Genomic DNA, 72089 nt, shown 5'->3' with positions numbered 1-72089 from the left:
CTATACATTATTCTTGTCAGCAACGTCGATTCTTGCGCTGTTAACCTGAATCTGCGATTATTCTCGCACTTGTCGGTCCCTGCAGTCTGCGAGATCGCATGGATAATGGCCGCGCGGGATTAGCCGAGCGGTCTAGGGCGTGCCGGCACCGTAGCTCAGCGTGTTCGGTCAGAGGGCGGTGTGCCCTCTGTAACAAAAAACTGAGTCAAGGAATCAACGACCAACTTGACCGGATGTCTTGCGACGTCCGCCAAGACCAAACGCAACGAACTATATCGAGCAAAACGAAAAAAAGGCGCCATTTCACGAGTTTACCGTGAATATCAGGAATCCGGTAAAGCATCGAATCCTCGACATTGCTGCAACCGGAAAAAAATCCTGCAAGAAAGAGACCAACGAAGACTGACGAGAATCGTTCAACGTGGCAGACGTGCAACCCTTCCGCAAATTGTTGCAGCTTTCAATGTTAGGCCATCAATGTGCGAACCACTGGACTAAACATCATCAAGATGGAGTTTAGGAGCCGAAGGCTTACTCATGTACTCTTGATGACTGCACAGCACAAAGCTTTATGCCTCGCCTGGGCCCGTCAGCACTGACATTGGACTATTGATGATTGGAAACATGTTACCTGTTCGGACGAATCTCGTTTCAAAAGTGTATCGGGCGGATGGACGTATAAGCGTACAGAGAATACCTCAAGAATCCATGGACAATGAATGTCAGCAGGGGACTGTTCAAGCTGGTGGCGGCTCTGTAATGATATGGGGCGTGTGCAGTTGGAGTCATATGGCACCCCTGATACGTACAGATGCGACTCTGACAGGTGACACGTACATAAACATCCTGTCTGATCGCCTGCGTTTATTCATGTCAATTTTGCATTCCGATGGATTCGGGCAATTCCAGTAGGACAGTGCGACACCCAACACGTCCAGAATTACTACAGAGTGGCTCCAGCAGTACTCTTCTAAATTTAAACAGTTCCGCTAACAATCAAACTCCCCAGGTATGAACATTGTTGAGCATATCTGGGATGACTTCCAACTTGTCGTTCAGAAGAGATCTACACCCTCTCGTACTCTTACGGATTTATGGTCATCCCTACATGATTCATGGTGACAATTCCCTCCAGCACTACTCCAGACATTAGTGGAGTCCATGCCATGTCGTGATGCGGAACTTCAGAGTGCTCGCGGGGGTTCTATACGATGTTAGGCAGGTGTACCAGTTTCTTTCTCTTCAGTGTATTATGCTGGAAAAAAATACTTCCAATTTTTGTCATCAGGTGTAAGCCCGGCGCCGTACACCTTACGACGGTACGGTATCCACGCTGCCATTCGCTAAGCCATAACGTGAGTAAGCAGTATGACCATCAAGAAGAGAGACCGTGCAACTTCAGTAAAACTGTTTTTACGCAAACGACAGGAAGAACAGTGCTGTATTGAGACAGTATCGCCAACCTGAAAGGTCTAAGGCGAGGCACGACGACATTAAATTCTTTAAAGAAAATGGTAATGAATTTCTAAACCACGAGTTACTTTGCGTGATACCTGAAAGAAGAAGGCATCCTAGCCCAGTAGAAGCTATTAATGAGGTTGCTATTGCTGTAACTGGCCATGCTCCGGGTGCTGTTAGTGTTCGTGCCGTCTCACGTGAGGTGTCCATCGCATGGTCAATATTACAGAAAGTTTTATGGTCTGTTTTATACCGGTACCCGTACAAGATCCAGATAGTCCAGCAGCTGATCCCTAGCAATGTTTTGAATTTGCTCTTCGGTTTCTGGCACTGATCGAAGTTGACGACTTGCAGCGGAGCAATATATTATGTAGTAACGAGCCACATTTTACACTACAGGATGAAGTGGATACACAGTACTGCCGAATTTTGTATACTATTGTGCTCGAAGAACCATTGGACTAGCAATATGTGACTGTGGTGTGTACTCACAAGCTCCTGTATCCTGATCCGTTCTAGTTTGAAGACAATCCTCCTAGAGGGCCTGTCAAGTGTGCCGTGACGTCTGTACCCCTTATAAACCTCCTTATACAGCATGTGATTCCTGCTTTGGAAGATCTCATGCGTGCGGAAACCGTTGTTTTCGTGTAGGATGGTGCAACATCTCACGTCACTCGCTTAGTGAAAGATGTGCTTATTGCAGCTTTCCACGAACATGTTATCTCCAGAGGCTTTCCAAATGCATGGTCTGCAAGATCATCTGATCTGAATCAGTGAGATTTTTGGTTCTGAGGATATCGAAAAGAGCACGTTTACCAGGTACACGTTCGAACTCTATCTGATACGAAGACCCGTATACAGGAACACACAGTTCCACAAGAACTCCTACGATTAACTGTTGATCACGTTGTTTTCGAGATGCAACATCTTGTCGACTCCTCGGTGCTCATACTGAAGAAATTTTATAAGCGGCGGTTAAAAATAAAATCAGCATAATGCCGTTCTCACTTGGCTGAGCCTTTCTCCTGACGTCAGGTTCCTAATCCATTACATATGGAAACATTTCTAAACGTCTTTCTTGCATTCACAGCGCCAGATTTGCACCTGGTGACCTAATTTGAACTATATTTTTTAGTGTAAATTGGTTCTGCATTGACGCATTAGAACGTCCACCAAGTTTCGATGCCGTACGAGAATTACAGCCCACAATGGAGCTCTGCGAGTAGCTTCATTTTAATTACAATCGCCCAATTTCTTCTATGTAGGCTTGTCGTGATAAATTTCAGCGTTGCTTTTCCTTGTGACGTGTTTGAGACAACGTCAATGGACGACATTTTGTTTGCTCGTCATGGCACAGAACGAAGGATACATTTCCTGCTTAGTGAGTAATTAGCCGTCAGGACAGCCCAATACCAGACTTTTCCTTATAAACGTCTGGGAGAGGTCATACGTGGCTTCCTATCTTCCATACTCGTGTTTCGCAACACAGTAAAAATGGCACTGTTCACTACGAGACTAGCAAACTGTTATCGCCCACTGCGTAGCTCTTTTCCTCCTTGTCTGACTGATAGTGGTAGCGGTTGTCATGACAACGGTGACCCGATGTCTAACCAATCGCACGCGGATAAATGGTGCGGGTGACGCTTCGCTGCTGTGTTGGTTATGTCAGCACCAATACAGCAAGTATAAGACTCTTGCCGAGGCTTAAACTAATTAGTAGAATGGCATTACGTCAACGTAGTGATATAATACAGTATGACCAAGGCTGTGAAATCCACGATTTCTTCAGATATCAAGGTCACTATTTTCTCCAAAGATCAAAGCGACTCATTTCATACAATTATCGATAGGGCTAGTAAGGGTAATGTGGCTAGTTCTACTTTTCACTATGACGGTATCTGCATTTTTCCAGAATGAAATTTTCACTCGGCAGCGGAATGTGCGCTCATATGAAACTTCGTGGCAGATTAAAAGTGTGTGCCGGACCGAGACTCGAACTCGGGACCTTTGTTTTTTGGCGGGAAAGTGCTTTTCCCTCCTTTTTTAGTCGATCTCATTTTGTACATTAGTGTTCGTTGTATTTGCTCGGGGCGGACGTCCTATGATACTTGGTCAAGTTCATCGTTCACCCATTAACTCAGTTATTTATTACAGATGGCAGCTAACCCTCTGACCGAACACGCTGAGGTACCGTGCCGGCATACTTGTGATGAAGGACACACAACATCCAGTCCCCTGCCGGGAACTGAACCCGAGCCCCCTTGCGTGGTAGACGATAAGACTACCGCTGCGATACGGAGGCGGACACCTGCACGACTGACGACCCCTCCTCACAACTCGGCAGATAAGAGATGAGGTACTTCGGGAAATGAAGTTGTGAGGGTGGGTTGTGGGTCGTGCTTGTGAACCTCAGATTGTAGTTCCGCTTCAGTTTCAGACAGTCAGCGAGAGAGCACCGCTAGTTCCTGCTACTACTAAGGCGAGTACATCGTTCGCTTTTTACATATTTTCACGAGCTTGAAACAGGAGGAGTGCAGTAATGGATAAGAACTGTGATTGTTGTGTACAGATGCGAGCTGAGCTGGCGACCCTTCGCTCACAGCTTCAGGCTGCGTTGGCTTCCGTCACACAGCTTGAGGCTGCTGCCAGAGGCGTCACTGTGGGGGATCGGACGCGGGGATGCGAGGGGCGTCGAGCACGTCCCACGTGTCCTCCGATCGGTCCACTGCTGTGACCGCCCCGGGTACTGCCTGCACTGAGGTTGACCCCTCACCCGAGTCGAGTGGGGATCATTCCAAAGTCTGGCAGGCAGCGAAAAACTTTCCGTGGGGCCGATCGTAGGGCCTCCCCAGTACGTTTGACGAACAGGTCTCGGGCGTTATCTGTGGCTGACGATGTCTCTGAGCCGGATGCAGTCGTCCACCCTGTTCCAGAGGAAGCTTCTCGGCCCATAAGGTCTGACCATTCACAGAGGGTGGGTTTGCTGGCAGTTGGGAGCTCCAACGTTCGGTGCGTTATGAGGCCCCTTAGGAACATGGCTGCCAAGGAGGGGAAGGAAGCCAGTGTGCACTCTGAGTGCATTCCGGCGGGGGGGGGGGGGGGAGTCATTCCGTATGTGGAAAGGGTGCTTCCGGATGCCATGGTGAAGTCAGCTGCAGGTGGTGGCTCATGTCAGTACCAATGACGTGTGTCGCTTTGGATCGGAGCAGATTCTGTCTGGTTTCGGGCGGCTAGCGGAAATGGAGGCGGAGCTCACCATCTGCAGCGTCGTCGATAGAACCGACTGTGGTCCTTTGGTCCAGAGCCGAGTGGAGGGTCGGAATCAGAGGCTCAGGCGGTTCTGTGAACGTGTAGGCTGCAGATTCCTTGATTTGCGCCAATCGGGTGGTGTGTTTCTAGGTACAACTTAATAGGTCAGGAGTCCACTACACAAGGGAAGTGGTTGCACGGGTAGTAGGGGCTAAGTGGAAGGGACGAGGCGGTTTCTTAGGTTAGAGGGTCTCAGAAAACCACAGAAAAGGCATCCGTCTCAGAGGGAGCAGGTAAGACACAGTAAGGTAGTTGTAGAAACGATTGGTATTGTAGTTGTAAATTGTCTTAGCTGTGTTGGGGAAGAACCAGAGCTCCAAGCCCTAATGGAAAGCACTGAAGCTCAAAGCCGGAAATAAGTTGAGCCGAAATTTTTTCAAACGATTTAACAGTGTTCAGAAAGGATAGATTACTTACAGTTGGTGCTGGAGTATTTATTGCTGTCAGGGTCACAGTTCGTAGTAACAGACGGAAAATCATCGAGTAAAACAGAAGTAATATCCGGCGTCCCCCAAGGAAGTGTTATAGGCCCTCTATTGTTCCTGATCTATATTACCGACATAGGAGACAATCTGAGTAGCCGTCTTAGATTGTTTGCAGATGATGCTGTCATTTACAGTCTTGTAAAGTATTCAGATGATCAAAACGACTTGTAAAATGATTTAGATAAGATATCTGTATGGTGCTAAAAGTGGCAATTGACCCTGAATAAAGAAAAGTGCGAAGTTATTCACATGAATACTAAAAGAAATCAGCTAAGTTTCGATTACACGGTAAGTCACACAAATCTGAGGGCTGTAAATTCAACTAAATACTTAGGGATTACTATTACGAATAACATAAATTGGAACGATCACATAGATAATATTGTGGGTAGAGCAAACCAAAGACTGCGATTCATTGGCAGAACACTTAGAAGGTGCAACTGGTCTACCAAAGAGACTGCTTACACTACGCTTGTCCGCCCTATTGTGGAGTACTGCACTGCGGTGTGGGATCCGCATCAGGTGGGACTGACGGATGACATCGACAAAGTAGAAAGAAGGGCGGCTCGTTTAGTATTATCGCGAAATAGGGGAGATAGTGTCACAGACATGATACGTGAATTGAAGCGGCAATCGTTAAAACAAAGGCGTATTTCGTTGCGAAGGGATCTTCTCACGAAATTTCAATCACCAGTTTTCTCCTGCGTTTGCGAAAACATTGTGTTGGCACCCACCTACATAGGAAGAAATGATCATCACGATAAAATAAGAGAAATCAGGGTTCGCACGGAAAAATGTAAGTGCTCGTTTTTCCCGCGTGCTGTTCGAGAGTGGAGCGGTAGAGAGACAGCATGAAGGTGGTTCATTGAACCCTGTGCCAGGTTCCTTATTGTGAATAGCAGAGCAATCACGTAGATGTAGATGTGGATGTAGCCGTGCTAGCAAGTGGACGTTGTTTACTGCTGCGCTGCATTTCCGTGTTTACATCGCTTCGTCGAGTGCTGTCCGTCCGTTAATCTCCGTGTTCGTTTCCTTGTGATGTGACCGCTTCTCCTGGTCGTGTTGCTGCTAATAGGAATTTCGGTTGTTTAACCGAAATTTCATCGCTGGATTAAAAATGGTTCAAATGGTTCTGAGCACTATGTGACTTAACTTCTGAGGTCATCAGTCCTCTAGAACTTAGAACTACTTAAACCTAACTAACCTAAGGACATCACACACATCCCTGCCCGAGGCAGGATTCGAACCTGCGACCGTCGCGGGCGAGCGGTTCCAGACTGTTGCGCCTAGAACCACTCGGCCACTACGGCCGGCGTCGCTGGATTAACCACGGCTACAAACCTCAGGAATAATACTCTGGTATTTGCTTTTGACAAGGAATCCCGTCATGTTCTGCCGACATCCCCGGAAACAGATGGTTGGATTACACAGATAATTGATCTCAATTCAGAAACCGTCCATACCTGCCAACTGGATCAGGGAAAATATTGTGTTTTTGTCAACTTATTAAGTGCTACGACTGTTGATAAAGTGTTACAGAAGTGGAGCTATGAAGTAGACTTTGTGCATAGAAATGGTTATAAAAGTTAGGTTTCCATCTGTACAGCTGACATTGATTACAAAAACGTTCGTGTTTTCAATCTTCCCATTGAAACTGAAAACGATAATATTAAGAAAGATCTTTCAAAACTACAGGGACGTTAAATCAACTGCAAATGAAAGATGGTCGCCTCGCTTTAAACTGCGAAGTATCAACGGGGTCCGCTGTGTAGATGTGGACGTCAAGACAAATATCCCGTCTCACATCACTGTTTGTGAGTATAAGGCACAAATTGTTTACATAGGTCAGGAAGCTACATGTCATATACGAGTATGTAACGAAACCGGCCACTTCAGACATGAATGTCCGTGGCGAACTGTTGTTTTTAAAAGTAATTTGATACAGCGTCGGAAACTTACTTTAAATGACCTGTTACCAAAGAATAGCCCGGATCAGCTGGTTGAGGATATTGACGCAACGGGCCAAGCTGATGTCCCCCTTCCTGATAACAGTCAATTCCCCCGTTAACAACAAATAGAAATCCTGTTGCCACTAGTCGTGAAACTGAAATGCAACTGGAAAAATGACCTCTGGAGGCAACTGATAGTTGCTTAGAAGATGAAATGTCCTGTACAGCTCCCTCAGTTCGCAAGCAAAAACAGTGTGATGAGGAGGCAGAAGAACAGGAAGGCAGAATGCGAATGGAGACTGATGAACAGAAAGGTAATAAACTTACGGTATCAGAAAATGAAGGGGGTGTAGTCAGTATTAATTTGCAAGAAACAGCAGGTGAAGTATCTGATTGCAAAGATCAGCAACTATATGTTAGTAAACAAATCCAGGGAGAGGTTGCAAAACAGGCGTCTCCATTTGTTTACATCGATCGGGAAGTGAGTGATATTGATAAAGAACACGGAAATGGTGACCAAAATGAAATCACGGTCAACACAGCAGAGCAGCCGCCGGCATCATAAAATGCGAAAGCGCCTACTGCTGCTCCAGATGAGCCGCGAAGTAAAATAAACACGCAACCATATGTGAAAAAAGCTCGTAACCAAGGGTAGGGGAAATCCGGAAAGGGCGACCCAAGCCCAAAGAATGTTCGGTACGAAACGGTCCTACACGAATCACTGGAGGAAAAATCAGAAAGTTTACAAGGTAATCTGTATGCTAGCGATACAAGAGAAAACCTCAGAAGTAGAAAAAAAAAAAAAAACGGGACAGTAACTAATAAACTGATTGAAATGTTATTCCATGGTCAGCCTTCCGAGAAAACTGTTAATAGTTTAACTGAACCCTTAACCACAGGAAACTAAATGGTTCAAATGGCTCTGAGCACTATGGGACTTAACTTCTGAGGTCGTCAGTCCCCTAGAACTTAGAACTACTTAAACCTAACTAACCTAAGGACATCACACACATCCATGCCTGAGGCAGGATTCGAACCTGCTGCCGAAGCGGTCACGCGGTACCAGACTAAAGCACCTGCAACCACTCGGCCACTCCGTCCGGCCCCGAAAACTAAATTAGTTCATCAAAACAACAACATAATGTCAGCGCAATGACGCAAGCTTATTCTGTCACCACTATAAATATAAATAAAATTACGTCCTGTTTGAAATTGTCGGCCGGCCGGAGTGGCCGAGCGGTTAAAGGCGCTACAGTCTGGAACCGCACGACCGCTAGGGTCGCAGGTTCGAATCCTGCCTCGGGCATGGATGTGTGTGATGTCCTTAGCTTAGTTAGGTTTAAGTACTTCTAAGTTCTAGGGGACTTATGACCACAGCAGTTGAGTCCCATAGTGCTCAGAGCCATTTGAACCATTTTTTTTTTTGAAATTGTCGACATTTAAGGAATTTTTGTACGAATTCGCTACTGATATCGCCCTGTTACAAGAAGCTCGAAAGTCGGATTTAGTAATTCTCGGTTATGTCAGTTACATAAATGTGTCTCACGAAACGAGTGTTGGAACATACAACGGGAATTGGACTAAATATCTATGATGTGACCATCATCAACTTGTATGCCCCTTCCGGAAGTTCTCGCCGAGCTGACAGGGCACGTTTCTACAAAGATGAACTGATATACTTGTTAAAGAAAAATCCAAGACAGTTATTACTTGGAGGTGATTTTAATTCTGTTTTAAATCGAAAAGCTCAGTTACCTAATTTTAATTTCTCAAGTGAACTAAAACAACTAGTTACTAGTTTAGAATTAAAGGATATATGGGAAATCAAACACCCCTCCATTGTTGAGTCCACTTATGCCACTGCAACATCTCGTACAAGGACTGACAGATTATATATTTTTAAAAATCTTGAAACTTCCCTGACAAAAGTAGAAACCATTCCTATACACTTTTCAGACCGTTCAAGTTTCTTAGCTTGCATAAATGTAACAAGACAGTCAGTTCGCCGATTCACGAATCAGTGGAATTTGAACATTTCCTTGTAAGTAAATCATGATTTAGAAGACCTGATTAAAGAAGCATGGACATTATGAATGCGTTGCCACTGTTATCGACTGATGGATGAAAACGGCGAAGCCAAAGTTGAAGAAGGTTGTCATTCCATACCGTGCCCAGAGCGCAAAAGGAATGAAATGCGCCATAGAATATTACTATTCCGTTTTGAGAGATCTATATGGTCAGATCTCAGCAGGTTCTTCACTTCGGATATCAGACATAGGAAAGTCAAAACCTAGTTACTTAATATCAAGAGAAATCAAATGGAAGGGTTGAAAATGAAATCGAATTCGGTGGCAGAAGACGAAACTACTTCCCTGTATCATTTAGTGAAGAACTTTTATTGATGAAATTCGCACAAAAAACGGTACGATTCTCAGAACCCAGTAAGATATCATGGACGAGATTTATCGCTATTATTGCGACCTATATCCTGTAAACCAAAGTAGTGATTCATCCTTGGAAGAATTCCTTGACATCCTAGCCCCACAGCTGACAGAGGACGACAACGAAAATTTTCTCGAGGTAGTCAGTGAAGAGGACGTGTATGAGACTCTGTGCACCTCACCACCAAAAAAATCCCCAGGACCGGATGATCTGCCAGTAGAGTTATACATCCGTTACTGGCCAATGGTGGGTGAGAAAATCGCGGACATTGTAAATGAGGCTATTCAGCATAAAATGATTGCGGCTGAGTTTAAGGAGAGTAAAATTGTTCTTGTGCCAAAAAATTATGGAAAGAAGTATTTAAATAATTTTCGTCTAATTTCACTGCTGAATCCAGATTACAAATTGATAGCTAGAATAGTAAACAATAGAACTTCATGGCATACAGATAAAATAATTAGTAAACATCAGAACTGCGCGCAAGGCAGAACCATTTTTCGAAATCTAGCCGAATTCATTGCAATAACTTCATAATGTGTGCTTTATTATTTTTAGATTTTTATAGAGCCTTCGAACTAGTAAATCATGAATATCTTCTACAGACTTTGAAGAAAATAGGTTTCAACGATTGGGTCATACAGTTGATAAAGAACATAGCAACTGGAATAAATGCAAAAATAGCGGTGAATTGTCAACAACTCAGGCCGATACAAATAAAGCGAGGTGTTCCTCAAGGAAGTTCTCTGTTCATGTCGCTCTTCGCCATTTCACTGGAACGTTTTCTCCGACATGGCCATGCTAGATTAAAAGGCTTAACATTATCAGGAAATAAAACAGTTACAAGAGCCTATGCTGACGATATAGGGGTCATTGTAAGGAATAATGAAGAGGTAACCACGCTAGTAACAGTGGTTGATACGATCTGTAGGGCATCTGGAGCCAATGCAAACGAAAAAAATAAAAATAAATAAAATGTTAAATCTCAGAGGTTTTGATAATATCAACATCGAATGGGCAAAATTAGTCCGACAACATAAAACACTTGGGATCTTGGGATCCCCCTGACAGCATGCCCCATGAAAATGACGGCTTTAAATTGGAAAGTTGCAGCAGATAAAGTGCAAGCAGCCATTATGGAGAATTTAACTCAATAGATGAATTAAGTTCAAAGAATAAAGTATATAAACTCATGCAACCTTGTTAATGCTTATTATACTGCCTAGCTGTTTCCAATACCGAAAATGATAGCGAGGAAAATAATGTCCAAAATCACAAACTTGTTTTGGAAAGTTGAAGTGTTCGGAGTACCTGTTAAAGTAGCCACTTTAGATCCTAAAAATTGTGGACTAGGATTAACTGATATAACGGATAAAGCCTCGGCACTTTTTATCAAAATGCAAGTTAATTTAATAAGAGACTCGCGAGAAAGCATAACCAGTCAACTTTCCGAGATCATTAAACCTCGAAGCCTGCTTCCCCAGATTGATGTGCAGAAGATTAACAGTCGTTTACAGCATGTGAGGGTTTGCTATGTTGAGTTCAGTTACGTTAGTGCCGAAATCAGACAGTCACGACACTTAACATCAAGAGCCATAATGTGGGATCGAAAGAAAAGCGAAGGAAGGAACAAAATAGAACGACAGTTTCGAAACATTGACTGTACTGAGATTTGGAAAAACATTAGTTCTAGTGTGCTCACGTCTAATATGAAAACGTCATGGTACAAGACAGTTAACAATATAGTTGGCACCAATGAAAGACTGTACGCAGTCGGTCTCCATGGAACAATTTTATGTGAACAATGCCATCTAGTTGACAGAATAATTCATACATACACTTGCAGCGGTCACATGACTGGTTGGAAGTGGATCTGAGGGCAAACAGCTCTGATTACAAGGACATCACCTCAGAGTATATCGCTGCCATTGATACACGGGCATGAAGCACGCTATTTCCCAGAGGCAAAAAATAACGCTGTGTACTGGTTGCTGGGAAATTTCGTTAATTATGTCATTAACAAACTAGGATCCGACAGCACCATGGAGCTCAAGGCACACATGCTATGTGAATACCACAAAATTAAAAGGTATTCGAATCAGAGGAAAAAGTTTGGTAATATGTTAAAAATTATATTTGAAAGAATGGACATTAGATAATATAAAAAAGAAGACTGCGTTGACAGTGATGTATTGCAGTTACCTTAAGGATATTATTCTAATTTTTACCGTAAATTTCTGGTGTGTGCTTTTTCGACTTCAGAAACAAGCATTTGAAATTTCATAAGCTAATGTACAGAACTTTTGTGACAGTCAGATAGTGTGTCTAATAGTGTCAAAACACAAAACTTCAAACCTGCATTATTGGTTTATAGTATAAATATGAGAATTGACAGTTTTTTATGGAAGTGTCTTTATCGATTGGTTAAAACCATAAGATTGTATCTGATACAGTGTATTCAATGGCTGGCAAATTGCCCTGTTCATTTTTGCACTGTGATGTGTAAGTCAGTGAAAGATCTTTTATATAGGTCTGATCACTTCAGATAATTAAGGGGAGTTGGAATGCCCTATCTCGCCAATGTTAAATTTGCTAACTTTGTGTACCTTTTTCTTTGGAACTATTATCTTCAGAACTTTGAAATTCTGGCAGAGGTTTTCAGCATATATTGTGAGCCCACTGAACTAGAACCAATGTTTTCTTTTTGTTGGTATAGTATTTATGAATTTTTTACCATTAAGCCATTTTTTATTGGAAAAAGTATAACATAAACTTCCCTAGTTCAGAGAATAAGCCAGTTCTTGTCATGATTCTAGTTCAGTGGCCTCTTTGAACTGTTTTGCAGCATTTCTGAAAATTTGAATGTTGTTGGTTGAGTGGTTTATGAGATAAAGGTACATGTAACACTAAAAATGTCAAATGCCAGAAAATGCGATTAAAGTAATTTATTATGAAAATTCACAAATACCTTTTATTCTATTATCAAAAGTGTCCAGCAGAGTAATCAGGGTCATCTTCTAGTTCTTCTTCTTCACCTAGAAGCTTTCTTCTCCTTGCTGCCCTTGCTTTTTTTGTATTAAATTCAGCTGCATACTGAGCCTTCCTTACTCGCACGCTGTCCAGAAGCTGAAGACCTCTGATGGTGTTGATACCAGGAGCAATGCCGAGCCTTGCCATGACCTTTAGCCTACCCATATGACCATCATTGAATGAAATAACAGCATCACTGACTCCCCATTTCAATGTTTTTATCCCAACAAATACATTCTTAGGTACACGAGTCCAAATGAGGTTGTTGAACGACTCGTTTTGATTCTGGGTACAACCATGAAGACATTTTCGCAGAAGATCAGGATGCCCCAAGTCTCTATATATTGGTTTAATTACTTCCATAACAGCCAATGGAATATAATTTTTATGGTGATAAGGATCCCCAGTAGCTTGAGATTTTCTATAATTGCACCATGACTGAGGACCATCTGGACAAGCAAAATGTTGAGGATTATCATCAGTTGATGATCGATGTAAATATGTGGCCCATACAGCTTGTCTCATTTCCTGCAAATTATTTGCATTATTTCTTATTGCCATACCATAGTATTGTTGTAATTCATTTATAATTTTATCTGACAGGCGACCTCTAATGGTTTTACCATCTGACAAAATTTTGTCCTTCAGATTCTGTTTCAGTTTCCTTAGACGAGTGCCCATTCGTTTCTGAACATGACCGACACATTCTAGTTTAGTTATTGTCTTATTGACATATGGCATGGATTCTGTAACACTTTTGTATGCCTTGGAGTCCCCATCTCCAAGGAATTTTGTGTAAAATACTCCCCGTTCTTTTTCTGATCTGCTAAACATTTTCACAGCAGCGGCAGCCTCCATGCCTCCACTCGTACCTTCATAATTCTTGCTACATATGTGAGCTGCTTCTATCTTACCAGATGCACAATGGTAACAATGTTTAGTGAGCACTTCATAGTCCAAAACTTTACCGCTGTCCACACTAGTAACAGTAGCAACAGCATTTTTGGATGTGTGACCCCTTTTCTGCCAGGTTCCATCAAAAGCAACAGGGATATCTGGGTTTCCTTCATTTATATATTTTGCTTCACTGGCAGCAGCTTTCATTGATAAATCTGCTACAGACTGAACAGCATCTCCTATCACTTCAGTGTAATTGTCAATTTTAGCAGGTGGAGGTGGAAGATTCATTATGGCACAAAATGTTTGAGCAGCAGTATGTCCTTTACCAATTGCTCTCATTGCATACATTAGCCTGATATTACTCTCAAACAAATTGCTACTGCATGTTTTAGAGCTCCAAAAACAGGTCTCATTTTCACAACTGGCACAAACTATAGCAATTTTGCAGGAAAGTCCTATAGATTTTGTTATGTTCATATCAAAAGAACCTCCACAAAGATTACAACACAAACATTTCTTCATAAACTCAGTAAAAACAGGAAAGTCGACTAAAACATATTGTTCATTAGAAGCTTCATCTGTAATTTCACTTGCACAGTTTGATAACTTCTTTTTTGATGCACTGGTGGGCGTGTCTCCTTCACACATCTCAGCTGTACAAACGTCAGAACTTTCACCAGCATCAACAGGTGCTGAAGCAGAATCACTTGAACAAACGTTATTTGTAAATCTATTACCGCGAAACTTTCGCTTTTTAAATAATGATGCACTCCTAGGCATCGTAGAAACTACGCACTCACCACTGAAAGTCAAAACAAGACAGATAACAAACTCCAAATGAGCGACAAACTAAACTCGAGGCTCAAAACAAACACTCACAGATCAAAAACTGAACAATAAACACAGCTAGTCGTAAAAACAATGGTACCTATGGAAGGATCAAAGATTCTACAACTGAAGAGTGAAATCCACAGCCTTCTATATGTAATGTTTTCGGAAATGCGAAGATTTAAATGTGTACAAATCACAAGATGGGTAACTTTGCTGGGCGCACATGTAATTTTGAAAAATTAAATAAAAATACTTCCAATTGGAATTTCTTAACAAATTTTGCACCATTTTAAGCAGAAAATTTCAAATTAAGTTATAAGGTTAAAAACTGAAAATGTGAATTTTTTCCATTTTCCGGCATTCCAACTCCCCTTAACATTCCATTAATGTCTAGAAAGTGTAGTTGGAAGTCTAGTCAGCTTTATAACATCTCTTTTCCACCATTCTCAAGTATTTAAGAGATTGTCTAATATGATTATTAAATCATTTTTATGTGTGATAGGCATAAATCTTCCATATTATGTATAATTTTTTGGTCACTTCCATAAAATTGTGTGAAATACTCCCAGATGCTCTGACTGAGCTGAGAAGGTTAAAGATCAGTTTCTTCAATTAACCTGTCTCTCACGGAGACGATTTCCTTGTGTACATTAATATGTTAAAATTATCCCCAAAACCTGATGATATCCTTCATAAGGTGCTATTTATGTTTCTGTAAGGATTGGAGCACATGTTATTCAAAGTGTAGTTTTTTTGTTTATTCATATTTGAAGAAGTCTGAATGTCTTTAAAAAACTTTTTTTGAAGCTTCAAGTAATTTAGTCAGCAACACCATCGTCTGTTGTATTTCTTTAACTTCAGCATCATTGCAATGATCAAATGGTTTTTGTTTAAATCATTTCATGTATAACAAGAGTGCAAGGTTTTATACATGTACTTAGTATGTATTTGAAATGTGTGACAGTGCTCTGTAAATAAATGTTTTTTTTTATTTTTTATTTACTTTTTTTTTTTTTTTTTTTTTGAAGATGGTAGAACACTTGCTCGCGAAAGTCTCGATCTGGTACCAAGTTTTAATATGCCAGGAAGTTTCAGCTGCATCTGTGTTTCAACGGTTTGTTCTCTCATGCTACGATATCTTTGGGGAAACAAGTGGAGTAGGAGTATCTATGCAGTGAGCGTGCTGATCACATGACGCCAGGGGTGATGTTCCTGTTATGTCGCGTAGTAATATCGGAAGTGCAATATTACCCATATTTTCCCTGTTATCACACGTTTATTTATTACTGATAACCATGGTGAGTAATTGTTACTGCTATAGAAGCAAAGGGGTAAGAGTACAAAAGTTAATTACAGTAATCATAATACATGAGATAATTACTGTGTCAATTAATACTTTAAACAACGTGTAGCGAAGACACATAGTCCGACGACAAATTTATAACTGTGTAGCCACACTCCCACCCACCCCACGAATCATGGACATTGCGGTTGGTGGGGTTGATTGCGTGCGTGCACGATACAGACTGCCGTCTGTAGGTAGAACCACAAAGGTGGGGTATCGGTTGAGAGGTCATACATACACTGGTCCCTGAAGAGGTGCATCAGATTTTCAGTGGTTGCAGGGGCAGCAGTGTGGATGACTGACTAATCTGGCCTTCGAACATCAACCAAACCGGCCTTGCTGTGCTGGTACTGCGAACAGCTCAAAGCAAGGGGAAACTTCAGCCAAGGGGATGTAGCTCTACTGCATGGTTAGATGATGATGGCATCATCTTCTTCCGCGAGCTAATTACTCAGGATGATGTTGTCGTCAAGAGAAAGAAAATAAGCATTTTTCGGAACGTAGCGTGGAATGATAAATCCCTTAATTGGGCAGGTAGGGTAGAAAATTTTTAAATGAAAGTGGATAGACTGAAATTAAATGCAGTGGGACCTGTGAAGTTCGGTGGCAGGAGGAATAAGACTTCTGGTCACGTGAATACAGGGTTATAAATATGAATACAAGGTTATAAATACAAAATCACATAGGGGTAATGCAGGAGTAGGCTTAATAATGAGCAAGAAAATAGGAATGGGGTTAAGAGGCTACGGGCATCATAGAGAACGCATTATCGTAGCCAAGATAGACACGAAACCCACACCCACCACGGTAGTACAGGTTTATATGCCAACTAGCTCCGAGATGATGAAGAGACTGAATAAATATATGACGAGATAAAGGAAATAGTTCAGATAGTTAATGGAGATAAAAACTTATTTATGATGGGGGACGGGAATTCGATAGTAGGAGACGGAAGACAAGGGAAAATGGTAGGTGAATAAGGGCTGGGGGAAAGGGATGAAAGTGGAAGCCATTTGGTAGAATTTTTCACAGAACATAACTTAATCATAGCTAATACTTGCTTTAAGAATTATCAACGAAGGCTGCATTCGTGGAATAGACTTGGAGAAAGCGTCAGGGTTCAGACTGGATATATAATGATAAAACAGGCATTTTGGAACGAGATTTTAAATTGTAAGACGTTGCTAGGAGCAGATGTTCTCTGACCAAAATTTATTGGCTATTCACTGTAGATTAAAATTTTAAAAAATTTCAAAAAGCTAGGAAATTAATTAGGTGGAGCCTGGATAAGTTTAAAGATCCAGAGGTTGTTGAGAGTTCCATAGGGAACATTAGGCAACGGTTGACTAGCACAGGGGAATGGAATACAGTATGAGACGAATGGGTAGCTTTGAGGAATAAAATAGTGAAGGCAGCAGAGGATGAAATAGGTAAGAAGACAAGGCGTCATCAAAATCAATCATGTAGGGAACAGTAAACTACGTTATCATACAAGTAGTTTAATGCCAGTTAAGTCAACGTCAAGCAATATTATTCGTACTGTAGAATCACATTTTCAAAACTCAGGGCACGTTTGAAAGTAAATATTAATCATTAGAACAAAAGTTTTACATTTACGTCGTAAATGAAATTTAGAACCAATTTCGTCGGTTCTTAATTGTAATAGAGAGCGGACTCGATATTTTTTGATCACAGCGCATTTACCACGAATGTAAAATAATGGTTTGAGTAAACGTGGATATTTTATGGCGTTGAATCCGGTTATACAGTAAACTTGGAGGTTCCCATTGGAAAATACCAAGATGGTGGCACCCTTGCAGGAGGGGTGGTTAGGCGGTGTCCAGCTGTTGCATAGACAGGTATGTCCTTTATTAATACTTAACTTTTCATCTATAACGAATTTATTTAATTTTTTTTGTACGACGCGTCGTTTTCGAGATATTTTTTTCTCTCGAAAAAAATAAAAAATAAAGTAAGCCTTGTTTATTGGCTACAGAAATTCCGTTTTGAGTTATTTATTGTTCACTTCATGTACGTTCCATCTCATTGTAAAACCACCACACACGGTAATTTATTCGCTTTCGAGAAAGAGAGAAAATGTCCGTTGCTAGAATTTTTACCGTCGGTTCAGTGTGATAGGAAAACATGTCATTTCTGTTTTCCTTGTGGACTCGCAGAGGTCATGAGTGCCCTTAAATTTTCGCACTCAGTTATCTTGCAGGATATAAAGAGTGCTGCTGGGGACGAGATTGGCAGACAGCAATGACTCGCGGCGTAGCTGTATTAGTGCTCCTCTGCCTTCTGGGAGCTTTCCATGACAGAGGTTATCTGGGGATGTCAGCATCCGGAGAAATTCGACTTGTAGAGATGGTGTCGATGCCGGACCGCTGCAGAGAGGGATACGTCGAGGTCCGTGACGGTGAATGCAGAAGAATCGGTACGTGTGATCAGTCGTTAACCTCTTTGGAAATTGTACAAATATTTCAGTTGTTCCCTTAAGTATGTAGATCAACTTCTTTACCTCTGACTTGTTCTCAAAATTGTCTAAGATGCTCTTTGGCAGAGGTTTACATTAGTTCTGACACTGATTTTGTGTTAGGCCGTTCAAATACATTACTGCAATAGTTGTATTATCTGAAAGAAACATTTTTGAAACACATTTATAAATCTGTCTGCCACTGTTTATGGAAATATGAGACACACCAACTAGCTCGAAACGTATTCAAGCGCCGAAAAGGGAGTGACAGAAAAAAGAAGAACTGTAAGCATTATGATAAATACGATATTTCAATATCTGTGTTCCTCAGAACTACTGTGCAACTGAGACCCATCATCTATATAATGGAATGAAAACAATGAAAATTTTTACCGGACTGGGACTCGAGCCCAGAATTTACGCTTATCGCGAGTGGTCGCCTTACTTTTAGGCTGTCCGAGGACTCTTCACGGCCAGATCGAAACTTCCATTTGTCGTCATCCAGCTGTGTGTAACCTGCACTCGTACCTCCATTATGTATATTCCGATGAAGGGGAGACATCTTAACTGAAATTCTCTGGCCGGTATCGGCTTATACACTCCTGGAAATGGAAAAAAGAACACATTGACACCGGTGTGTCAGACCCACCATACTTGCTCCGGACACTGCGAGAGGGCTGTACAAGCAATGATCACACGCACGGCACAGCGGACGCACCAGGAACCGCGGTGTTGGCCGTCGAATGGCGCTAGCTGCGCAGCATTTGTGCACCGCCGCCGTCAGTGTCTGCCAGTTTGCCGTGGCATACGGAGCTCCATCGCAGTCTTTAACACTGGTAGCATGCCGCGACAGCGTGGACGTGAACCGTATGTGCAGTTGACGGACTTTGAGCGAGGGCGTATAGTGGGCATGCGGGAGGCCGGGTGGACGTACCGCCGAATTGCTCAACACGTGGGGCGTGAGGTCTCCACAGTACATCGATGTTGTCGCCAGTGGTCGGCGGAAGGTGCACGTGCCCGTCGACCTGGGACCGGACCACAGCGACGCACAGATGCACGCCAAGACCGTAGGATCCTACGCAGTGCCGTAGGGGACCGCACCGCCACTTCCCAGCAAATTAGGGACACTGTTGCTCCTGGGGTATCGGCGAGGACCATTCGCAACCGTCTCCATGAAGCTGGGCTACGGTCCCGCACACCGTTAGGCCGTCTTCCACTCACGCCCCAACATCGTGCAGCCCGCCTCCAGTGGTGTCGCGACAGGTGTGAATGGAGGGACGAATGGAGACGTGTCGTCTTCAGCGATGAGAGTCGCTTCTGCCTTGGTGCCAATGATGGTCGTATGCGTGTTTGGCGCCGTGCAGGTGAGCGCCACAATCAGGACTGCATACGACCGAGGCACACAGGGCCAACACCCAGCATCATGGTGTGGGGAGCGATCTCCTACACTGGCCGTACACCACTGGTGATCGTCGAGGGGACACTGAATAGTGCACGGTACATCCAAACCGTCATCGAACCCATCGTTCTACCATTCCTAGACCGGCAAGGGAACTTGCTGTTCCAACAGGACAATGCACGTCCGCATGTATCCCGTGCCACCCAACGTGCTCTAGAAGGTGTAAGTCAACTACCCTGGCCAGCAAGATCTCCGGATCTGTCCCCCATTGAGCATGTTTGGGACTGGATGAAGCGTCGTCTCACGCGGTCTGCACGTCCAGCACGAACGCTGGTCCAACTGAGGCGCCAGGTGGAAATGGCATGGCAAGCCGTTCCACAGGACTACATCCAGCATCTCTACGATCGTCTCCATGGGAGAATAGCAGCCTGCATTGCTGCGAAAGGTGGATATACACTGTACTAGTGCCGACATTGTGCATGCTCTGTTGCCTGTGTCTATGTGCCTGTGGTTCTGTCAGTGTGATCAAGTGATGTATCTGACCCCAGGAATGTGTCAATAAAGTTTCCCCTTCCTGGGACAATGAATTCACGGTGTTCTTATTTCAATTTCCAGGAGTGTAGCTCCGATATAGCAGTGCCTTTGGTGTTCAGAAGTAAGATGCAATTTTCTTTAGGACATACAAGCACCTTCAGGTGGTTGGTAGTGTTACACAGATTCGTACTACTATCCACCTTTATATGTTGCTTTTAAAGCACCGAAACCGGTAGTGAATAAATTGACAGATGTTTGCGATTTTATTCAAGTTCAGTTAACCATAAATTTCAAGTGCTGCGGCTCCGCTTATCATAAAGTTGTGTGTGAGAACCCTAAAGAGTCTCACATTGATCTCTGTATGGACTGACAGATGCCAAGACTTCCCCTGTAAGGCAGCTCTGTTCACTTTCCCCCACTTTGTACTCCAGAGTGTTAAATTTCCCGTCGTATCATCTTTGTCATTGGTTGCCTCAATTGTCAATGTCACTCAATTAATTATTGAGACGGGTAGGTATCCGTGCCAGTCTACGAATACTGTACTAGATTTTCCAATCTTTTTTGAATAGTCCCTACGCGGCAGCTGGTGCATGACAAGGAACTTTGACGTTGTTTTCATACCGTGTCTCGCTGTTGCTCTGATACCGTTTTGCCGACGGTACTTCAGGGGCTTACATGCTAGACTTTCTTCTGCCAACTGCTGACAGTTCTTTCTGATGTTTCTCAGTGTTACCGAGCTATTGAGAAGGCTGCAGCTTCATAACAAGTCCATTTCTTTGCAGCGTTAATGCTATGGCCTCGCTCAAGTTTCTTAGTCGTTCAGGACCCGAAGGCGACCCTCAACTCTCAGTACTGTAACTGGACTCCAGAGTTCAGCAAACACTTCAGCTGAATAGAACCCATCTGTCTATTGCCAAAGTGGTACAGGGTCCAAGTATCGCCCAACTGGAACGCCTTTGTTCTGACTGTGGGGGTGCAACATTACATACTGGGTGATTAAATAATCAGTATAAATTTGAAAATTTAATAAACCGCAGCATAATGTAGATATAGAGGTAAAAATTGACACAAATGCTTGGAATGACATGGGGTTTTATTAGAACCAAAAAAACCAAAGTTCACAAAATGTCCGACAGATGGCGCTGGACAGCAAAACTGCTACCGTTACGGCTGAGAGATACGCCGATATGTTACAGAATCGCATCATCCCCAGCCTGGGTGATAAACACCTGCTGGAACGTACGATGTTTATGCAGGATGGCGCTCCACCCCATATTGCTAGACACGTGCAAGATCTCTTGCGCGCATCGTTTGTTGATGATCGTGTGCTCAGCCGCCACTTTCGTCATGCTTGGCCTCTCAGGTCCCCAGACCTCAGTCCGTGCGATTATTGGCTTTGCGGATACCTGAAGTCGCAACTGTATCGTGATCGACCGACATCTCTAGGGATGCTGAAAGACAACATCCGACGACGCAAATGCCTCACCATAACTCCGGACATGCTTTACAGTGCTGTTCACAACATTATTCCTCGACTACAGCTATTGGTGACGAATGATGGTGGACATATTGAGCATTTCCTGTAAAGAACATCATATGTGCTTTGTCTTACTTAGTTATGCTAATTAGTGCTATTCTAATCAGATGAGGCGCCATCTGTTGAACGTTTTTTGAACGTTTGTATTTTTTTGGTTCTAATAAAACCCCATGTCATTCCAAGCATGTGTGTCAATTTGTACCTCTCTATCTACATTATTCCGTGATTTACTGAGTTTTCCAATTTATACTGACTTTTTGGTCACCTGGTATATTGCAATATAATTAGTTACAGAGGTTAAAATGTTGTTAGCTGTCAATCTCACACAGATCATGTTCAGGCGTCTCACCAACGGTCATTGTTAAGTTTGTTGAATTTAGACCTCATTGGATCAAAATAGTGCTTATCTTGAGACTTGGGAATCACATAAGAAATTATTTACCGAAATGGTACACAAATAAAGAGTCTCATAGCTCCTATAAACACAGCACAATCACTTACATTTGCGGTGTTATTAGTTTTTTGAGTTTCCAGCCTCTGACTTGCTGTGCAAAATCTAACAGAAACGTGTCTGTTGACAAACCTTACTTATGAGTCGATATCCTAAGTGTTCAACAATATTTTCGTCACGCATACTGTTACCTATTACTCCAGTCCCTGCCCTTATTCTAATCACCTTTATTCACCTGTATGCACACCCCGTGACAAAAGTGTGGCACCCATCAGATATGGTCGTTGCCAATGTATCTTAGTACACAAACACACTATCTGCGGCTGGTCAAATTTATAGAGTTGCGATTCTCCGCGACCAGAGTGGATTACTGTTCTTCGCGTTTACTATTGTTAACAGGCCTAGTGGGAGATATAAGGGTCGCGGCTAACGTTAGCTGTGGTACAAACACTGTGATGGGTTTGGGGGACCACGTAGTCAAGTGAGACAGCGTAGTCAGACCCAGACAAGGGTTTGGAGGTGATACGGTATAGCCTAATTCGCAACACTCAAGAGAAATTTCGAACATAAATATCAACCGTTAGCAGACAAAGATATATTATTTACGTCCTGACTGAAATTTAAAATCAAATGCATCGGTTCTTAATTGCTGAAACAAGAAGACTTGATATTTTTCTATTACAGCGCCATCTGCCAAGAAATGGAAAACAATGGCTTGAGTAAACCTTGAGTATTTTTTTTCCGCAGAGTCAGAATATCCACTAAAAATGAGGATTCCCTTTGGATAATACCAAGTGGACCGCACACACGCAGGAGGGGTGGTTAAGAGGTGATCAGGGGTATCACAGACAGATGCCCCCTTTAATAACTTCAACTAAATTAACAAACATCGAACTTTAACCTTTTTGCACGATGTGTCATTTTTGAAATATTTAATTGCCTCGAGTCAAAACAAAAATCCTGCATACAGGCTACAGAGGTTCTGTTCTGCGCTACTGACTGTTCACTACATGTACATTTCACCACTAAGGGAAAACGCCATACATGGTACTTTATTCGCTCTCGAGAGAGAGGGAGAAAGTCTAACTCAGTGAAACTATTCCCCCCAGCACGGTGCGATAACCAAGCACTTCATTTCATTTTTCCTTGAGACCCTCACATCTCATGAGCGGCATTCTATTCTGTTATCCTCCAGAACATAAAGGATGTTGTCGAGAAGAAGGGTGGCATACAGTGATGACACGCGACGTAGCCATTTTGGTTCTCCTCTGCCTGCTAGAGGTTTTCCACGGCAGCAGTTATTTGGGGATGGCCGCTTGCGAACAAGACAAATTCCACGCGACACTGGTGTTGCCGAACTGCTGCAGATACGGTTGCGCCGAAGTCCATGACAGTGAACGCAGAAGAAGCGCTACGTTTCCTGATGTGATCAAATGATAATGTCGCGGGATATTACACAAATATTTCAGGCGTTTCCTTAAAGATGTTGTGCAACTTCTTTGCTCCTGACTTGTTCTAAAAATTGGCTAACTTGCTTTTTGGCAGTGGTTTACATCTTTCCTGACGGTGACTGTGTTAGGCCATTCAAATCCATTCTTGGAGCAGTTGTACTATCTGCGAGAAACTTATTTAACATACAAAAATGTACATGTATTCTCTACAGTTGATGGAAACATGGTACATCGTGATTGACTCGAAACATAGTCTTACCACATACAAACACACACACACACACACAAACACACACACACACACACACACACACACACACACAGATATGTTTATATGCACTAACCCACACTGGACATTAATCTTTGTAAGCATGGACATCAAAAACGTAGGAAATATTCGCAAATAATGATTTAGGGATCAGTAGTGACAGCATGGATTTAAGTAAACACTGATAAGAACATGAAGATACAATGTAGTTGTGTGAGACAGCGTTGTCAGCACCTGACAACTTGTTAATCTATTTGTGCAACGTCGAGATTTGTGGTTCATGAGGATGTGACAGTTGTCCTATGTTGGACTGTATCTGAATGTGAGGACAAGGATACTCGTCGTGAAGATTCTGTGGTTGTAGATGGTTGCTGTATAGAGCAGCAAGCACATCTGCGCCTGCCATCCCAGACAAGTAATGGACTCAGTGCAACACTGCTTGTCATCCCGCACTATTTGATGGAATCGAGCGGTAGCCAGACTAAGGAATTGTCGTTCCATGCATTAACACCACCACACAAACGGCTGTGTACTGGGGTGCTGCCAGGGCTGTGAAGCATGGAATTAGTAGGGCAATGTATGTACCACCCCCCATTGCATTGTTTCCAAATTTATTCGTGGTGGCGGATACAAGATGAAGATGGCGACGATAGATGTGGCCATATCGCAATGACATCATGGTCAGAAGTTCAAATCCTCCTCCCGTTCCCTTCCCCAGAAAACGGCAGCAAGTTCAAAATTTTTTTTTGGTGGGGTGGAAGGGGGAAAGGACACTTGGACTACCTCCAATAACCTAAGTCGCTTGACCGCCACCTCTGCCCTCGAATTTGAGGCAAAAGGATTCAAACTGTGTTGGGGTTCTGGAGATATAGGGGTGTACTTCATTTATTTTGGAACAATTTATTTAGGGATTGATTTCACACTGTTCATTTACTACACAGATACAATACACTCGCTCTGACATGCTTGGTGTCAGACTACACAGCCTACAGACCTGTAAAATACTCGTAAATCACCAAAATAATGCAGTACACTGAAGTGCTGACACAAAAGCAGCTCGTAAATTGTCAAAATAATGCATATTTAACGGTCTGCCAACACGCTCACTAATTGTAATCCGTCGAAATAATGCACTGCACAGCCTAGAAACCTGTTCACAAAATGATGAAACCATCCACTACTCGTGAAATTGTCAAAATATAATGCATATTTAACGCTCTACCTACATGCTCACGACGCTTAAACAGCCGAAAATAATGCACTGCACAAACACTCATTACATGTAAAAAACGTTTTCACACTATTTTTAAGAAATTAAATTGTGACGTATCAGCGAACTGTTCCTATGTGCGCACACGCCGTTGCCAGTCAGTTGCGGGCCAGCGTCGGAGAGAACATGCCAGGGTGTGAGCCATAGCTCTGACACTTCTGCCGCCTGCAGCCAGAAGGTGAAAGTCACGGCTATTTTCAGGTACACAGTTACAATTCTTCGAGTGTCATACTGACGTCACATGTCTATATAAATAACATCAGAGTCCCTGCTCTGGATATGCTATAGAAATCTGTTGCAATAATTCCCAGAATAATACAGGGTGCATTATCCCCAGAGATCCTAACGGGACAACCCATCCCATGTGTGAGATGTGCCTAACTGCTCATACGCGTTTACCTGCCCAGTGTGGCTGATGCATCATTGTGAAATGTTAGCATAGCGACTCACCATTGTAAGCGCAACTAAAAGATTCTCAGTGTATACTGACGTCATATGGCTATGTAAATAAGAACCAGGTATATTCTCAGAAACAGTAAAGTGCCACATAATAGTTAAGGGTCACTTTTGTAGGAGCTTTTGTGATGTCTCAGCTTGTCTGCGTGGAAACTCTTGCTCTAACGGGACCCGTTTACGAAAATAGTTCAAAATAATACGGACTGCATTCTTCCTAATGGTGATAACGAGGCACCCCTTCCGTCAGTGTGAAGTGCCGCTTTCAACAAACATCTACGAAATACAAACATTCTCAGTGCTATCTAGAGGCTGCTATGTCACAGCACAAAGGATGCCTTGCGAATGAATGGAGCATTCTGATCCGCTCTTACTGCATTTACCCACCAAATTACTGATGCTGCCGGAGTATAAGCACTGACCGCGTTATTGTTTTTGCAGACGAGACTTTCAGTGGAAAACTATTTTGTACAGATCACCATATTGCGCTGATAGTTAAACCCTGCAAAAGTGGCCTACAGATCGTCAAATACAGAACGACTCTTGCTCATTTACAGTGCTCTGTATGGAAGTTTGAATATATCTGCATGAAACCGATCTCCACGTACCATATCGATGTTGTAAACATACAATTCGTATCCTGCACCATACAAAATCGCCCTTTTTGCATCATGCCTACAGATGTCGATGGCCAGACACTCGTACATATACTGTGAAGACAGACAGCATGACAGCATAAGCACATACACCATATATACTCCTCACACCACTAGATATTTCCTGCGAGGTTGGGTGGTCATCCACTGCAGCCGAAGGTCACAAGTCATCTGCTTCTGGTGCATGACCAGAGCGCCCTCAGTGGACCCCAGTAACTCTCCAAACAGTTTTACAAAGTTTGCCTCATTTCCCTCTTGCCAAAAAGGCTTTTACTGTTCCTGGCCCTGACCTGCTTTCTTGCTTGCTTTCTACATCCATATCTAGACTCTGGGATTACAAGAACATATGTAATTTCACATGGTTTTCCAGAATATCATACCATTTACGTAATACTTCTTATGTCAAGCACACAGAAATATAGCTTGCATAGCAGTATCGCTTGCACAGTATAATTCCGAAGATACAGACTGCAAATTATTTCTCTAGAAACTCGGAACTTTAGCGAGGTGTAGCATGCTGTAAACCACTGAGTAACTAGAAAAGTATCCCATCTGTGAAGACCTTTACTTGAAAACTCGAAAGAAAATAGAGGAAACTGATATTTCCACTCACGAGTATCGATGTCGGTGATGTAACAGATTGCAAATCATCCCTATAATTTAAAAAGCCAACTAAGGTCTTTCTCATGTCTAGAGAACAAGTAAACTCGTCTTACGCCCGTCTTTCACCTGCTATACGTACACACCACAATCGACGATCTCTCAACTAAATAAAAGCACGAAATGTGCAGAAGCAGTCAACTGGACAATTTACATATGAGTGAATAATGGACCAGCGCAAACATACGTCCTTATTGAATCTTCTAAAATTTTCAATCGATCACGAAAGCTTTCCAACCCATACTAAGTATTAGTTCGCTATTCGGTCGTCTAGAGGACGACACAGTTAAGTCAGCTACATTCCTGCATCACAAAAGGCTTTTTCATTCGGACGGCTCTTGCCGTTAGTGGGAAACGTGAATCATCCCCGCCACAGGCCACCGCCATTCCGCGCTACGTAACCCTAGACAGCATCATCCCAGGAAGCTGGCCACATACATATTTGATCACTATATTCGCAATTAAATATTACGATTGCGATCTCAACTGGATGACATTCGACAGTGAGCGAAGTATCGGAAATACACCCTACTGACGGCTGATTCCTCTGGAAATAGACATATCTGTACCATTCTTAGGACTTGACATACTTTTCCATTTGCTATCACAGTATTCCACGTCAAATCCATACCTTCCTTACTACTGGACATAGTCATTTCCTTTGCACATGTCGGAACACACACACATACTTTATAAGCTTCATGCTGAAGGCGACATTGTCAAGCATCCCCTATTACTAAGTACAATACTTCGAAAATAACTGACTGCTGGCAGTACAAAATAATACTGACCAAATATCAACGATGGGTGGACATGTCTCATACGTTTTTCCTGCGAGTGGTACCAATGTGTCTTAGATAGAGACGCCTAATCATCTTACAAACGACCGGATGTTAAAAAAAAATCTCAATGACCAAATTACTATCACAATAAGTCTTGGTTCTACAGGTGCACACAAGTATCCATGTCAAAAGCCTTACTGGCTTTATGAATCGAGGTATGGCATTACCTCTAAATGAAATGGTTTTTCCAGACAAATACCATGACACTGAATATAGACAGCGATCATCAAAGTGTATATTATCAGACCAACAGTGCGGTTACACGTCGCCGACAATGCAACCTCATTATAAAATCGCCAAATTTAGAAAGTGATTCGGCTAAGGAACATGGTATGAAACTGGTATTTGCAACTCCCTCATGCTGCCACTAGATATTTCTCCCGTATTTGTAATGCATTCTGCCTCGATGCCATGTCAGAGTTTCTGCGATATATCCACTGGGTTACAGGCAATGTTTGATTGAGAAGGATCACAAGCAGTAGACGATGTGCTGATTGAGAACGTGGGAAATGTACACCAGTTTTCAGATCTCTAGTGCTACGCTTTCCTGTAGAAATGATGTCTGCGATTTGGAATCAAGTCTTTCCATTCAACCACATACCTGCATTCGATCCTCTGGAGAAGTCTTTTAATGATTACAGCCACTAGTGAACCATATTTTTGGCATGTACGAGTGTCTGGTGGTCGATAGCTATATGCATGATGCAAAAGGGACGATTTTGTATGGCGCAGGACACGAATTGTATGTTTACTACAAAGATATGGTACTTGGAGATCGGTTTCACGCTGAAATATTCAAGCCTCCGTCCTCAGTGGCAGAGCAGTGTAATTGAGAAAGTGTCATTCCATACTTGACGATCTGTAGGGCACTTTTTCTGGGTTTAACTGTCAGTGCAATGTGGCGATCTGTACAACATAGTTTTGCCACTGAAAGTCTCGTCTGCAGAAACAAAAAGGCAGACAAGGCTTATACACCAGCAGCATCAGTAATTGGCGGATAAATTCAGTAAGAGCGGAGCAGAATGCTCCATTCATTCGTAAGGCATCTTTTGTGCTGGGACATAGGTGCCTCCACATAGCAGCGAGAATGTTTGTGTTTCAGAGATGCTTGTTGAAACCAGGACTTAACGATTTCCAGGAAGGGTAACATTAATGGACGGTGTGCCTTTTTAGCACCATCAGGAAAAATGCATTCGGTATTATTCTGAGCAATTTTCGTAAACAGGTCATGTTAGAGCAAAAATTTCCATGCAGACGAGCTGAGGCATCATGAAAAATATTTCTGTGGCACTTTACTATTTCTGAGAGGTAGACTTTGTACTTATTCGTATAGCCATGAGCTGACGGAACCATTTAGCTGCACCTACAATGGTGAGTCGCTACATGAACATTAGGCGGTGATGCGTGAGCCACGCTGGGCAGGTAAACACATTCCCACAGTTACATACGTCTCTCACGTGAGACGGGTTATCCCATTACGATCGCTGGAGAGAATGCACCCTGTATTATTGTGGAAGCATTGCAACAGATTTCTGTAGCACGTCCAGAGGGGGGACTTAGCTGTTATTTACATAGTCATGTGATGTCAGTATAACACACGAAGAATTGTAACTGTATACCTGAAAATAGACACGACTGTCACTTACTGGCTGCAGGCGGCAGCAGCGTCACAACAATGCCTCACGCCCTGGCGTTCATCTCTCTGGCGCTGGCCAGCATGTGGCTGGCATCGGCGTGCGTGCACATTGGAACAGTTCACTGATATGCCACGGTCGAATTTCTTAACGATAGTTCGAAAGTGGTTTTTACATGCAATGAATGTTTGTGCAGTACATTATTTTACGCTGTTTAAGCATTTTGAGCCTGTTTCCAGAGCGTCAAATATGCATTATTTTGTGACAGTTTCACGGGTAGTGGACAGTTGCTTTATTCTGTGAACAGGTCTGTAGGCTGTGCAATGCATTTTGTGACAGTTTGCAATTAGTAAGCGTTAAACACGGAATATTTTGACAATTTACGAGTTGTTTTCGTGTCTGCACAACAGTGTATGCATTATTTCGGTAATTTACGAGTAGTCTGTATGTCTGTAGGCTATGTACTGTGACCCCAAGTATCAGTGTGATAAATGAACTACGTGAAATCAGTGCCTAAATAAATTGTTTCAAAATAAATGAAGCACACTCCTTCCCCCAGCTAATTTGAACTTCCCCATTTTTCTGGGGGAGGGAAAGGACAGGGGGGATGGGAAAGGGTTAGCTTAGTGGATGTAGCCCAATTGACCTATTTTCCCGCCAAAATTTGAACTTCACGCCATGACGTCATTGAGACATTGTCACAGCTATTGCCGCCATCTTGAATAAATGTGGCAACAATGCAATGTGTGGTGGTACATAGGTTGCCCTACTGCTCGTGGAGTGATGCTGAACACTGTTATTTACAGTTGCTTATTTCTTGGCCTCTACGGTTATAGATCCGTATTGAATGGTCACTCGAGCACAACAAATAGAGAGTGAATGTCTTAAGAACAGTACTAGACGCCATCCTAAAAGACAATTAGCATAAGTAATTTCCAACAGAACGTTTTCCCTGATGGCGTGCGATATGAGCGTTAAGCAAACAAAACCAATTCTGGCTGCTACGATAAAGAAAAAAAGTTCTAAACCTGCCTTTAAAATCGATACACCTTCGGTTATGGATCACTGAAGATCACAGACACTCTTCAAACAATGGTCAAAAGAAGAGAAAGAAATAGCTTCTGAAAATAATACTGTAAAATGAAGGTGGATGGCAAGGATGGCGGGAGAAGGGGTGGAGCAAAGAAAGGGGGTTATGGGATTACTGAAGTGAGCTGCATCGGGACATTACGTGCAATCAGGGGCTACGAATGAAAACGTGCAGTGGATCGGTATTCGAACCCGGAATCTCTTGCTTATAAAGGCAGTTCCGTTAACCACTGTGCCTTCTGGAACACACCATTACGGTAACTGCATGTACTATCACGGCACGAGTCACGGTTGACCCACATTCCCACCGAACGCCACCTATCCACAGTGCCTACCCATTTCCTCATTGCTAGCTACTCTGAGAGTCCCACAAGAAGTTGGACAAACTTGTGCATTCTCAAAGAGGAAGGTGAATCCATTGTACATCTAGGCGAATCAGTTACATGGATGTGTGGTGGCCGTTCTTTTGGATATGTCCGAAAGAACAGACACCACACACACTCATATAAAAAATAATAATAACAATCAGAATAATATAGCCATAGTTAAAATGTTTGACACATTATAACAGAAATCGGACCATTATCAAAAGCAGCTTGTTCAGTTTATGCAATTGCAGTTCGAACTGAAAGGTTTTCTCATTTTTCTTGAGATAAAAACTGTGAAGGAAAATATCTGCATAGTTTCATTGAATTACTTTTTGATGAATCCAAAACTGCGGCTAAGGCTTTCAGAACGCTCTACTCTTAAAAAAGGTGCGGTAACTCAGCGCTATGAGCGAGAACATGTAGATGTTCTCCGCCCATTGCTGCACGGTGTGCTCATCTGTAAAATCACATTCGTTTATTGCACTTCGCTTGGTGTAAACAACGCTCCACGCTATAGTTCTTTATTTTTCCACTTAAGAAGTTGGTATAATTGAATCCTTCGGCAGAGTGAACCGTACATTATGTTAAGAATTATTGTAATGATCAACACGATGCTAACAATGGGAACTCTCCATCGTATTCCCCTCATATTTACTGGTAAAATGGCGCAGGGGAGAGCCTGCCAAAAAACTGAACACATATCAAGCATGAAAACAGGAAGAAGGTGTATTGAATTCTGAAAAAAAGAAGCGGAATAGAAACAATGAACGGTCCAAGATCAAGATGTGGAACATCGAGTGAAATTCAAGAATCATGGCGTCGTGACTGTGTGGTGTCGGTGTTGGAGTGTACAGCGAGAGATCAGTGTTCAAACTGCTTTCGTGTGCCATTTCTTTTTTATAAAATTATGATTTCCCGTCCGGTCATTGACGTGTCTGTTGCTCTGTAGACGGCAATTGTCATACTATTCATTGGCTATAGAATGTGAGTCATATTACCGTCGGAAGTAAATAAGATGAACAGCGAGAGCAGGCAAGATACCTTATAGACCTCTCACAGAAATGAAAACAACAAATAAACACGTGTGAACTATGTTACAACAAAGGAATTCAAGAGTGAAAACTCCTAAAACGGAACACAGGAGTAGTAACGTGTGGTACTCGTGTAGAACAAATACGATGTATGTACCTCAGTGTTGCTAACGGACTTTACACCACCATACAAACACAAATATGAATACAGCGAACAGACAGTCAATGACCGGATGAACAGTTCATAATTCTGTGAAAAAAAAAATATAGAGGGCACGAGGAGGTTTGAACAGGGGCCACTAACCTTCCTAATTCAACAACATGACCACCAGCGTGACAGCATAACTATGATGCCGTGGCCGCTTAGGAAATTTGGAAATTTATGGTAATGTCTTATGGGACCAAACTGCTTAGCTCATCGGTCCCTAGTCCGCAGCTCGTGGTCGTGCGGTAGCGTTCTGGCTTCCCATGCCCGGGTTCCCGGGTTCGATTCCCGACGGGGTCAGGTATTTTCTCTGCCTCGTGATGACTGGGTGTTGTGTGATGTCCTTAGGTTAGTTAGGTTTAAGTAGTTCTAAGTTCTGGGGGACTGATGACCATAGCTGTTAAGTCCCATAGTGCTCTGAGCCATTTGAACCATCATCGGTCCCTAAGTTTACACACTACTTAATCTAACTTAAACTAACTTACTCTAAGGACGACACACACAACCATGCCCGAGAGAGGACTCGAACCTCTGACGGCGGGAGCCGCTCGGACCGTGACAAGACTCCTGAGACCGCCCCACAATCCCCGCGGTGCGTCTACTTACATCCGCTGCAAGATGCACATCTTGATCTTGGACCGTTCACTATTTCTGTTATGTGCTCGTTTTTCATAGTTCAGTATACACGTTCTTCCTGTTTTCAATATTGATCTGTTTTCGGCTTTTGACGGACTACCCACTGGGCTATCGTACCACTAAATCTGAGGGGGCTGCGATGATGGGTTTCCTTTTCAGGAAGACACAATCTGCACAAACTACAGATTTTTGAAACTTGGTACTTTTGTCCCGATCTTTGAAACTTTTTATCGATTCGCTGGACCACTAACTGAAATGTTGTATGTTACATGCACGAATAGCAAGTTATTGATCGTATTCTGTGAATATTTTTCAAGGCATCCCACAAATGCTCAATAATGTTCATGCCTGTGGAGAATGGTGGCCACCGGAAGTGTTTAAACTCACAAGAGTCTTCCTGGAGCCACTGTTTAGCCATTCTGGACATGTGGGGTGTTGCATTGTCCTGCTGGACCCAAGTCCGTCGGAACGCACAATGGGCATGAGTGGATGCAGGTGAGCTGACAGCATGCTTACTTACGTGTCACCAGTCAGAGTCGTATCTTGACGTATCAGGGGTCCCATATCGCTCCAACTGCTTACGCCCTATACCGTTACAGAGCCTCTACTAGCTTCAACAGTCCCCTGCTGACGTGTAGTGTCCGTGGATTCATGAGGTTATCTCCATACCCGTACACGTTCATCCGCTCGATACAGTTTGAAACTAGACCCGATCCAGTCAACATGTTTTCAATCATCAACAGCCCAGTGTCGGTATTCACGAGCCCAGGCGGAGTTTAATGCTTTCTGTCGTGCAGTCATCAGGGGTACATGAATGGGTCCTCAGCTCGGAAATCCCAAATCGATGATGCGTCTTCGAATGGTTCGCAAGCTGACATTTGTTGCTGGCCCAGCATTGAAAATTGCAGCAGTTTACGGAAGTGTTGCACTCCCGCCACATTGAACTATTCTCTTCAGTTGTTGTTGGTCCCGTTCTTGCAGGCTCTTTTTCCGGCCACAGCGATGTCGGAGTTTTGATGTTTTACAGGATATCTGATATGCACCATACTCTTGTGAAATGATCGTACGGGAAAATCCCCACTTCATCGCTACCTCGGAGATGCTGTGTCCCATCGCTCGTGTGCCGACTAAAGCACCACGTTCAAACTCACTTAAATTTCGATAACCTGCCATTGTAGCAGCAGTTACCGACCTAACAACTGTACCAGACACTTTTTTCTTATATGGGCGTTGCCGACCGCAGCGTCGTATTATGCCTGTTTACATATCTCTGTACTTGAATACGCATGCCTATATTCAGTTTCTTTGGCGCTTCAGTGTATGTACAGAGAGAGAGAGAGAGAGAGAGAGAGAGAGAGAGAGAGAGAGACTGAAGTAGGATGAAAAGAAGAAAAGGATTTCTAGTTACATGAATGTAAGATGAATGAAGGAAGAAACAAAATATTGATAACTGGTGGAGAATTCTTTTATTAATAGATGGGTAGAGCAGAGAGTGTGATGCAGTGCCAAGTTCAGTGACAGTTATGCCGACGTCACAGGCAGAAAATGAAGGAAACAGTATGTGGTGTTACTAACGGATAATTCAGTAGGTAACTGTCGATGACAATCGAATAACAATTGGGGACTGCAAGGTGATAGTAGGGGACCGAATAGATGATAGAATTACGTACTAATTCGACCTTGTTATTCGGAATGAGATAGGAGAAATTTTAATCGAGCTGTGCAATATATTTCAGTTAGTAGTAACGAGTACTATGTTCAAGAACGACAATCGTAGGAGGTAAATTTGGGAAGGCCCGGGGACACGAGTAGATTCCATTTAGATTCTGTCATTCTCAGGTTTCGGTATCAGATATTGCGTTGTAAGGCATAACTAGCAGGATCATAGACTCGGATCATAATTTAGTAATCTACATCTACATATATACTCCGGTAGCCACCAAGCGGTATGTGGCGTAGGGCACTATTCGCGCGAAAGTCATATTTCAACCTCCCCTCCCCCCCATTCTCTCCTTCACTCGTGGATCGCGCGAGGGAAAAACGACTATCTGAGCGCCTCAGTACGAGCTCTAATTTCCCATACCTTTGAATGGTGATAATTGTGCTTTTTGAAAGTTGGTGTTAATAATATATGCTCTACATCCTCGGCGAAGATCGGATTTTGGAATTTAGTGAGCAGCCGCTTCTGTTTACAGCGTCGTCTATCTGCAATTGTGCCCACTTCAAACTTTCTACGAGATTTGTAACGCTCTCGCGATGGCTAAATGTACCAGTCACGAATCTTGCCGCTCTTCTTTGGACCTTCTCAGTCTCTTGAATCAGACCCAATTGGTAAGGGTCCCATACAGATTGGACGAACTAAAGTTTTGTAAGCATTTATCGCTTCAGGATTCTACTAATACACAGCAATCTAGAGTTCGCCTTACCCGTTACTTGTGTAATCCGATCGTTCTATTTGAGATCATTTTGTATAGTCACTCCCAGATAATTTACTGATGTTACTGCTTTCAAAGACTGGGCATTTATTTTGTACTCGTACATTAATGGGGATTTTCGCCTTATTATACGCAGTAGGTTACACTTACTAATAAAATAACTGCCAATCATTACATCACGCATTTATTTTCTGCAAATCCTCATTGATTTGTCCACAACTTTCGCGTGATACTACTTTCCTGTAGACTACGGCAAACAGTGTAATGCCGCTGACAATACCATCAACCAGGTCGTTTACGTAAATCGTAAAAAAGCAGCGGACCTACTACGCTTCCCTGGGGCACAGCTAATGTTACGCTTGTTTCTGTTGAAGTCACCCCATTCAGGACTACAGACTCCTCTCTGTCTGTTAGAGAACTTTCAATCCAACCGCATGTCATCGGATAGACCGTAAGCGCACACTTTTTGCAGGAAATGACAGTGTGGAACTGAGTCGAATGCCTTTCCAAAGCCGAGGAATATGGCATCAGCCTAGGAGTTGGTATCTAGAGCCTGTTGTATATCATGGACAAAGAGGGCCAGCTGTGTCTCGCATGACACTCTTTCCTAAAAAATTTAAGAGAATCGTCTGGAAGGATCAATGTGGGAAAAGTGGGATGCTGAAGTATTATGCAGTGATGATCCACGTTTGAAGTATTCTGAGGCCGTACATAACTGCGACAAGGCCTAACACATCTACATCTACATCTACATGATTACTCTGCAATTCACATTTAAGTGCTTGGCAGAGGGTTCATCGAACCACAATCACACTATCTCTCTACCATTCCACTCCCGAACAGCGCGCGGGAAAAACGAACACCTAAACCTTTCTGTTCGAGCTCTGATTTCTCTTATTTTATTTTGATGATCATTCCTACCTATGTAGGTTGGGCTCAATAAAATATTTTCGCATTCGGAAGAGAAAGTTGGTGACTGAAATTTCGTAAATAGATCTCGCAGCGACGAAAAACGTCTTTGCCTTAAAGACTTCCATCCCAACTCGCGTATCATTACGTGATAATACAAAATGAGCTGCCCTTTTTTGCACCCTTTCGATGTCATCCGTCAATCCCACCTGGTAAGGATCCCACACCGCGCAGCAATATTCTAACAGAGGACGAGCGAGTGTAGTGTAAGCTGTTGCATCTTCTAAGAGTCCTGTCAATGAAACGCAACCTTTGGCTCGCCTTCCCCACAATATTATCTATGTGGTCTTTCCAACTGAAGTTGTTCGTAATTTTAACACCCAAGTACATAGTTGAATTGACAGCCTTGAGAATTGTATTATTTATCGAGTAATCGAATTCCAACGGATTTCTTTTGGAACTCATGTGGATCACCTCACACTTTTCGTTATTTAGCGTCAACTGCCACCTTCCACACCATACAGCAATCTTTTCTAAATCGCTTTGCAACTGATACTGGTCTTCGGATTAACTTACTAGACGGTAAATTACAGCATACTCTGCGAATAACCTAAGAGAACTGCTCAGATTGTCATCCAGGTCATTTATATAGATCAGGAACAGCAGAGGTCCCAGGACGCTTCCCTGGGGAACACCTGATATCACTTCATTTTTACTCGATGACTTTCCGTCTATTACTACGAACTGCGACCTTCCTGACAGGAAATCACGAATCCAGTCGCACAACTGAGACGATGCCCCATAGGCCCGCAGCTTGATTAGAAGTCGATTGTGAGGAACGGTGTCAAAAGCTTTCCGGAAATCTAGAAACGTTGAATCAACTTGAGATCCCCTGTCGATAGCGGCCATTACTTCGTGCGAATAAAGAGCTAGCGTTGCACAAGAACGATGTTTTCTGAAACCATGCTGATTACGTATCAATAGATCGTTCCCTTCGAGGTGATTCGTAATACACTCCTGGAAATTGAAATAAGAACACCGTGAATTCATTGTCCCAGGAAGCGGAAACTTTATTCACACATTCCTGGGGTCGGATACATCACATGATCACACTGACAGAACCACAGGCACATAGACACAGGCAACAGAGCATGCACAATGTCGGCACTAGTACAGTGTATATCCACCTTTCGCAGCAATGCAGGCTGCTATTCTCCCATGGAGATGATCGTAGAGATGCTGGATGTAGTTCTGTGGAACGGCTTGCCATGCCATTTCCACCTGGCGCCTCAGTTGGACCAGCGTTCGTGCTGGACGTGCAGACCGCGTGAGACGACGCTTCATCCAGTCCCAAACATGCTCAATGGGGGACAGATCCGGAGATCTTGCTGGCCAGGGTAGTTGACTTACACCTTCTAGAGCACGTTGGGTGGCACGGGATACATGCGGACGTGCATTGTCCTGTTGGAACAGCAAGTTCCCTTGCCGGTCTAGGAATGGTAGAACGATGGGTTCGATGACGGTTTGGATGTACCGTGCACTATTCAATGTCCCCTCGACGATCACCAGTGGTGTACGGCCAGTGTAGGAGATCGCTCCCCACACCATGATGCCGGGTGTTGGCCCTGTGTGCCTCGGTCGTATGCAGTCCTGATTGTGGCGCTCACCTGCACGGCGCCAAACACGCATACGACCATCATTGGCACCAAGGCAGAAGCGACTCTCATCGCTGAAGACGACACGTCTCCATTCGTCCCTCCATTGACGCCTGTCGCGACACCACTGGAGGCGGGCTGCACGATGTTGGGGCGTGAGCGGAAGACGGCCTAACGGTGTGCGGGACCGTAGCCCAGCTTCATGGAGACGGTTGCGAATGGTCCTCGCCGATACCCCAGGAGCAACAGTGTCCCTAATTTGCTGGGAAGTGGCGGTGCGGTCCCCTACGGCACTGCGTAGGATCCTACGGTCTTGGCGTGCATACGTGCGTCGCTGCGGTCCGGTCCCAGGTCGACGGGCACGTGCACCTTCCGCCGACCATTGGCGACAACATCGATGTACTGTGGAGACCTCACACCACAAGTGTTGAGCAATTCGGCGGTACGTCCACCCGGCCTCCCGCATGCCCACTATACACCCTCGCTCAAAGTCCGTCAACTGCACATACGGTTCACGTCCACGCTGTCGCGGCATGCTACCAGTGTTAAAGACTGCGATGGAGCTCCGTATGCCACGGCAAACTGACTGACACTGACGGCGGCGGTGCACAAATGCTGCGCAGCTAGCGCCATTCGACGCCAACACCACGGTTCCTGGTGTGTCCGCTGTGCCGTGCGTGTGATCATTGCTTGTACAGCCCTCTCGCAGTGTCCGGAGCTAGTATGGTGGGTCTGACACACCGGTGTCAATGTGTTCTTTTTTCCATTTCCAGGAGTGTATTTGAATACAGTATATGCTCCAAAACCCTACTGGAAACCGACGTCAATGATATGGGTCTGCACTTCGATGGATTACGCCTACTACCCTTCTTAAACACTGGTGCGACCTGCGCAATTTTCCAATCTTTAGGTACAGATCTATCGGCGAGCGAGTGGTTGTATATGATTGCTAAGTAGGGAGCTATTTTATCAGTCTAATCTGAAACTAATCGGTATACAATCTGGACCTGAAGACTTGCCCGTATCCAGCGATTTGAGTTACTTCGGAACCCCTACGGTATCTACTTCTAAGAAACTCATGCTAGCAGCTGTTCGTGGTTCAAATTCTGGAACATTCCATTCGTCTTTCCTGGTGAAGAAATTTCGGAAAACTGCGTTCAATAACTCCGCTTTAGCGGCACAGTCGTCGGTAACAGTACCATCGGCACTGCGCAGCGAAGGTATTGACTGCGTCTTGCCGCTTGTGTACTTTACATACGATCAGAATTTCTTCGGATTTTCTACCACATTTCGAGACAATGTTTCGTTGTGGAACCTATTAAAGGCATTTCGCATTGAAGTACGTGCCAAACTTCGCGCGTCTGTAAATTTTAGTCAATCTTCGGGATTTTCGCGTACTTCTGAACTTCGCATGCTTTTTCCGTTGCCTCTGCAACAGCGTTGTGTACCATGGGGGATCAGTTTCATTACTTACCAATTTATGAGGTATGAATCTCTCAGTTGCTGTTGCTACTATATCTTTGAATTTGAGCCACATCTCGTCTACATTTGCATTATCAGTTCGTAAGGAATGGAGATTGTCTCTTAGGAAGGCTTCTAGTGACACTTTATACGTTTTTTTTAAATAAAATTACTTTGCGTTTGTTTCTGGTGGATTTGGAAGAAACGGTATTGAGCCTAGCCAGTAAAATGAACATCTCTAAGAAGGGACATCGCTGAAGTTGGACAGAGAAACATAGACACAAAAAACGCATCCGTGAAGTATCTTTGGGAATAGAAGAACTATTTAAAAGAATCTGGGTTAAAAATGTTTAGGAAGGATTGATTCAGCGAATAGAAAAGTCAAAACAATAATTGGTGAAGTTAAAAGCGAGAGCGTCTGCATTAAGCGCAGTGGTAATTCCAGTGATAAACGCAAACTGACCCTCCTGACAAGGGTATCGTCAGGAGCATCCCAAGGCAGTGTGATAGGACCGCTGCTGTTCTCTATCTACGTAAATGATTTGGTTGAAAAGGTGGGCAGAAATCTATGGTTCTTTGCTGATGTTGCCGTGATGTGTGGTAAGGTGTCGAAGTTTAGTGACTGTAGGAAGATACAAGACGACGTAGTCAAAATTTCTAGTTGGCGCGACGAATGGCAGCTAGCCCTAAATGTGGAAAAATGTAAGTTAATGCGGATGGGTGGGAAGAACAATCTTGTAATGTCCGAATACAGTATTACCAGCGTCCTGCTTGACGCGGTCAAGTCAATTACATATCTACCTGTAACGTTGCAAGGCGATACGAAGTGGAACGAGCACGTGAGAACTGCGGTTGTTGTTGTTGTGGTCTTCAGTCCTGAGACTGGTTTGATGCAGCTCTCCATGCTACTCTATCCTGTGCAAGATTCTTCATCTTCTTCATCTCCCAGTACCTACTGCAACCTACATGCTTCTGAATATGTTTAGTGTATTCATCTCTTGGTCTCCCTCTACGATTTTTACCCTCCACGCTGCCCTCCAAAACTAAATTGATGATGAACTTGTGCCACAAATTTCTCTTCTCTCCAATTCTATTCAATACCTCTTCATTAGTTATGTGATCTACCCATTTAATCTTCAGCATTCTTCTGTAGCACCACATTTCGAAAGCTTCTATTCTTTTCTTGTGTAAACTATATATCGTCCATGTTTCACTTCCATACATGGCTACACTCCAAGCAAATAATTTCAGAAACGACTTCCTGACACTTAAATCTACACTCGATGTTAACACATTTCTCTTCTTCAGAAATGCTTTCCTTGCCATTGCCAGTCTACATTTTATATCCTCTCTACTTTGACCACCATCAGTTATTTTGCTCCCCAAATAGCAAAACCCATTTAATACTTTAAGCGCCTCATTTCCTATTCTAATTCCTGCAGCATCACCCGATTTAATTCGAATACATTGCTTTTGTTAATGTTCATATTATATCCTCCTTTCAAGACCCTGTCCATTCCGTTCAGCTGCTCTTCCAAGTCCTTTGCTGTCTCTGATAGAATTAAATTGTCATCGGCGAACCTCAAAGTTTTTATTTCTTCTCCATGCATTTTAATTTCTACTCCAAATTTTTCTTTTGTTTCCTTTACTGCTTGCTCAATATACAGATTGAATAACATCGGGGAGAGGCTACAACCCTGTCTCACTCCCTTCTCAACCACTGCGTCCCTTTCATGCCCCTCAACTCATATAACTGCCATCTGGTTTCTGTACAAATTGTAAATAGCCTTTCGCTCCTTGTATTTTACCACTGCCACCTTCAGAATTTGAAAGAGAGTATTCCAGCCACCATTGTCAAAAGCTTTCTCTCAGTCTACAAAAGCTAGAAACGTAGGTTTCCCTTTCCTTAATCTATTTTCTAAGATAAGTCGTAGGGTTAGTATTGCCTCACTTGTTACAACATTTCTACGGAATCCAAACTGATCTTCCCCGAGGTCGGCTTCGACCAGTTTTCGTATTAGTATTTTTCAGCAGTGGCTTATGAAACTGATAGTTCGGTAATTTTCACATCTGTCAACACCTGCTTTCTTTGGGATTGGAATTATTATATTATTCTTGAAGTCTGAGAGTATTTCGACTGTCTCATACATCTTGCTCACCAGATGGTAGAGTTTTGTTAGGCCTGGCCCTCCCAAGGCTATCAGTAGTTCTAATGGAATGTTGTCTACTCCCGCGGCCTTGTTTCGACTTAGGTCTTTCAATGCTCTGTCAAACTCTTGACGTAGTATCATATCTCCTATTTCAACTTCATCTACATTCTCTTCCAATTCTATAACATTGCCCTCAAGAACATCGTCTTGTATAGACCCTCTATATAGTCCTTCCATCTTTCTGCTTTCCCTTCTTTGCTTAGAATTGGGTTTCCACCTGAGATTTTGATATTAATGCAAGTGGTTCTCTTTCCCTGTGGGCAGTATCTATCTTACCCCTAGTGATATGTGCCTCTACATCCTTACATTTGTCCTCTAGCCATCCCTGCTTAGCCATTTTGCATTTCCTGTCGATCTCATTTTTGAGACGTTTGTATTCCTTTTTGCCTGCTTCATTTACTGCATTTTTATATTTTATCCTTTTATCAATTAAATTCAATATCTCTTCTGTTACCCAAGGATTTGTATTAGCCCTCCTCTTTTTACCTACTTGATACTCTGCTACCTTCACTATTTCGTCTCTCAAAGCCACCCATTCTTCTACTATATTTCTTTCCCCAATTCTTGTCAATAGTTCCCTAATGCTCTCCCTGAAGCTCTCTACAACCTCTGGTTCTTTCAGTTTATCCAGGTCCCATCTCCTCAATTTCCCACTTTTTGCAGTTTCTTCAGTTTTAACCTGCAGTTCATAACCAATAGATTGTGGTCAGAGTCCACATCTGCCCCTGCAAATGTCTTATAATTTAAAACCTGGTTCCTAAATCTCTGTCTTACCATTATATAATGTATCTGACCCCTTCCAGTATCTCCAGGCTTCTTCCATGTACATCCATATACAAGCTTCTTCCATGAACTGCGTTAGGGAAGGTAAATGTTCGACTTCGGTTTATTGGAAGAATTTTAGGGAAGAGTGGTTCATCTATAAAGGAGACCGTATATAGGACGCTGGTACGACGTATTCTTGAGTACTGCTCGAGTGTTTGGGATCCGTGCCAGATCGGATTCAACGAAGTCATCGAAGCTATTCGGAGGCGGACTGGTAGATTTGTTATCGGTACGATCGAACAACACGTAAATGTTGCGGAGATGCTTCGGGAACTCAAATGAGAATCTCTGAAGGTTAGGTGACGTTCTTTCCGAGAAACACTATTGAGGATTTTAGAGAACCGGCATTTGAAGCTGACGGCCAAATGATTCTACAGCCACAAACATACATCGCGCGCACGGACCACGAGGATAAGACACGAGAAATTAGGGCTCATACGGAGGCGTACAGACAGTCGTTTCTCCCTTGCCTTATTTGTGAGTGGAACAAGAGCAGAAATGACAAGTAGTGGTACAGGGTACTATCCACCGCGCACCTTACGATCGCTTGCGGAGTATCTATGTAGATGTAGATGTAGAAGCTGTTGGAAATGCCGGAAAAAAGTAGCGATTAGTTGTGGTGAAGACTGGTACTATACAATCAGTACAAGAATCAAGAGGGAACGACAAGAGTGGGAGACGAAACACAAAGTGCCCGCATTAAAAATTGTGTGAGACACGGATACAATCATTCTACGCATCGAAGAAGCGGTGATGGAAATAAAATAAAGGATGAAGAGTGGGATTAAAATTACATGTGAAAGAAAGTAAATGAGATTCGCTGAAGGTTTTGCCACCCTAATGAAATTGAAGCGATTTATAGAATCGGTTGAATGGGATGAACTGTATAATGAGCACAGAGTATGAATTGAGAACAAACCAAAGAAGAATATCACAAATGTGATTACTGATAAATTTAGCATCAAACTTGGTGACCAAGATGTAGATGAAGGGGCTCTACTACCGCAGATGATAAATAACGCGTGACAGATGAAGTAAACGCGACATAAAAAACGGAGTAGTACAGGCAAAGAGATCATTTCTGATAAAAAGAAGGCTACTAGTATCAAATAAGGTCCTTAATTTGGGGAAGAACTTTCTGAGAGTGTGACTTTGAAGCACTGCATTGTATGGTAGTGAACCATGGGCTATGGGAAAAGAGGAAACGAATGGAATAGAGTTGTTTGAGACGTCATACAACAGAAGGACTTCGAAAATTAGATGATAAGGTAAGGAGTGAGGAGGTTCTCCGCAGAATGAGTGCAGAAAGGAAGATATGGAAAACGGTAACAAGAATAACAGAAAGGATAACAGGACATAAGACATCAGGGAATAGCTTCCATGGCGCTAGAAGGATCTGCAGAGGGTAAAAACTATAGGAGAAGACAGAGACTGGAACACATCCAACAAGTAATTGAGGACACAGAGTGCCAGTGCTACACTAAGACGAAGATGTTGGCACAGGAGAGTAATTGGTGGCGGCCTATATGAAACCAATCAGAACACTCATGACAAAAAGAAGAAATTATTGCTCTTAGACAGTGCATCACAAAACAACGTACAAGATACTGTCTTGCAAGATCATAATCCTTGACATCAGGCCTAAAGTGACAATGAATATGATCAGAAACTAACGTCGGGAAAAAAAACCTGATGTATTGATATTACATTTACTGCAACAGTCACTTGATCTCTGCTCCCAACAAAATGAAAGAAACATTTTTCTTCCTTTGCTGCATGTAACGTCAAAATATAGGTAGTAAAATGTTACTCTTTGTCACGTGGACATTGTTTTATGGTTAGACGTAGAAGAAAGTTACATGCAGGAGACAACCACCGTAACCAACGTTCGGCGGCCACAGAGATTAACAAGGGGAACGCATATACTCGTCATCATCAATTCCATCCAAATTTGTGTTATATGCAGGGCTTGACCAGAAATGAAAGTGAGAGAAGTGAAAGCTTCAAATGGCCAAGTGTTTGGAAAAAATAGCATTTTTGTGCTCGTCGGGCGAGCATGAGCCATTTGTATTAAGTTAGGTTCCAGGTAGTGATTGCGGCAGTCTGACGCTGGTGGGGTCGAGTCTCTAGGCTGAACCCTTGTCCCGTTTTCTTGTTTTCAGTTTTTATGTTACTTACACTGCATATAAACCGAATTATTGATCAGTACCTCTCTATGAGATAACATAGTTTTGTAGGTTTTTGATCAAATTCCTTACTTTAGATGCAGGCCGCTGTGGCCAAGCAGTTCTAGGCGCTTCAGTCTAGAACTGCACGACCGCTACGGCCGCAGGTTCGATCCTGCCTCGGACATGGATGTGTGTGATACTTAGGTTAGTTAGGTTTAAGTAGTTCTAAGTTCTAGGAGCCTGAGGACCCCCGATGTTAAGTCCTATAGTGCTCAGAGCCTTACTTTTGGTGAAAAGAGAAATCGTACTGTAGAGATCGCTCACTCCCTGGCTGGAAATGCCTTCTGTCCCGGCAGAATGGAGACTGCGGAACCTGTAGGCGTCGTCAGATTCAATAACACTAGATTAAATGTTGCTTCTTTTATTCCTCAGAATAAATCTTGTTGCTTCTTTTATTCCTCAGAATAAATCTTGTTGTCGTGTCTTCCTCGTCGGTCCTTGACACCATAACCCCGAGTGGTGTCTGCTGAGTCTGCAGGTAGACTCAGGGATGCTGAACATCGCTGCTACAGCCGTGGGTGGAGGTCGATGACAAGTAGTGAGGCGGGTTGCCCGCCCGTTAATTAGGAAGAAGCTTCCCGTCGGCTGGTCTGCTACGGATGAGGCCGTGACTGCGGCCTGTGTGTGTATTCGACTCGCACGCTGTCCTCGTATTATTCTCTCCCTCTCGTGTCACTGCCCATGTACACTACTGGCCATTAAAATTGCTACACCAAGAAGAAATGCAGATGACAAACGGGTATTATTTGAACAAATAAGTTATACTAGAACTGACATGTGATTACATTTTCACGCAGTTTGGGTGCATAGATTCTGAGAAATCAGTACCCAGAACAACCACCTCTGGCCATAATAACAGCCTTGATACGCCTGGGCATTGGGTCAAACAGAGCTTAGATGGCGTGTACAAGTACAGCTGCCCATGCAGCTTCAACACGATACCACAGTTCATCAAGAGTAGTGATTGGCGTATTGTGACGAGCCAGTTGCTCGGCCACCATTGACCAGACGTTTTCAATTGGTGAGAGATCTGGAGAATGTGCTGGCCATCACAGCAGTCGAACATTTTCTGTATCCAGAAAGGCCCGTACAGGACCTGCAACATGAAGTCGTGTATTATCCTGCTGAAATGTAGGGTTTGGCAGGGATCGAATGAAGGGTAGATCCACGGGTCGTAACACTTCTGAAATGTAACATCCACTGTTCAAAGTGCCGCCAATGAGAAAAAGAAGTGACCAAGACGTGTAACCAATGCCACCCCATACCATCACCCCGGGTGATACGCCAGTATGGCGATGACGCTTCCAATGTGCGTCCACCGCGATGCCGCCAAACACGGATGCGACCATCATGATGCTGTAAACAGAACCTGGATTCATCCGAAAAAATTACGTTCTGCCATTCGTGCACCCAGGTTCCTCGTTGAGTACACAACCGCAGGCGCTTCTGTCTGGGATGCAGCATCAAGGGTAACCATAGTCATGGTCTCCGAGCTGATAGTCCATGCTGCTGCAAACGTCGTCGAACTGTTCGTGCAGATGGTTGTTGTCTTGCAAACGTCCCCATCTGTTGCCTCAGGGATCGAGACGTGACTGCACTATCCGTTACAGCCATGCGAATAAGATGCCTGTCATCTCGACTGCTAGTGATACGAGGCCGTTGGGATCCAACACGGTGTTCTGTCTTACTCTCCTGAACCCACCGATTCCATATTCTGCTAAGAGTCATGGATCTCGATCAACGCGAGCAGCAATGTCGCGATACGGTAAACTGCAATCGCGATAGGCTGCAATCCAACCTTTATCAAAGTCGGAAAAGTGTTGGTACGCATTTCTCCTCCTTACACGAGGCATCACAGCAATGTTTCACCAGGCAACGCCGGTCAACTGCTGTATGTGTATGAGAAATCGGTTGGAAACTTTCCTCACGTGAGCACGTTGTAGGTGTCACCACCGGCGCCAACCTGGTGTGAATGCTCTGAAAAGCTAATCATTTGCGTATCACAGCATCTTCTTCCTGTCGGTTAAATTTAGCGTCTGTAGTACGTCATCTTCGTGATGTAGCAGTTTTAATGGCCAGTAGTGTAACTCTATCACATGGACTGCTATGTCGGGTGCCGTGATGTTCTATTGGATGCTGATCCTGGACTGTTCGTTCGGTACGACGCTGACTGCAGCGATACTAAAGTCTTAAGAGAAACTGGTTTCATGAACTGGAATTGTTTTGGCAGACTGCGAACTACCATTAGCCGCGGTTTCATTACTTGATGCCGGTCATAGTCATCCGTGGCTACAGATCAGTGGTCGTCACATAAGGCAGCGAGAGTTGCGGAAAGGTGCTGGATGAATCTCACAGCGGATACTGCAAAGCAACAATCAGAGAACAGAGTGCAAACGGCATGAACAAAATCGATCCTACTGATCGACTGCCTCTAGTACTCATGTCATCGGGGAGCGGCTTTGTTGAAAGACGTTGCTTGTAATGATCGTATCGGTCTCGCTCATTAAGAGTAGTCAGTGGTCTTCCGTTTTACAGTATTGGCTTAATGAGTTTGTGTGAGTATCATAGCCGCTTCATTAAACCATTGAAAGGTGGTTTTACATCGTACCTAGCACTTCTTACATAAGGTTACTAGAATAACGAAGTTTAGTCTGCATTTGTCCTACATTCTTCCGTGGAGCTTGCTTGCACTCACACACAGAAGTGTTGATGTCGCACTCTTAGTGACCGGATGTGTCGAAATGTTTACGCCTAATGGCTGGTTCCTTTGATACTTCCATGTGCTTGAGAAATGTCGGGCTATAGGGACTTAGCAAAATTTTACCTGTCGTTTTTCCGTATTATCTTCTTGCGTAACAGCAGGGTTGCACTAGCGGAGTGCTTGGGGACCGAATCATTTTGATACTCCATGATGGCATTCCTCTATCTTGAAAAATCATGTCGTCCAACTGTGGACTTTTTTGTCCTCCACACGACTCAGTTAACAAAATAAATTTCTTTCCCTGAACGTAGGGCTTCATTCTATTAGTCGAGAAATTCCTTTACATGCAAAATATTGATACATGCGAAAATATTGATACATACAATATGTTGAGCTTTATTTCGGTTTATTTGCAGAGAAACTAACGTAAAAATTAAAAATAAAAGAAATAAAAAATTTTCCCCATCGGGATCCACAATCCTCCTTTCGCTGATCCAAATGCTGCCTGTAAAACAGGCTAACATAAATGGCTCACGACTCGCCCCACCTGCGCCAAAAATACAACTTTTTTTTTCAAAACGCTTGGCGATCAGGAGCTTCCATACCTGTCACTTTCATTTCTGCCCAATCCCTGCCTGTTCCACAAACCTAGATGAAATCGGTTATAGCGTGTATATGCAGTGCCCTTGTAATTCAAGTCGTTCACTTAGGGTGTCAATAAGTCACTCAGAATTGTCAAATCGGCCACATGTTCTATCTGGCAAAACAGTAAGATCTGTGAAATGCTTTATGATTTGATATTGTAGCGGACCTATAAAATTTAAAAAAATGTAACAAAGCTGAGCAAAGTCTGCATCGATAGATACTGACAAGATGCTATGCGCTATCTGTACAGAACCGACCTCCCTGAAGAAGAAAGGTGATGAAGAAAGAGACAGGGAAAAAATCAGTGGCATGAGTTGTTCGATGTGGACACCAAGTCGCGAGTTCCTTTCCACACCTTTCTTTACTTGTTAAATAGCAATTTGCCTGTCTGCTAGAGGTTTCAGACCTTAATGATCGTTTGCTTCATTTTCTAATTCACCAGTAACAGTAAAAACTTAGAAACATCCAGAGTGAAATTTCATTCTGCAGCAGGGCGTGGATATGAAAATTTCTGATTGATTAAAAGTGTGTGTGGGACAGGAACTCGAACCCAGGAACGTAGGAGATGAGATGCCCGTGGAAGTACGGCAAGACCATGGGTAGTAAGTCGTGCTCGTGTAGCTCAATTGATAGACTACATGCCAGCGAAAGGCAAGGGCCGCAATTTTGAGTGCTGGTCCAACACACGTTTTAATCTGTCAGGAATTTCCGTTCCAGAAACATTTCAAAGAAAAAGCCGGTGATTGCATTAAGATGAAAACAGTTTTCTCTCCCTACAGTGATGTCAGGCGCTGTCCGGCCGGGTGAAAGCAGCGTGGCACGATTTGGGCTCGTTTCTGTTCTGGCATTGGTAAGTATAAAATTATTTATTACAACAGTTTGATTTTCTGCAAGAAATAACTTCGATAAACCGAATGAACACTGAGCAGTAACACTACGCTCTACTATCAGTTATTACTACCTAAGCTTCTAACAATTTGCTCTCTCCTGATGTTCACTGATAACTGACAACTACACTACTGGCCATTAAAATTACAACACCAAGAAGAAATGCAGATGATAAACGGGTATTCATTGGACAAATGTATTATACTACAACTGACATGTGATTACATTTTCAGGCAATTTGGGTGCATAGATCCTGCGAAATCAGTACCCAGAACGACCACCTCTGGCCGTAATAACGACCTTGATGCGCCTAGGCATTGAGTCAAGCAGACCTAGGATAACGTGTACAGGAACAGCTGCCCATGCAGCTTCAACACAATACCACAGTTCATCAAGAGTAGAGTCTGGCATATTGTGACGAGCCAGTTGTTCGGCCACCATTGACCACACGTTTTCAATTGGTGAGAAATCTGGAAAATGTGCTGGCCAGGGCAGCAGTCGAACATTTTCTGTATCCAGAAAGGCCCGTACAGAACATGCAAAATGCGGTCGTGCATTATCCTTCTGAAATATAGGGTTTCGCAGGGATCGAATTAAGGGTAAAACCACGGGTCGTAACACATCTGAAATGCAACGTCCACTGTTCAAAGGGCCGTCAATGCGAACAAGAGGTGACCGAGACGTGTAACCAATGGCACCCCATACCATCATGATGGGTGATACGGCAGTATGGCGATGACGAATACACACTTCCAATGTGCGTTCAGCGCGATGTCGCCAAACACGGATGCGACCATCATGATGCTGTAAACAGAACCTGGATTCATCCGAAAAAAATGACGTTTTGCCATTCGTGCACCCAGGTTCGTCGTCGAGTACACCATCACAGGCGCTCCTGTCTGTGATGCAGCGTCAAAGGCAACTGCAGCCACGGTCTGCGAGCTGATAGTCCATGCTGCTACAAACGTCGTCGAATTGTTCGTGCAGATGGTTGTTGTCTTGCAAACGTCCCCATCTGTTGACTCAGGGATCGAGACGTGGCTGCACGATCCCTTACAGCCATGTGGATAAGATGGCTTTCGTCTCGCCTGCTAGTGATACGAGGCCGCTGGGATCCAGCACGGCGTTCCGTATTACCCTCCTGAACCCACCGATTCCATATTCTGCTAACAGTCATTGGATCTCGACCAAGTAGTATATAAAATCCACTAATAATAGATTTCAGCTGTTGATAAGGAGAAGAAACAGGCGTTCGTCCTGTATTCCATTATGTGAAATGTATGTAGCTACTCTTCCTGTGCGCACCGTAAGGCTGTGATGCGCCGAGCTGCGCGGTGCAGACAGGGAGTCCACTTCGCGAAGGAATCGTCAACATCTGAGCAGGAGTTTTTAAGACGCAGTACAGACTACTGCACAGCTCTGCCAAGTCAATCCGAACACTTTAATGTCCTACCCGCAAGTACCTGTCCAATATGGACACCTTCACGTCCTCCAAGCCGGAACTTTTCAGATGAAGGCACCTTTGCGACCTTCTGCCTAGTCCTCCCCATTAAGCATTCACTTACATCCTGCGTATTCCTCCCCGTTAAAATGGGTCCAGTCACCAACGGCAAAACTTCGAACCACTGCGACCAACAACGAGGATTCCCGCCAGTAGAGAACTCCACCAAAAGTAGACCGTCTTTCCCAGCCTCCAATGACAACCTGAAACTCTCCCCTGCTACTAAAATGTATTCACTTCAACGCTGCGACCTACTTGTTTACACCAACCGCCTTTCTCCCGACAATGTCCTTAGCCTCGCAACTGGATTCGAGAAATTCGTAGAGGGGATTACGAGGCTAGAAAAGTCGCACGCAACTCCTGCACGCGGCGCCGTACCGGAGCGTAGCCGCCAGCAGTGGTTGTGCGAGGAGATCAATGGTTGCCGCCCTCTGTGGTTTTGGGCCCAACTTCACTTTGCGCCACACAGACGGCGGTCGCATACGCCGGTCTCCGACCTGCTAGGCCGAAGCCTTTGCTCTCACTCTGTCTCGATTCCTCTGCACATTCACAAGCACCCCAGATTCAAAATCCGTCAAAAACCGCCACAGAGTTAATAAGGAGAGACATGCAAGTTAGACAGAGCATCATACTGCCAGTTTTAAGTATCGTCACATTTGTGGAAGAAACCTCTTAGCAGTAAATTCTAACTTCAGACAGTAAAGAGCCACTTTACAAATCTGAGGTATATCTAAAACCCCTCCGAAAACAAGTGCCAAAGACGGGAACGAAACGTTGTCTGTCTCAAGTAAATCTATAGGACCACCGCTTCATTGCCTCAAAATCGTTAATAACAGTATAAAATAATCTAAACAAATACATTTTAAGTGATTACAATAAATTTCAACCATAATTCCTACACATGATGCAGAGCCAAATTAATTAAAGTATTAGAACCCAGTGAAACTACTAACTGAAGTAAAAATAAAAACTATTACAGTAGTTGGAATATAAAAAAAACTTTGAATTTCCCTAAGGTCAATGCAACGGATCAGACCGTTCAGGGGAATTCAGGTGAGCAGTAAAACGGAGAACCCTCTGACGATGGTAAACATATACTGAAATCAAATAATAAATTGCGATTTGCAAAGCGAAATGAACACGTTCTCAGAACAGTTACTGCAAAAACAAGCAATTTTGACCATTAAAAATCAAAGTAATGTAACCATTTAATTCAGTTATCATATTAAATCCACTGTTTTATTCTCCTGTACACAAACAGTAGTTTCTGATGCTGTAATACGATTAAGCATGAAAAATCGGTATAGGTTGCATTTATAACCAAGCACTTTTATAGCACCTGAAAGTAATTGAGTTATATATGTCTTATTTGCAGATTTCCAATGGTATTGGTTTCTATATCAACTCATAAAGGATTGATCAGTAAGTACCACTATATATAACTGAAGCTGGTTTAAAAAGGATCAATATTGCAAACATGCCTTCGCAGCAAAAACAGTCTTTCCCGAAAGACCAAGAAATGTCACATGTTTATTTTTACTGTAACGTTTTAACCCAGTAAGTTCACAGAGCGAGGTGGTGCAGTGGTTAGCACACAGGACTCGCTTTCGGGAGGACGATATTTCAATCCCGCATCCGTCCATCCTGATTTAGGTTTTTCGTGATTCCCTAAATCGCTTCAGGGCAATGCCGGAATGGTTTCTTTGAAAGGGCACGGCCGACTTCCTTCGCCATCCTTCCGTAATCCGATAACACCGATGACCTCACAGTTTGGTCTCCTCCCCCAAAACAACCCAACTCAACACATACCAGTAATTTCTAAACCCAAAACAAAAATGATTATCATATTGTTAGTTATTTAAGTGTTTTTAACATAAAATTTGTTGCTTTTCTTACAGGGCATTTTGGGGTAAGTAGTAAGAGACTGAACATGTTTATTCGAAACGACTAACGCGCGGGTGTACACTACCCCATGGAAATTTCTGAGTTACGTATGAGCGATGTCGAACTTGTGAAGCAACTGATCAAAAGTAAAAATCCAGCAGTTATAAAGGAAGAAAGTAATATTTGACTTAGTGTCTCAGCATAATGACTTCATCTGATATTAGCATGAGCAACAAATAAACCTCTCTTTCGTTGAGAAAGCACAATTAAAGCAAAGCTAAATTATGTCGTTGGTAACAGGGAAAGTCGCACACAGAATAAGTGAAGACATTAGAAACCCAGTGGTTTTTTTTATTGCCTTAGTGAGACCACTGTGTGGCGCCTGGTGACGTTGCGGACAAGTGGCATGGAAAGGAGAGTACGCGGAGAAGAGACTAATGGAGAATCATTCTAGCAATGACAATGGCCGCAACTGGCGAACGCCACTATCATAAGTGTGTTTGGAAAACGGTAGATGATTATGGTCTTGTTACTGAGGACGGAGAAGCTGGTAGAACATAAGCGTGCTACTTAAGTAATCTACATCTACTTGACTGCATTCAAATTCAAACTTAAGTGCCTGGGAAAGTTATACTGATAATTTTTACTTATGGACCGTCTGACAGCAACTGAATAAAACACAATTTTAGTGCCATACGCGTTTCGCCTTATTTTCTGCAAGGCATCATCAGTGGCCTGGAATATGTACATATGTTAGCTATTTTATTTACATTTTTGTCACTGTGCCTATAGATTACAAACAGTTCTGCTGGTTTCTATTTCCTATTAAGTAGTAATGTTTTGAACTGTACTTACAGGTTGCGTGGACAATTTCTTACATATTACGCTCCTGTTGCATTTTTGGTGTTGTTCTTTTTCTTATGAACGCCAATTTGCGGTTTTTTCCACATTCCACAGTACTAGGCACTGAACGCTTGTTTTAATGCAATGTTTTGGTTTCTGTTGCCGACTGTCAAATGTTTTGGAGCGTCTGACAGCAACTGAATAAAACACAATTTTAGTGCCATACGCGTTTCGCCTTATTTTCTGCAAGGCATCATCAGTGGCCTTGAATATGTGCATATGTTAGCTATTTTATTTACATTTTTGTCACTGTGCCTATAGGTTACAAACAGTTCTGCTGGTTTCTATTTCCTATTAAGCAGTAATGTTTTGAACTGTACTTACAGGTTGCGCGGACAATTTCTTACATATTACGCTCCTGTTGCATTTTTGGTGTTGTTCTTTTTCTTATGAACGCCAATTTGCGGTTTTTTTCCACATTCCACAGCACTATGCACTGAACGCTTGTTTTAATGCAATGTTTTGGTTTCTGTTGCCGACTGTCAAATGTTTTTGCCAAAGATCGAATGTTATTGCCAAAATTATAAGTGTAACTATTGAAGTATCTGTGGTCTGTTCGTGTATGCATTTGTGTGTGCATTTGTGTATGCATACACGAACAGACCACAGATACTTCAATAGTTACACTTATAATTTTGGCAATAACATTCGATCTTTGGCAAAAACATTTGACAGTCGGCAACAGAAACCAAAACATTGCATTAAAACAAGCGTTCAGTGCATAGTGCTGTGGAATGTGTAAAAAAACCGCAAATTGGCGTTCATAAGAAAAAGAACAACACCAAAAATGCAACAGGAGCGTAATATGTAAGAAATTGTCCACGCAACCTGTAAGTACAGTTGAAAACATTACTACTTAATAGGAAATAGAAACCAGCAGAACTGTTTGTAATCTATAGGCACAGTGACAAAAATGTAAATAAAATAGCTAACATATGCACATATTCAAGGCCACTGATGATGCCTTGCAGAAAATAAGGCGAAACGCGTATGGCACTAAAATTGTGTTTTATTCAGTTGCTGTCAGACGCTCCATAAGTAAAAATTATCAATATACCGTAATATTACTCGCAACTGAGGAAGACAGGACTACAACAGTTGAAGATGCCTGGGAAAGGGTCTATCTACCAACTTTGACACTATTTCATTACCGTTTCACTTTCGAACAACGCACGGGAAAAAAGACCGCTTAATTCTTTCCGTACGAGTTTCGATTCCTCTTATTTTATTACAATGATCGTTAGATGAGCTCCAAAAGAATATTCTCGCACTACTCGCTTATCATATCCGTAATAGGCCGGCCGGAGTGGCCTTGCGGTTCTGGGCGCAACAGTCTGGAGCTGAGCGACCGCGACGGTCGCAGGTTCGAATCCTGCCTCGGGCATGGATGTGTGTGATGTCCTTAGGTTAGTTAGGTTTAATTAGTTCTAAGTTCTAGCCGACTGATGACCTCCGAAGTGAAGTCGCGTAGTGCTCAGAGCCATTTGAGCCCATATCCGTAATACTCTCTCCGATTTTTCGTGATAGTTCATAACGTGCTGCCCGCCTTTCAACTTTTTCGATGTCCTCCGTAAATCCTATCTCTCAAGCACAGCATTACTGTAGCAGAGGGCAGACAAGCGTAACGTAGATAGCGTGGTGTAGATAGCGTAGTAGATATGTTTCATCTAACTGTTTTGCCAATAAAACGCAGTCTTTGGTTCGCCATTCCCACATCATCTATGGAAAGTGGTCGAAGGACGGTGAAACCACGAGTGGGCAATTAGATGTTGAACGTTCACGTCTCATTACAAAACGTTTAGTCGGAGGCATGCCTGTTCTATACACCAGGGTAGGTGGCAATCTGTCGTAAGCAGATTACTCTACGACAGTATTAACAGAAGGCAGCTGTATACAGCAATGGAAGAGATAGACGTTCCAGTAGACTGATTGCCTTAATGAAAACTATCACCGAAGGCCTTGCCTCTGTGGTAATACCGGTTCCCGTCAGATGACCGAAGTTAAGCGCTGTCGGGCTTGGGTTTTTGGTCTGCCGAGCGCTGCTGGACAGTGGGGTGCACTCAGAGCTTTTGAGGGGAACTGGACAGCTACTTTACTGAGAAGCAGCGGCTCCGCTCACGAAAACTGACAACGGTCGGGAGAGTGGTGTGCTTACGTCACGGCCCTCCATATCCGCATCCAGTGACGCCTATACACTGAGGATGGCACGGCGGTCGTTCACTGTCGTTATGGTCTTCCGAGATCTGTTCGGACGTAGTTTAGTTTCATAGTTAGTGAAAGCTACTATGGAAAACAGTAGGAGTCAAATTAAAATACAGAATATATTATCGAGTACTGCGATCACCAGAAATGGAGTAAGACGGGGAGACGCATTATCCTACCCCTTGTTTAAATAGCCTTGGAAATGACTGTAAGGGATGCGGACATCAGTGCAAGAGGGACTACCGTGAATAAATCAGTTCAGGTGCTGGCATATGCAGATGATATTGATAAAATTGCAAGAAACCCAAGGGCAATGAAAGAAGCCTTAACAAGTCTTTAAAGAGCTGCTAGAATGACGAACCTATAGAAAAATGCGTGGAGAACTAAGTATATGACTGTAACTACGACAGATTATCCAAACGAGTCATATAACGTTTGATGTCATGCGTAGTTTCACTCACCTCGGATCAGAAGTACATTGCAAGAACAATGTCAGCACAAAAAACAAAAAAAATTAAATAAAAATTGTCAGCCAACCACTGCTACCTTGGCCTCTGAAAGATCTGAAATCTAAGTTGTTGTTCAGGAAATCTAAAACTATCCTGTATAAAGTTTTAGTAGGGCCATTGCTAACATACGGTACTGAACCGAGGACATTGACAATATATGATAAAAGACAACTGGAAACATTTGAAAGCAAAATCTTGAGACAAATTCTTGGGCCAGTGGAAGAAAGTGGGGTCTGGAGGAGGGAGATTCAACTATTATGCACTGAAGCGCCAAAGAAACTGGTGTAGGCATACATATTCAAGTACAGTGATAAGTAAAGAGGCAAAATACAGCTCTGTAGTCGGCAACGTCTATATAAGACAACAAATGTCTGGCCCAGTCGTTAGATCGGTTACTGTAGCCACAATGGCAGGTTATCAAGATTTGAGTGCATTTGAACTTGGTGTAACAGTCGACGCACGAGCGATGGGACACAGCATCTCCGGGGTAGCGAGGAAGTGGGGATATCCCCGTACGACCATTTCACGAGTGTACCGTGAATATCAGGAATCCGGAAAAATATGAAATCTCCGACATTGCTGCGCCCGTAAAAAGAACCTGCAAAAACTGAACAAACGAAGACTAAAGAAAATAGTTCAACGTGATAGAAGTGCAATCATTCCGGAAATTGCTGCAGAGTTCAATGCTGGACCACCGACAAGTGTCAGCGTTCGAACCATTCAACGAAATACAATCGATACGCTCACTCGTGCGCCCCTAATGATCACTGGAAACATGTTGCCTGGTCGGACGAGTCTCGATTCAAATTGTATGGAGCGGATGGACGTGTACGGGTCTGAAGACAACCTCCTGATCCATGGACTCCGCATGTCAGCAGGGCACTGTTCGAGCTGATGGATGCTTTGTAATGGCGTGGAGTGTGTGCAGTTGGAGTGACAAATGACACGTACGTAAGCATCCTGTCTGATCACCTGCAGTCATTCATGTCCATTGTGATGTCAGACGGACTTGGGCAATTCCAGCAAGACAATGCGACTCCGTGTCACTTCGTGTTGCGGCACTTCTGCGTGTTCGCGGGGGCCCTACACGATATTAGAAAAGTGTACCAGTTTCTTTGGATCTTAAAAGTATGACCAATATACTGAACCAGATTTTGTCAGCTAAGTTATGAGCGAAAGACTGGAATGGGCAGGACATGCACCGAGAGGAAGAAGATCAAAACTATGGTCGTAGGAAGGTGTCAGAGAGGACATAAGGAAAAATGGTGGAGTTCAGCACTAAACAGGTCTGAGTGGAATGATGTTCTACAAAAGGTCAATGCTCACAGGAGGCTTTTGTCATAAGGATGTTGCTGTTGTTGTTGTTATTGATGATGATGATGATGATGATGATGATGATGATGATGAGATGACAATTTGTGGCACATGTGACGACAGTACAGGAACAAGTGTTTCTGAGCTCACTGTCCAGGGAACATTGCTGGATGTAAGACGGCGCTTACGTATTTGCTTGTAGATCCGACATCATTATCAATTACGACTGCAATTGGGACGGTATTTTCGAGACTGGAGCGAGGATCAGGTCAGGGCAACTACATTTCATCATTCACCAAGGAATTGGTCTTGCTCATATACACCATCATTCAGGCGAATGACTGGTCAAATGTGCAGTGATTCATGGACAAAGACCACTAAGGGGATTATAAAGCTAAAGGACCTGTGTCAGACACCAAGACAGTTGGGGTCTATGCCAGCATTACTGAAGACCACCTGTGTCCCTTCATGCTTGACGCTATGCCCCTCAGCGACGGCATCTTCCAGCAAGACAACGGTCCGTGTCAGAACGTCAGAATTCTGCAACCTTGGTTTGAGCAGCATGACGGTGAAGTCACACTGAAGTCTTGGCTACCAAATTTGCCTGATCTAAATCTGATGAAATACATCTAGGACGCTATCGGCCGCCAGCTCCGCGCCCGCAAACAAGTGGCTCGTAGTTAATGGAAACTGCGTACACAATAGTGGACTTCTGTGGCCGCATGCTTCCAGAAACAGACTTCTCTAACCTGTGCTGCACAGAATCTCTGGTTTATTTTATTCCAAAGGTGGAACGTAGCGCTATTAAGCAATTGCTAAGATATTTTGGCTTACAAATATGTGATACGACGTAATGGATGAGTGAAGTCCTACCAGTTCTGTTTCTTCGTTGTGGCAAAACAATCAAAGATGATCCATTAAATCTCCCGGAAACTATGGAGCATTTGCTTAGTTTTGCCAGATCAGATATCAATCTTAATTTTCAGCCGAACTTCAAATAACCAAACCTGTAGAATGAAAGCTGCTATCAAAAACAGTTTCTTTGTGATACCACTTCATTAAGTTTCAACATGTGTGAAAGATTTATGACAGTGTGTGTGGAGTGTCACGTTTTTATTCGATGACTGGTACCGTTTATTAACAAATAAATACGCGGTTTCAAGGAATGAAGGACATTATAGACTCATACATAGCAGTAAAATATTTGTTGTTATCTAATGCTTGTGACCAATACCTCAAAAGTTAAGAACACAGCTTCATATTGGTATAAGCTGATGATGTTCCTTCTCGGATTCCATTACAGATGATACTGATTGTACGTTAATTGGAAGTGCAAGTATCAGAGTAGTCTAGAGTACAAGACTTTCAGAGGTATTGTCCGAAAGACACAACTCACAGGTAACGAGTACCCATGAAATAGGCCAGACATCCTCATGTATGTACCAATGCCGTGTCTGTAGGAACAGCAGAGCTTACTTTATACAGGCTAAAAAAATTACATCATTCACTGAGAGAGGAAATTTGTCTTATTCGACAGTGTTATTACCAGAAATAAATATTTCTGAACTCAGTGACAGTTTTCTAGGTAAAATCACTCTGAAAATTCCTTTCATTATTGCAAAAATCTAACTCAATACACACATACATTACCTTGGTAGGTTGTAGTTCAACTGGGGCATTCATGCTTATGTCCTTCTTTCAAATTAATTTTTCGCTTGTAGATGATTTTCAACACTGTATTAAGTATTATTTCACCTTTTTGTGAGAATATTACAAACTATTATTAGCCAATATTGAATATTTTTATTCCGAATGCAATAAGTTGATCTAAGTAAACTTTAAATTCGATTTTCGTTAAAATTTCCTCTTGGTCTTGTACAGTACTTCAGCAAATGTGATGATTAGCAGAGTTCTCTTAAGTATGTGTATACCATTGAATATATTGTTAAGATAATATTTTGGTTAATCAAAGAAAAAAAATATTCTTTCTGAAAAAGTTGTTCTTGTGTATTCTACTATCTTATCAAAGAGCAAAGAGAGAGGACAGTGAGATAAATTAGTGTGTTGTGAGTGGTTGGGGGAGAGAGGTGTTAAATGCATAGGCAGGGGTGGGAGAGGAGGATGTACTGAGGTGCAAGAGTGCTTGGTGTGAAGATGTAATGTGTGTGAAGGAGTGGAGGGTTGAACGATGGGTGTGTGAACGGTATGATGGCATAGTATGTGTGTGTGTGGGGGGGGGGGGAGGGGGCTGAGGGTTGAAGGGCCAGATTGTGGAGAGTATAATGGCATAATGTGTGTGTGTTTGGGGAGAGTGGTTTATGAAGATGAGAGAGGATAGTGAGACAGCATAGTGTGTGTGTGTGTGTGTGTGTGTGTGTGAGGGGTGGAGGTAGTGAGACAAGGGTTGAAGGGCTAGAGTGTGGACGCTATAATGGCATAAGGTGTGGGCATTTGGGGAGAGTGGTTGAAGAGCGTGAGACAGCAAGAAGATGGCATGGTGTGTGTGTGTGTTTGTGTGAACTGGGAGATTATAGGATGGGAGAGTGGATAGAATGATAGCATAATGTGTTTGTGTATGTGTGTGCACAGACTGGGGTTTCAGGGTCAAGAGAGTCGACAGTATGATGGTGTAGTGTGTGTGTGCACAGAGGTGGCAGTCGGGGCTAAAGGGCGAGAGAGTGCACAGTGCCAAAGTGTGTGTGTGTGTGTGTGTGTGTGTGTGTGTGTGTGTGTGTGTGTGTGGAGAGGGAGTTGAAGGTTAAGACAGTGGACAGTGTGACAGCATAGTATGTGTGTTGTAGAAGGAGGGGTTGAAAGATGATGGTGTAATGTGTTTGAGAACAGTGTAACAGCATAGTATGTGTGTTGTAGAAGGAGGGGTTGAAAGATGATGGTGTAATGTGTTTGAGGGTGGGTGGATGATGGGTATGAAAGTGGGCGTGTGATGGCAACAGCTTGTGTGTGAGTGCGGGGGGGGGGGGGGGAGGGAGAGGGTTTAAGGGGCAGGGGAGAAGGAGGTTGAACGGGGGCTGTCAATGATGGGCTGTGTTCGACTCTCTGATAAGATGAGAAAGATGGCACTCTTGTGCAGGAAGGCCTAATTTGGCATTCGCCTTGTGACCTCTGTGACTGTATTTATGCATCTCACTTCTTTTAAAAATTTTCGTAAACTGAAACTGCGTTTCAATAAATGAAATTCTCCAGATTACTACCTGAGTGACAGTGTTTCTAGGGCACAACATTCCAATTAGTTTCCTGCTTGGCATATTCACGAGAAAACTCATTGAGTCGTTGCTTGAAGACGATGGTGCTACTTAGTTGTTGCATTTTTATGCAATATTACAATTACCTGATCATGAAATGTTATGGACATATACTATTAGAAATTTTCTTTATTACATTTGTTGCACGTACTTGCCTAAGAGAGATTTGTGTGTAGTTTCAGATAAATTGTATTTCATGTGTATTGTTGTTACGATGAGAAGTTTATGACATTATCAATTTATCTTATTTTCAGAACAGGACGAGAACTGGCGGAATGTTAAGTCAACGTACATGAGAACCACTAAATGGCTACTGCGTTAGTAATAGAATATCAAAAAATTGTTATTTATTTAGTTTCTAACCTAGAATCTATCAGTATTACTTGTATCTTTGAAATATTCTGCAAATCCATGAGTGGAAATAAATTTTGCAATAAAATTTGTTTTCTTGTACCTATACATCTGTTTATTAAGTACATAAAATGGATAAGAACTCATTTCAAAGAGAAATTAAAGATATTGACTGTTTAAAATAATTAGTAATAGGCACTTTATGGAACCTACTACTTAGACATGTATATTAAAAATGAGAATCTTTCCGCATTCAGTTTGTATGTAACATTTCGTATGACCGACACTAGTTAATACAAAACACTCAATTAAAACCGACTGTCCTGTCTTTAGATAAAACTTTATCTGTTGCGAAAGACGTATGGTACCGAGTCAGCAGTGGAAACTAACGACAATTTAACATACGACTATGTGTCAAATGGTTCAAATGGCTCTGAGCACTATGGGACTTAACATATGAGGTCATCAGTCCCCTAGAACTTAGAACAACTTAAACTTAACTAACCTAAGGACATCACACACAACCATGCCCGAGGAAGAATTCGAACCTGCGACCGTAGCAGTCACGCGGTTCCGGACTGAGCGCCTAGAACCGCTAGACCACAGCGGCCGGCGACTATGTGTCCTCAGAGTCTTTCTGGTGGCATGTCTGAATAAAATTTTCTGGGTTTTCAAGTTCTGTCAGTTCGAATCAGGTTCTCAAGTTTTCGATGGCTATTCCCACCATCGTCGTCAGGAAAGAAATCCACTGACTGACGATGCTGTTCTTTTCACTTTGTTGTTATTTCATCCGCCATTCCCCATGTGCGTTGGAGGTGGGGTGGCAGTATTACAGTCAACTGGGCTCTTCAGCCAATAGATATTATTATCTAACTTAGAAGCTACATAAAAAACAATGAGACATATTTACCATAATTTAAAATTATTTTAAAAGATTATGTCAATGGGATAATGTAGGAAAAATACTGTCTTAATGAATAGTTTAAAACACTGGTACAAATCTGGACGGACTGCAGATTTAAAAACATCATAAATGATATGAAGAACACTAATCACTTGAAAAAACACTTGATGTAACAATTGAAAAAAACTTGAAACGCAGTGAAGACGATGGAACAGCGATTGACCATTAAAAAGTGGTGTACTGTACATTTCCAGTGAAACTAGAAAAGAACTGCCCTGGGAAGATATTTTGATGAGGAAGAGATAGGTGTGTAAGGAGGGAGCTAAGAGATTGGTGGTGATGAGGACTGAGGACTGGTAAGAAGTGATGATGAGACAGGTAACTGTGCGGAACAAGGAGAGAGGGGTAACTGGTTTTGGTGTCTACTAATTTGAAAAGAAATGGGGTAGGTGTGACATGGAAGGGGAAAATTTCGAGGTGTTGAAAAGGGAGAGGATGAGGTGAGAGCTCCTTGGGGACTGGGTAGGGTCACATGGATTCACAGTTGGTGGAATGGATATGTGTTGGGGTGGAGTTCATGGTCCAGGAGATGGTTGCAATGTCTTTGACAGAGGAGTTGTAGTGTGTGCAGGTGGAGGGTTGTGTGGAGTGTGTAAGTGGAGGCATGGCAGCACTAGAATTGGAAGGGAGACGACGCTATAGGATTTATGGAGTCAAGTTTGAAGATGGTGTAGGTTAATCAGATATGTGCAGTGTGAGTGAGGAGAGGTAATTTGATGAATTGGTAAAGGATCCTTGTGGGGGAAGGTAAGCAGAAGCATTGAGCAAGGCAGAAAGCTTCGCACTCAAGGATGTGGTGGAACTTATAGGACTTAGGTGGTTCAGATATCTATTTAACATTTGCATAACAAAAGATGGGGAGAGGGGGACGGATCAGGGATTTGTATGTGTGATGGACAGTGGAGAAGTGTAGCCTCCATATTCAGCTAGTCAACAGTATAAGTAGTTTCAGTCTGTTGTGGGCTTTCTGTTGGATGGCTGGTAGGTGATCTTTCCACATTAGTTGCCAGCCACGGTTTAGTCTAAGGTACTTTATTGCGTTAGTATGCTGAATAGGAGACTCGTAAATGGTAAGGTAGAGGTCTTGGAAACAGCTGGTACAGACACATCCTATAATTATTGACTGAGTGAAACGCCCTGCTGAACCTGCAGGACAGGACAAGTAGCAGGAATGGTGGAAGGGGGCCAGAATGAGCGGCTGTCAGTTACACTCCAAACATAACACTTTATTTAGTTGTCCAAACATTACAGCTCAACTTCTAAGCTTGACTATCGACAGAAAACGTCTTTAATTCTAAAACTGCTGAAGGCCCATGCTTAAAAAAAACTGCAACTAATTTTCCAAGGCAGAAGGCCCAAAGCTTTTAACCTTAAGTAGTTTCTAAGCCCAAGTGATGTAAGACCTGATATGTAAGAATCCAAAATTTTAAAGTGGCTGAAGGCCCATCATTTTGAGAACAACACAACTACAATAAATTTTCAACAGGCAGAAGGCTTTATCTTGAAAGAACCTTAAAACTTAAAGCAGCTGAAGGCCCATGCCTTTTAAAAGCAATACAACGACAATAGATTTTCAAGAGGCAGGAAGCCCACTTTTTTATCTTCCAAAAGTTAAGACTTGCCCAATTTAGAAAACTTACTTTTAAAACGGCTGAAGGCCTATGATTTGAAAAAAACAATTACAAGCATACAAATCCCAAACATCAGCTTTGAGCCATTAAAAATACACAATTAAATGTCAATAAGAAAAGCAATATAGGCAATGGCTCTCGGAAGTTTCCTGGGGGCTCGGTCTGTCATTGAAATCTTAACGTTCGCTTAGGTGAGGCAAGAAGTCGGCCCAACTATACTCGATCCGCCGGCAACACAACCAAGAGACAGCCAGCAACCCACCCACAGGACGACTTGCTAACCACCGACCAGTATACGAGAATTCCAAAGCCAAAACGTTACAGACGTAGTCTCGCACAACCAAAAATACATTAAGCTGTCAAAAACTACACACCATGTTGGACAGCGACAACAGGTGAGGAAAGGAAGTAATCGGAATACTAACGGCCACAAGTCAGAAAATTCCCCTGGTGCACTTGAATTCCAAACCGGGAAATATAGTTAATTCCACCACACGGCGGCGAAATCTTCACCAACTCGAACACTCACAGTTGCTCCCAGGAAAACCGCCAACAGTGAACCACCAGCCAAATGCACAACGTGAACAGACTTGGCTTCGGTAATAAAATCACCACTCAACTTTCATGTCCCGGGTCAGTGAGCCACGAACCTTGTAGCATTCGGAACATCCCCGACACGCTCCAGTACTGCAGAGACAGCGAGCGGGCCCGGCCGTCTACGCCACGCGAGACTTGTTTCCTGATCCGCTCCAGCCGACCGACCGGCTGCACACCGCCAAGCCGGAACTGTAAGCGCCAGACCAAAGATGGTATACGGTGCAAATATCGATGCACACCGCTGCTCCCACATGTAGAAAGAGGACGAACCACGGCATAACCGCAATAACCGCGGGAAGCCAAACGCAGAGTAACAGCCAGGTTTTAAAGCAACGCATAAGCCAGGGTCAGCACGGCTCACTGGGTTTTTGGAAGGACTAATTTTAAGGAGCCATTGGTTACACCAGGAGGTAAAGTAATTGAAGTGGATTTTGAGGGCCTATTAGAATTTCTGGAGCGTAAGATATCGGGCAAAGAAAGCAATCCCATCAGCATTCTGAAGGAGGTAAACAGGGGGTAATGGTTTGGGCCTACTGGCAGTGTGTAAGAAGTAAACGAGAGGGGAGAGAACGGAACCTTGGAACACTTTTACAGTGGGATGGAAGCCCAGGGAATTGATGTTGTTAAAAATGACGTAGTATGGGTGATTGGAGAGGAAATATGCAATAAAGCGGAAATTGTTGATTTGAGTACATGAGTCTGGAGTTTGAAAAGGATACCAAAATGCCATATGAGGTTTTATGCTTTCTCTAGGTCAAGGGAGATAAAGATAGCGGATTTACGGTTGTTGAGCAGTTAATAAGGACATTGGTGAGGCTCAGGAGTTGATGGTCAGCAGAGAAGGAGCGTTGGAAACTACACTGCATAACAAGAACTAGATGTTATTGTTGCAGATGGTAGGGTATGCCTCAGGAGAGAATGAATGTAAAGGCCTTGTTAAAGGCTAAGTTGGGGAACACTACGCAATACGAGGAGTGTAAGGTTTTTTTTGAGAAAAAGCAGGCTTTATGAGATTTTCCATGGGCCAGGCTGTTAGCCTGTGGGAAGGACAGTCATGCAAAGGGTTGCAAGGGTGACGAGAAAGAAGATAGGGCATACTTTGAGGTGTTGAAAGGTAATACAGTAGTGACCAGGAGATATGTGGTGTTTTCTGTGAATGCTTGTTTTATGTCTTGTGCGGAAACTGGGGTATTTAATTGGTTTCCATTATGTTTTTCAAATACTGGAAGTTGGGCGCCTAGCTGGGTGTGTGGTATCTGTGAGTTTGTGAATGACAGAGAATTGGAAGTAGTTAAAGTGAGGAGAAGATGTCTGAGACATAGGATGCAAAGTGAGTGGCTTTGCTTAGCTCGTTAGGTACGGGTGATTGTTGTGAAGGATTCGGCAGTGAGGAAAGGGATGGGTGCCAGTAAGTCGGTGGAATTCTTACCAGCACTTAGAAGTTAACTGAGAGTACATCACTCACTGTGGTGAATGTCAGGCATCAGTCCTGGCGGTTTTTGGCACTGAAGAAATTTGTAAGATATCGCTGTATTAGCCAGTGTCTTCTGAATGTATCCTGACCATAGATCCGTAGGAAGTATTGATATAGGTGATGGGATTCATGAAGAAGTATGGATTGGAGAGTGTGGTGTTGAAGATAAATGGCTTTAGTGAGGATATAGTCATAGCTAGCATCAGACAAGGTCTGATAAAGGAATGCTGTGTCATAGTGACATGATTGGGTTGGTGGAAAAGTAAGGGGGGGGGGGAGGTGGTTTCATGTCTGGGTATCTATGGACTCCTGGTAGACAATACAGTTAGCAGAGAAGTAGTCTCAGACAACTTTTGGATGGAGAGCATGATGGGGCTCACTAGTAAGGGGTGTGTAGTACATGGTGAGGAGGACAGGTAGGTAACCACTACCATTTGAATTGTGGACATCTGCAATGAGGTGCTGAAGGAGATTCTGAGATGCTTTGAGGACAGCTGGTGAGTTAGTGTTTTCGGGACAGGTGTACTGCAGCTCAAGGTCAATGACACCTTGTAGGAAGTCTGTAAACTGACACAATCGCTGGAGTTTTGCAGGGGATGTACAGTGGATGTTGGGGCCAGTGGCAATAACATTTGTGGAAAAGGCACAGTCGCAATGGGTGTGGAAACCACAGGGGTTGGGATTATTAGATTGGATGTAGATGGTAGCACAGGTAAGAGTTTGGGATTTGAAGAGGCTAAGAATAAGGTGTTTGGGGGAATTTTTAAATAATGGTTGTGGCCAAACAGTGATATCCTGCGACTGCCATTTGCTACTCCACCCCTGGTCAGTGTAATGGGGTTATTAGTGTGGTGGAGGATATAAGGATAGGCACAGATGGTGTGGAGGGGTTGGAGGAGCGTTTGATTGAGAATGAAGGTATTGAAGATGTGTTGAGACAGGGCATGCAGAAAAAGGAGGTTGTTGGTTGGTAGGGAGTGGATGTGGCTTTATGAGATGCTGCACTGCGGTTGTGGAATGATAATAGGCTTGGAAGGAAACCTATATGGGTTAGTGGTGGAGAGATTTCTACAAAGGTGTTGAGATGAATGAAGACAAAGTGGACCTGGTTTCGGGATTCTGTGGCTTGGGTGATGAAGTGGAAAGCTGAGCTAGCTGTGAGGGAGATATGCTAAAGGTTGTGTGGTCGTTGGAAGAGGTGAATGTTTTGGAGGCTGATGGTTTGAAAACAGATGATGTCCACAACAGCCTGGGTAATGTTAGTGTCATTGCGAGTACTGCAGGTGAGGAGGGGGATGGAATATAGGTTAGGACACTGCTTAAGGAAGTGCTTACAGAGGGAGCAGGTGGGAGGATTCTTGCAATCAACAGTAAGGAGGTCGTTATATAGGAGGCATTTTAGGTCAGGAAGGACTTGAAGGGTTCGATTTTGTGATGGCAGTTGTAGATGAGGGCTCCCTCGATGAGGATGCAATCATGGGTGCTTCTTCTGTGAGTACGCCGACATGGAAGGTGATACCAGAGTCGTTGAAGATATGGCGAGAGGTGCCACTTTCTGTGGAAGGACTGGAATTGAGTTCAGCGACCACCTCCTCTGTCGTGATCTCAGGACTGAGCATTGTAATAGTGGCAGTGAGGGTGAGGGATGGTGAGGAGGCTGAGATTGTTTGGATGGGGGGATGGTGCTGAAGGGAATGAGAGAGGCGTGAGGACCAAAAGCTGTATGAGGGTATTTGAGGTGAAAGTCTGTGTGAAAGTTGGTATTGGTTGATTTGATGAGGACAGGGTCCTTTTGGGGGATGATTTGGGTGATTGTAATATGGGGGACATGCTTTCTGATGACATTGTAATTCTGTCAGAGACAGCAAAGGACCTGGAAGAGCAGCTGAACGGAGTGGACAGTGTCTTGAAACGAGGATATAAGATGAACATCAACAAAAGCAAAACGAGGATAATGGAATGTAGTCGAATTAATTCTGGTGATGCTGAAGGAATTAGATTAGGAAATGAAAGACTTAAAGTAGTAGACGAGTTTTGCTATTTGGGGAGCAAAATGACTCATGATGGTCGAATTAGGGAGGATATAAAATGTAGTCTAGAAATGGCAACGAAAGCGTTTCTGAGGAAGAGTGTTAACATCGAGCATAGATTTAAGAGTCAGGAAGTTTTTTCTGAAAGTATTTGTATGGAGCGTAGCCATATATGGAAGTGAAATGTGGGCGATAAATAGTATAGGCAAGAAGCGAATAGAAGGTTTCGAAATGTAGTGCTACAGAAGAATGCTGAAGATTTGATGGGTAGATCACATAACTAATGAGGAGGTACTGAATAAAATTGGGGAAAAGAGAAATTTGTGGCACAACTTGACTAGATGAAGGGATCGGTTGGTAGGACATATTCTGAGACATCAAGGGATCACCAATTTAGTACTGGAGGACAGCGTGCAGGGTAAAAATCGTAGAGGGAGATCAAGAGATGAATACACTAAACAGATTCAGAAGGACTTAGGTTGCATTAGGTACTGGGAGATGCAGAAGCTTGCACAGCATAGAGTAGCATGGAGAGCTGCATAAAACCAGACTCTGGGCTGAAGACCAAAACAACAACAACAACAACAACAACAACTTTCTGATTTCGAGGGTGAGGGATTTGGCATTTAGCAACTGAGGATCAGGGTGAGGGGAATAGGAGGAAGGTGGTGCCAGGGTAGAAGGTGCAGGGCAGAGAGCAGGTTCCTTGCGTTCAGTGGCGTGTGGGTTGATTTGGGAGGAATATTTCTACACCTTTCATAAGTCAAATACAGAAATCAACTTACAATAATACATATAAGTTACTTCCTCTATTTCAAATGAGTTATTAAAGGTGTAGAACAAGATTTTCGGAAAAAAATACGAAAGATATGGATCGAAAATAAAGTAGTTCGTCATGACCTGAGTTGTTAGCTACGGTATCCTGTTCGTTTCATTACTCTGTAATTTCTGAAATTTATGATGGTTATCCTTATGGGGTAACGGTGTTCCTTGTACATTTGGATAAGACCCAGCGGCCTGAGATTATCGCTACACAGCGCAGTGATCGGCATTGCCTCTGTGTGCAATAAAGACATGCATCAACCGTATGCAGTATATGAATGTGCACCACGCGTTTTACACAAGATAGAAAGACAAACAAGAGTGTTAATAACGAACCATAGCTCTCTGAGTGTCGTGTATTTTCTCTGAATTAATCAGAAGCAAAACTATGTGGCATCCGTCGGCTACGAATCTTCATGGCGCAGTATTTATAGTTTTCAGTATGATCCCTCAAATAGCTCGCACGATAAATGTTATGCCAGCCAACCATTTTGAATGTGTTGAATAAAGACATACATTCTCTGCCTGTTAACTTCAATTTGAATTAGAACTACGACAAACAATTATACACAAGTTCATACAGTTGACTATGATTCGACGGACCATAATTTGGCAGAACTTGGTACATGGTCATTCGCCTTTTTTCTGCTGGATCGTTGACCCCGCCCCCATGGCCTACTACTGATGTTTAATTCCATCAACCTCTCAGTAAACACGTGATGTGCTTCTTCCAGCGTACACTGGCTGTCAGTTGATTGCCTCTGCTACAAAAACTCTTCCATCCACCAGCCAATGCTTATCCGTTACTGTCACTTCATAAACCACGTTTATTTATACAACAGTGAGAACAGCCACAACAACAGGATTTGAATCTCTCTAGTATACTGCCCGTTGCAATAAAAACAACAGGTCACTCGTTACGAGTGCTCCGGCAGTTTTATTGGCCGCTTTCACCGTGGATAATGCACTAATTTGGCTTGACAAGTTGTTGTGAGAGAAGTCGGTCATTTGAACCAAGTAAATAATCCTCTCGTCCAACTGCTCGTGACTGTACTCACTTGTTCAGAATTTACCTTTTATTATACATGCGTCTAACCTGAATGGTTGTGATGCTGCTATTAAAAAATGGTACTTGGTGAAACACGGTAGTTATAGATGGTGAGGAGGGAGGTAGTTGCCGGCCGGAGTGGCCAAGCGGTTCTAGGCGTTACAGTCTGGAGCTGCGAGACCGCTACGGTCGCAAGTTCGAATCCTGCCTCGGGCATGGATGTGTGTGATGTCCTTAGGTTAGTTAGGTTTAAGTAGTTCTAAGTTCTAGGGGACTGATGACCTCAGAAGTTCCATAGTGCTCAGAGCCATTTGAACCATTTTTGAGGGAGGTAGCTACGAGTGCGAATATTGCAGAAATTTTCAGGAAAATAATTCATTTCCAATTCGACTTTCACAGTTCGGAATATCATACCGAATCGTGCCCAACAGCCTGTTATCCTTCGAAACTGACTAATGAAGAAGCCTGACTCAGCTGACTGCAAGTGGACTATCGTACACCTCTGCAACGTCGAAGTAGAAATCTTCCTGATAGACCTACACCCGCATACCTCCTCTGTTTCATAATACTTCGACTGCATACCACTCGCTGAGCGTTCTCCGGTGAGGAAGTCTGTCATACGTCATGTCTGCCACTACATAAATGATATCTTTGAGGTAAATAACCTTCCAAATCATTTTCCATTCTTATACAACTTAAATTTTGCAATGAATGTGAACAATTTTGAGTAAAATAAGAACTGAATTGCCAAACTGATTTTACATTCTACAGGTTTCCCAACTGGAGTGCTCATTAGAGATGATAGTGTATTACCGTCATGCCCAGTCTAAGTTTCAGTTGTGTGTGGCTGTAATACAAAGCCTTAGATCTCCAGATTTTCGCAGCAAATGGTATTTAAATACTGTAGTAAGTGGTGAGAATTGAAAGTTCAATGGTGGCAAATATTTATTTACAAATTATACAGACTAAGGACACGTTTTGTATAGCCCGTTTACAGTGATGCGTATGTTGTAGGGTACCCTTAACAGCGCCAGTTGTGTTGATCGTGAATGGAGCGGTCTATTGACCAACGAATCTGATTAACAGTTTTGAACTGAATGCCACGAAGTGCTTCTTCCGTCTTAGAATCCAGTTTTACTCACATGAATATACCCCCGGGGACTGCCGTGGTTGCTACAGCACTTACCACCTCCATCGACGGAACAAATCATTGTCAAAATGCGCCATATTCACCCGAACATTGTCCTGCAAAATGATGTTCGGATTCTGTGGAAAGTACCGCCACTTCATTTAGCAAGCTGGTCGTACTCTGTATTCCAAAAATGAACAGCTTAGAGCAAAAAGCCGTGACGCTTTCTACAGGACACACAAATAATTTTGCAGCACAATGCTCAGGGATCATATGGCGCAAATGTGAATGATTTGTGCGATAGAAAGCAGTGGGAACTGCTGTACTAGCCACCTCACTTCCGAAACTTAAGCTCTTGTCACTTCAGCTTGATTCCCAAGAAGAGGGATGCACTTCCTCGCTTTCGTTTGAGAAGTGCTAAAGAGTTATTTGAGGCCACAGACTTCTCTTCTCGAACTGTCAACACAACTGGCTCTGCTGCGGGCATCTCACGATCTCAACATCGTTGGAAACATGCTACACACAGTGCTGTTGATTACTCCAAAGGACATAAACACTTTAAGACGTGCCTATCTTGTAAATGTTGTACAAAAATGGTTGCCGCTATTAAATTACAAACACTCGTATTTGTAGCTAATGTAACACCTTAATGAACACCAAAACCCAATTAGGAAAGACCATCAAGATGTAAAGTAGGGAAAAGTTATCCTGACAGGTATGACAACTTCGCCGATGGCATAACACCCGAAAGTCTTGATAAACACCAACATTAAGCATTACAGAGTGTGTTGTGCTAGAAAGGAAGAAGAAAGAAAGGTCATCTTTAGTTATTTGCCAAACATCTAAGTAATAATTGCAAATTAATACCATGAAAGTCAAGTCCAAAGAAACGTCGGTCAGGGATAACTTTTATGTGGAAGAGAGTTGTAAACGCAGCGAAGAAATTCAATGCGTCTACAATACTCATTCACGGAAAAAAGTAAGTCGCTTGCAAGCTATCATGCTATCAAGTCATACGAGAGCAGCTCTTGCCATAGTTGAGCGAACGGAGCGCGACTTGATTGTTTTACTTTCAAGAGTCGTAGTATGGTGACTTTGTATAGCGAGTTGTTGGACTGTATTAACGGAAGTAGGCAATATAGGACTCAAAATTCATATAAGTGAACTTATAGAAAGAAATGGACAAAGTTTCGAAAGACTATAATACACGTTTAGTCTCGAGTAGGAGACATTGACACGAATACATGAAGAAGATACAATTACGCTGAGGGTTAAAGCTGTCGTAATTGTCACCATACTTGAAACTAACAGAACTGCCAGTACTAATTAGCGGTGAGTGCTTGTGGCGTGATGTTTATAAAGTATTTAGCGAAAAGGAACAATAAAATTGTTCATTAAAAGCGGAAATTCAACGTATCGCCTCCATCATTCTATGAACGCGCCATAGGGTGGTGGGGTTTCGGGTTCCGCTGGATAGGTCAGGAGTCCACTACACGCAGCAAGCGGCTACACGGGTAGCAGGGGTTGTGTTGCGTGGACTGGCCGGTTTTTTACGTTAGATGGCCTCGGGCAAGTACAGAAAGGGCAACAGCCTCAATGGGTGCGGGGCAAAGTCAGGACATGCGGGGACCAAGCAGCAATCGGTATTGTAATTGTAAACTGTCGAAGCTGCATTGGTAAAGTACCGGAACTTCAAGCGCTGATAGAAAGCACAGAAGTTGAAATCGTTATAGGTACAGAAAGGTGGCTGAAGCCAGAGATAAATTCTGCCGAAATTTTTACAAAGGCACAGACGGTGTTTAGA

At 43.1% G+C, this 72089-nt stretch overlaps 1 long non-coding RNA gene across 2 annotated transcripts; it reads left to right on the top strand.

Moving 5' to 3' along the window:
- Positions 1–18012: 18012 nt before the first annotated feature.
- LOC124790095 lies at positions 18013–60635 on the top strand. Of its 2 annotated transcripts, XR_007016222.1 has the most exons (4): positions 18013–18183; positions 48555–48625; positions 51540–51586; positions 60494–60635. It is a non-coding gene; the product is annotated as an uncharacterized LOC124790095 (long non-coding RNA). The 2 variants fall into 2 exon arrangements; XR_007016221.1 differs by lacking the exon at positions 51540–51586.
- Positions 60636–72089: the final 11454 nt, after the last annotated feature.

The sequence above is a fragment of the Schistocerca piceifrons genome, chromosome 3 (assembly GCF_021461385.2).
Source record: "Schistocerca piceifrons isolate TAMUIC-IGC-003096 chromosome 3, iqSchPice1.1, whole genome shotgun sequence".
In the NCBI taxonomy this organism is placed as follows: domain Eukaryota; kingdom Metazoa; phylum Arthropoda; class Insecta; order Orthoptera; family Acrididae; genus Schistocerca; species Schistocerca piceifrons.
Note: the sequence above shows the minus strand (reverse complement) of the source record. Positions and strands in the feature narration are given on the sequence as shown.